This window comes from Pinus tabuliformis, chromosome Q (genome assembly GCF_031772625.1).
Source record: "Pinus tabuliformis cultivar Carrire ecotype Pingquan chromosome Q, CPIR1, whole genome shotgun sequence".
Taxonomy (NCBI): Eukaryota; Viridiplantae; Streptophyta; class Pinopsida; order Pinales; family Pinaceae; genus Pinus; species Pinus tabuliformis.
In genome coordinates this window covers 1,019,263,813-1,019,335,901 of record NC_142296.1, presented here as the reverse complement: position 1 = coordinate 1,019,335,901, position 72,089 = coordinate 1,019,263,813, and the positions used below count along the sequence as shown (strand labels likewise).

Genomic DNA, 72,089 nt, shown 5'->3' with positions numbered 1-72,089 from the left:
AATAAACCATATTTATCATGATGATCAAGGAATTCATGAAATAAATCATAGAAGACAATTTATTGAGAAAAATGAATCTGATTGTATTAACTTTAATCAAAGAAGAACTTTACAACCTTGGTGCCTTGATGTTGTACAAGCTCCTCCCAGGGTCCAACAAGAATCTCCTCTACTTTGACAAGTTTCACTCTCCTCCCAATGAAGCCAAAAGATATGTAATCTCTCCTCTCAAGCTTAACTAGGAAGTCTCAATTCCAACAACATTTACCCTAAAAAATGTTCAGCTTTCAACCTCTCTAGCAACCAACCCAATGCCTCAATTTATAGTGCAGAGGAGGGAAGTTACTAGGTCCACCTTCAAAGGGATAAGTCCTCCTTCAAAGGGATAAGCTCCTCTCATCAAGGGGTTAGCTCCTTTAGTTATGGGATGCATGAACCACCTAAGAGCGAACCAACCACGTCAAGATTCCTTCTAGAAACGTCCAGAATTAACCCAAAGTGAGTTTTTAAGAATAAACTTGCACCTTTTTGACTTTCACAGGGGTTCGCACCCACTCCTTTAGAGACAGAGCGGGCAGGTCCACAGGTAACATGACCAAGGGGTGCAGGACCGCAGGTAATGGTAAGAGAAAGTGTGGAACCAGAGTTTTATAGATTTTCAAAGACTTTCTCTCATTTTTAAAGCTTGACATGAAGAGCTAAGGTTTGAGACTTGCAAAGGAGGAGAGTATGAGTGGTGATAGACTCACACTGACTGTAGAAAGTCATGGTGACAATATTTTGTGTAACACATCTAGTCATTTAAGTCTTTGTAATAAGATCTACGTCGTTCATCTTCTGTTCGTTGATCGATCCAATGGTCCCTATGCGCTATTGCGTCCTTACGTCCTCCTTTCATTTATTTCGACCTCTAATTGTTATTCCGCTTGAAAACTGAGTTAGCTTAGTTTCTTTTCTTACACCTCAATATATTTTAATGCTATTTAGCTCTGCAACTTAGATAACAGCATTAGGTTAGTGATTGATTTAGCAATTTTTCTTAGCATAGTTGTTTAATTGGTTAATTAGGTTATGGTGTGGTTTAGCATTACATGTCATTTTCTTCATTACTGCAGTAGAGTAGCTCTCTCTTAGAATATATTTGCTCTTCTTCCATCAAAGAATTAAGCTTCTTCTGACCCTATAGAAGTCTGGCTTGGATCCCCAGGGGTATCTTGCCAGATGAGCAGTGACAACAAGCAGTACCTTCACTTTTACTTATGCATATAGCATTGTCACCTCCAAGTTTGTACGAACCCCGGGTTGATAAGTAAAACTGGTAGCCCTGGGAGTTGTAGCATTCTTTTTGCAATACCTAGGCTCATCACTTTTTGGCACCATTGTTGGGGAGGTGTTAGAGTATAAGTGATTACTACTCCTTTCTTCTATTTCTAGTTTCCAACTTTCTTCATTTGTTTATTTTTGCAAAAGTAATCTAGTTTCTTCCTTTCTTTTAGTTGTCATTATCTGCTTTCCTTTCCATTCTCGAAGTAGTTTCTTTTTGTTAGTTCTTTTCATTCAATTAGCAATTTCATCCTGTAAGTAGTTTTCTTTCTGTTAGTGGTTTTTCATTGAATCAACAATTTCATTTCTGAAAAGTACTTTCTAGCTTTAAATAAAATATTACAAAAAACAACCCAAAAACATTTATTTTCATGCCTCATAGGAATAGGGACAATTCAGGGAAATTCTTGTCAAATACCCCCACTGCATCCAACAGTCAACCTTCTTTCTTCTTCAGTGATAATGAATTGGAAGACCCTTTAGGTGAGAAACCTTAAATATTTGAGGAACCTACAGGGGAAGAAGAAGAGTAAGAACCCATTCTTATTGAACCAATGGCTGAAAACCAAAATGATAGAGGACATAGAGAGAGAATTGAGGGTGACTTCCCCATCAGGGAGACCAATGGGGACACTAAGATGAAGAATATAAGCCCCTCTACTCTACCTCATTTCCATGGCCCAACCACAGAGGACCCTAACACTTTCCTATTTGAATTTGTTGTTATATGCCGAACCTATGACTATACAGATGATGAGTAAAAGTTAAAATTGTTTCCATCTACCCTCAAGGATGCAACATTGTGTTGGTTCATGGGTTTACCTAGAGATAACATCACAAATTGGGCTCAGATGAAACATGCTTTTAACAACAAATATAGGGACTACTGGAGGTCAAATGACACTAAAGAAGAGATTTTCAGGATGACCATAGGCCAAGATGAATCCTTAGAAGACTATGAAGAAAGATTCCATCTCAGTTACAAAAGGGACAGGTGCACACTTGACCCTGAGTCATTGAAGTTGGTCCTACTTAGAGGAGCAAGGGAGGATCTTATGGATACCTTACATATGATAGCAGGAGGATATATCTACCAATTATCCTATGAGGATATTAAGACTGTGTTTAGAAACCATTCTAGGGCAACCAGGAAAAAGGGTAGCGGTAGTAAACCTATGGCCAATACATCATCCTCCAACTCATCCATCAAGGGTGAAATTGGAAATATGCTGGAAGATTTCAAAAGTGATATGTTGCAAACCCTTGCCTTGAAATTGGACACCATGAACATCAAAAGGAAGAAAGAGGAAGCATAAAGAGCACTGGCCATCGTTTGTCCTAGATGCACCAGGAGACATCCTAAGAACAAATGTCCATTGAACTGTATTAAGATTTGCTCAGTTTGTGAACAAAACCACCCCACAAACAAGTGCCTTTTTTTACTTGGACTCAAAGTTGTATATCAAGGAGTTGAAGGGGTCACTGAGCAGCTTTGCTACATCAACCAAAGGAGACCTCCTGGGCCTAGACCATACCAACAAAGTATGGAAAGGTCATCCCATGCCTATTACAACCCCAACCAAACCACAATTATACCTTCTTGGGGACCCCCTGCTCATCCTTCCTGGTCTACACCCCCTCCTTGGTCCTATACATCTTAGTATCATTCCCAGGCAGCCATCCAGTCATTTCAACCTTACGTTCAACCACAACCTTAGTGGAATACCCCACTCCAGGGGTGGATGCCCAAATTCAACAATGTTCCAGCCCTATTGCCTCCACCACCTACCCAACCACAACTCCTGCACTATGCTCCACCCAAGCAACCTAGATGCCTGCCCAGCCAAATCCGAACCCAAACAATAGGCGGGCTCAACAAGTCTACAGTGGAGAGACATCATACCCAGCTTATGTTGTAGAAATCCAGGAGATCAACCTAAGGTCTGGGATAATTCTCCCTGATAACAAACCTCCCTCTCCAAATAGGGAGGTTGAGGAAGAAAGAGAGGAAAGTAACCTTAAAGTAAATCCACCTTTTCCTGAGAGACTAACCCAACCACTCCAACCTACCCTAGAAGAAACTAAACTTCTAGGAGAATTGAAAAATCTATGTGTAAAGATCCCCCTTATCCAGGCAATCAAAGATGTTCCCATTTACAATAAGCTGATTAAGGAGAAGTTCTTCAAGCATCCATTAAGAAGAAAAAGGGATGCCCTTACCATTAATGTCATTGGGTAGTTATCTGACTTAACGTTGGGGCAGGTAATATGTCCAAAATATTTGGACCCTAGAAGCCTTGTAGTAGATGTGCACATTAATGGCACCATTGTCCCACACACTTTGATTGACCTTGGGGCTGCCATTAATGTGATGACCAAGGACACCATGCTCAAGCTCAACCTCCAAGGGTCATTGAGGAAGACCACAACAGTTCTGCAACTTGTAGACCATTCCACAGTCACCCCAGAGGGAATTATGGAGGATGTGATGGTCTCCATTGACTCCTGGGAGTACCCTGCATATTTCCTAGTTCTCCAGCCTAAGGCTAAGCTTATTGGTTACCCTCTCATCCTTGGGAGGCCATGGTTGGCCATAGCTAATGCTTACATTAGCTGCAGATCTGGGAATATGACCATCAAGAATGGGCATATGTCCAAACAATTAGTCCTATACCCTCCTACTCAACCTTCTCTAAAGCATGATTTACCTTTATGGTTGGAGGAGGAGGAAGAAGATGAGGTTTATTCTGCGCAACTTTATGTTTTGGAAGAAACCATAGGAGGAGGACAACAAGATGAGGATGACTTAATTGAACACCTTCTCCAAAGTCCAACTCCTAGTTCATTACCATTAGAAGAAGAAGTAAGGGAAACCCAAAACAATCATCCAATTGACTTATGCTTGGCCAATTCCAACCCACTCCTTGTCAAAACCATAGAATTTGGCCCACAAAAAACTTTGAAAATTAATCCATCTCTTTCTACTTTAGAAGAGGAAAAGCTATGCAACATGTTGAGAGAGAACCTAGAAGCCTTCGCTTGGAGTTACAAGGAAATGAAGGGAATACACCCCTCAGTGTGTACTCACCACATCTACATCAAACACGGAGGCTTCACTGGGGGAGCAATATCATACCACGTGGGTTCATATTGGGGGATATTTATTGAGGAAAAAATGACATAATATATTGGGGGATATATAGGGGGTAAAGGGTTTTAATATTAACAGGTATAAAAAATGGAGGTCAAAGTTAATGAAAAAATATAAAGGGGTATAAAAAATGTTAATGAAAAAATGGATACCTAGAATATCTAGTGAAAGTAGGGGTATTTATATTGGGAAGGTGTATTGGGTTTGTATTGGTAGGGGGTTAAATAATGTGATTTTTAGAGGTATTTTCCAATATGTAGCCAAATTAAGGGTATTTTTTAATATTCCACAAACACACGTGATACGCTAGAGGTTCATTAAGTAAATCCCCTATGACATCAAAGAAAGTTGCAAGCCATTCAGGCAACCACAAAGGAGGATGAATCTAGCTCTGAAGGACATAGTCAAAGAAGAACTGCAAAAACTGCTAGATGCAAGATTCATTTACCCTATCTCAGACAGTGAGTGGGTCTCTCCTTTAGTGTTAGTTCCCAAGAAAAATGGTAAGTGGAGGATTTGTGTTGATTATAGGGAGTTGAACAAAGCCACAAAGAAGGATCATTTTCCCTTACCCTTCATTGACCAAGTGCTAGATGGCCTGGCAGGGAAGAAGTTTTTTTCCTTCCTAGATGGATTCAGAGGGAAATCCAAATCTACCTAGAAGACCAGGATAAGACCACATTCACTTGTCCTTGGGGTACTTTTTCCTATAGGGTCCTTCCTTTTGGCCTATGCAATGCTCTTGCCACTTTCCAGAGAGCAGTCTTGAGTATTTTTGCTGAATTAGTACATGATGTTGTGGAAATCTATATGGATGACTTTACACCTTATGGTTGTGATTTTCAAGAAGCCTTAACTAACCTAGGCAAAGTATTGCACAAATGCATTGAAATGAACCTGTCTCTCAGTCCAAAAAAATGTGAATTCTTAATGATTGAAGGGATCATGCTAGGTCATTCAATATCTCAGCAAGGACTGCAGGTGGACCCAAAGAAAATAGCAATCATCCAAAGGGTCCCACCTCCACAAAAGCAGAGAGATGTCAGGAGTTTCTTAGGTTTAGCTGGATACTACTAAAGGTTCATAAAGGACTTCAGCAAGTTGGCCTCTCCTTTGTTTGGGTTGTTGGCCAAAGATTCTGAGTTTATATGGTCAAAGAGTTGTCAAGAGGCCTTAGACATTCTAAAGGGTAAGTTAACCACTAAATTAATCCTTAGAGGCCCAAACTGGGCCCTCCCTTTTCATATTCATGTTGATGCCTCACAGAAAGCCAAGGGAGCAACCATAGGTCAGGAAGAGGAGAAATTGCCTTATGCCATCTATTTTATCAGTAAGAACCTGTCAAAGGCTGAGCTAAACTATACTGTGACCGAAAAGGAACTCCTGGATGTTGTGCATTCATTAAACAAATTTAGGCATTACATTACAGGCTATCAAACATTTGTGCATATTGATCATGCTACAATCAAATATTTAATGAACAAACCAGATGTGAATGCTAGAATTATAATATGGTTGCTTTTATTACAACAACTTGATCTAACTATTGTTGATAAGCCTAGTAAGGAAAATGTTGTTGTAGACTTTCTATATAGGATGAATCTGCCTGCAAGTGAAGAAGGAATGGTGGATGACCATTTACCAGATGAGCATTTGTTTTCTATTTCAGTTCTCTACCCATGGTTTATTGATATAGCAAACTATTTGGTATCAGCACAGTTTCCACCAAACTTTCCCTCCAAAGAAAAGAGCAAGATAATCAGGAAGAGTGCTCCTTCACCTGGATTGGGGGAAATCTTTTCAAACTTGGCCCAAATCTAATCTTGAGAAGGTGTGTAAGGGAAGAGGAAGTCTTTGACATCCTTATGACCTGTAATGATGGGCCTTGTGGAGGTCACCTTGCAGCAAAGAGGACAACATTCAAAGTGTTGCAAGCAGGCTATTATTGGCCTACTCTTCATCAAGATGTGAAAAAGTACATTAGTCAGTGTGATCTGTGCCAGAGGATGGGAAATCCTACTCCAAGAGATGAAATACCCCTACAACCTCCAGTGACTTTCGAGCCATTTGACAAGTGGGGCATGGACTTCATTGGGCCTATCAACCCTCATTCAAAGCAAAAGCAGCACATTATTGTGTGCACTGATTATTTGAAAAAGTGGGTTGAAAGCAAGGCGATTAAGGTAGCAACAGAAGAGAAGGTGGCTGAGTTACTAAGAGAGAATGTATTCTAGAAATTTGGGTACCCTAGAGAGCTAGTCACAGACCAAGGAAACCAGTTTACCTCCAGCATGATTGAAGAACTGCTCAGCAATCACAAAATCAAGCATAGGACCTCCACTCCTTATCATCCATAAGCTAATGGGCAAGTGGAGGTGACCAACAAGGCACAAGAGAACATCTTAACCAAGGTAGTGAGCAGCAGCAGGAAAGATTGTGTAGAGAGACTAGTGGAGGCGACCTGGGCCTATAATACAACATGGAAGACCACCATTGGATTTACACCCTATGAGCTGATCTATGGGAAAAAGGCTTTGTTGTCCATTGAGTTTGAATATAACACATTGAGGATGGCAGCCCAGCTAGATTTGGATCTCACTCATGCACAAAAAGAAAGATTGTCACATTTGAATGGCTTGGATGAATTTAGAATGTAGGCCCTCCTACATATAGAGATAGTTCAGTTTCAGAGGAAGATTTGGCATGAAAAACATATTAAGGAGAAGAAATTTCAAGAGGGAGACTGGGCATTGTTATATGATTCTAGGTATAAAGATTTCAAGGGCAAGCTAAGGAAAAAATAGCTCAGACCTTATGTGGTGGAAAGATGCCATGATAATGGTTCAGTGCAAATTAGAACTATAGATGAAGAAGCCATTCCATTGCTTGTTAAAGGACACTAATTGAAAATGTACAAGAGACCTTTATCAAAACAAGATTTCATTGACAATGTCAATAAGACAGTGATGATGGTGGAGAAAGTTCTAGCTCCTCCCTCATCAGGACACTAAAAAGGAGAAAAAGGAATGAGGATTCATGTGAAATCCTCCATGAGGTGCCTGAGTCCCATCTTTGGGTTGAAAACCTCGTGAGGTGGCCCAAGGATGAGAAAAAATGAAAAAGAGTAAGAAGATCCTTGGGTGAAAACATTCCTTGAGGTGCCTAGGGAAGATATCTAGGGTGAAAACCTCTCTGAGGCAGCCTAGGTGTTTTTTTTAAATATTAATAATAATAAAAGAAAAAGAAAAAAAACATAATTGTTATTTACAGGTGGGTGAGAAAGACAATCAAGGAGCAAAGAGAAGATCCAAAGGGAACCATGCCTCACATATATTCATCTCCTCCACTCCTTACCATGCATCCCTCCATCAATTCCCTTGTTTTTCACTTCATTGCTTCAATTCAGGTAAAGATTGTGTTTTCTACAGGATCCCCTGAATGGTAGATTGGTTAGGTCCCCAAAATTCATACTAGACATGATCTAACCAATCACCTCATCCATTACCATCATCCCTACATCCACACACACTCATACTCCCTCTATCCATTCATTACAACATCCTCACAGCACCAGCCAGCAACATAATCAAGAAATTTTAAGGGAAACACCAAACATTGTCAAGTGGTAATCAGGAGCTCCACAACAGTAGCAACATTAGATCTCCAGTCACGGACACCTCCAAAAGCCAAGAAACCATCAGCAGACAGTAGAGGAGGAAGAAGAATTACCATTTAGAAAATATACAACGCAGCACCTCTGATCTTTGACAACTACAGCATGGCATCAAGACCACAGGTAAGTATCCCACTCACTCACCCATATGCATCATTTGATCAAAAGTTGTAAAAGTTAAGAGGTAGTTGGTTCGCAAGTGAAAAGGTGGCCAGTTAACTTGGCCACCTTCGTTCAATCATCACATATAAAGAAGGGTGTCCTCTCACACATGGCTGTAGTCAACTAAAAGAACAGAGGAGGAGTAGGTGAAGAAGTGGTTAACTATGGATTTAACAATTGTGGGAGTTGATTACAAGGAGTGGGAATGATGAGGTGGTATAAAGGGAAACAAAACATCGTTTGCATGCATTCATGCATTCCACCTCCTTGAAACTCCCTCACTCAAGTAGCTCTCATAACTCTGGCCACCCACTAGAAGCAAGGATCCATTGTTCTGCAAGAGAATTCCTACAAGAACAATCTACAGGAGTAGTCTACAGGATACACATAGGTCTTCTATAGGATAGGCAGAGAGGGGTTCAAGAGGGAATATCAAGAGAATTTGTCCACTGCCACCATTCTAAAGAGGTAGGATCTAAAAATCCATCCCCATTTACAAGCAAATGAACTAGAAGTCCTTTAAAAAACTAGTGGATTACATACACATGAAACTCTGTTTTCTCAAGAATTTGCTCATTCCCTCACTCCACACAGTAGATTCCATGCCACTATTATAGTTAGAGGGCTCACTATAGATCTCACCCCAGAGTTCATCAGTAAGGTCACCACACTTTCCCTAGGAATTGCATGGAGAAAAGAAGACAAAGCAAACAATCAGGTGGCAAAAAGGAAATTCTTTTTAGAAGGTGAAGAACCCACAAAGGAACATGATGAAGCAGAAGAGAAGGAGGATGATGCTGAAACATAAGAGGAAGAAGGCATTGAAACAGAGGATAAAGAATAGAAGGAGGCCATCCAACATAGGATGCTAGCTAAATCCTATGCTCTTTACCTCAGAAAACAATGGCTGCAATTTCATATTAAAACACTAGCACAAAGGGGCACCATGCCATTTTAGGAGATCTACAATCAATGGCTTTGGCATCATCGATGAACCATGAGAAGTCAAGGGTTGCATAGATGAAAAGAATATTGGCCAAAGAGAAAAATGAACCATTTTTTTTCATCGGAGTTGAACAATCAAATCCCATGGCCCTAATTATCACCCATAATCAAATTGCAAATGATCCTCAGTTGGCACGTAGATATCTTGCTCCCCAAGAGCAAGCAATTTCACATTTTGAGGATATGTTTAGGCTACTAAGAGATGATAATATATATGCCTGCTAAAGGAGATGGAACGCACTGCCATACAACTTGAAGATCAGCGAATATCACTCCCCTCAAAGGTTGAGAGAGGCACTCAACAGGACACCTATGTATAAGAAATCAATGCAAAGGTTGGAGGTCAATTGGATAGGCCTAAAACTCAGTCCACCACTACACCTAGGGATGCTATAAGGAAGAAAAGAAAAAGAGGAAAAGAGGCAATGGGAAGAAGTAGAAAGGAAAACAGGCTTCTATGAACAAGAAGAAGAGACCACAGTAGAAGCATGGGATGTTAGAAAGGCTACCAGAGCCATGAAGGACATGGACATTGACTAAGTTGCTCAGAGGATGCGCAACACTTTCAGTAGGGGGTGATGATGAGCCTCATCATTGGGTAATTATATGGGCCTTAATTGGCCTTAATTCACCTCCTAGCTTAGTCAAACCAACTATTCTCACAACGTATTGCACACTTTTGATTATATTTTGTTTATGAGATGAGTTAGAGTTGGATATTTTGCTTTGTGGTCTAATGAGCATGTTGTTGGTACCAATTTATGACTGATTATTTTATGTAAAAACCTTCTTTTATTCATCATTTTCCTTTATTTAGCATTTAAATTTCCTCCACATTCCGTAGAAACTGATTGATATAATGTTATTTCCATTATTTTTATCTTGGAATTAATCTTAGGAATTTTTGTGTTGAAATTGGAAATTTCCAGAAAATTACAAGTTGTTGTAACTTCCTGTAATGGCTCCATGGTTTGACATGTTGCAGGATAGATTGGTAAATTTGAGGACCTGGGGTTTGATCCAAAATGTACAAGGATGGTGGAATACCTATCCACTCTCAGATTTGAAGATTCTAGGTGCTCGGTCAACGCTGGTCAAACCCAGCCATTTTAGTAGAAATTCCAGATTTTGTGAACAAACTTTGTTATTTTTGAGATTTTGCTCAAATTGAGGATTTGAACTAATTCGACCTCCTTTGATGTAATTTTTAGGATTTCATTAGGATTATGAGGAGTATGAATAGCTTCCTCTTATTGTGAAGATTTAGGATAAATAACTCAAAAGGAAAATTATGTAGTTTAGTAGTTGTTGATACATGAAAAACTTGAGAGCACAGTTTATGTATTTTTGGTTTCCAGACTTGAATACAGAGATACAGTGTGGGAGTCCATATTTATGTTTCAGATCCAGTGGTTGTCTTCATTTGAATTAGACCAAGGTGTGCTTTCACAGTGTGGAGGGCCCCCACTACAGAGCTAGTACACTTTTCCTTGAATTCTCTTTTACAATTTCATAGATAGATCTGATACTTAGAACTGTCATTCAATTAATATGCTGCAAGTTTATGAAATTGGAAATTGTTAATTGAAGAGATCCACATCTATTGTGAAAGAGTTTTGTAAGAAAACCTCAATTGATATTCATCTTGAAATTGACAATTATGCTTGCTATTTCATGGTTTTTATCTCATAGCTTGATCTAGAGTTTATTGTTCATTGGTTGTGATTTGTAGTTGCAGAGCTCAATTGGTAGTTTGTTGATTGAACCTTGTAAGAGGTTCCACTATTTTTGATCTCCAAAGCTACATACTTCATTCATTGTTTTGTGTGATGAGTAATTAGGACTCTATTTTCCATATAGACAATTAGATTTGTTTCATTTAAGTAAATGCTAAAGTGATAAAAAGACAAAGAGAAACCTCTTGTAAAAGAGCATTTTTATTTTTCTACACTAAGCTATAATTTAGAAACTAAATCCTTCTATATCTATATATATTAAATAGCACCTCTAAGTGTACCTACTCAGGTTGACAAACAAATTGAAGCCTGATTTACATCAGTAAGTAAGGCCCAACATTTTGGCGCCGTTGTTGGGGAGGTGCAAACTAGGAAGATTTAAAAAAAATTCTAAAAATCTTAAATAAGCAAAACAAAAAAACCTGGATTTAGTTTTAATTCTTTAAGCCATGATTCTTTATGTCTAGATCTAGGGATGAAAAAGGAAGATTCATAAAAACCCCCCACCAAACAACTAACCCTCCATTGGGAGAAGAAACTTTAGAGAGGATTGAGTACACAACACCAACTGGAAAAGTTACTGTGGAAAAACTTGAGGAAAAACAAAGATCAAGCTAGAGACTTACTCTCATTGAAAGACAAATCCTACTAGCTCATGAGGCAAAGAAAAGATATATACCGGAGACTTCTACAGTAGGGAAACAAAAAGAGAGTAGTACAAGAATCCAACAGCCTATCCTTGAACAGATTATTCCTCAAGAATCAAAACAGGAAGAAGAGATAGAAACCTTAGACAAGTCACATATCACAATGGCTGAAGAAAGAGGATCCAGAGGACCTACTGCAGAACAACTTAGAGAGTACGAGAGACAAGTGGAAGAAAGGAGAAGACAAAGAGAGTTTGAAGAAAAACAAGGAAATGATACTCTGTTTGGAGGGAACCAAAATCCACCAGAGGAAGAGGAATCAACATTTAAATTTCCAATTCAAGATAGAGGAGAGTACATGGATGAGGAAATTAAAAAGAAAAATATCCCACCATCTATATTACCAAACTTTTATGGTATGGCACCTGAAGACCCTAACTCATTTTGTTTGAATTTGATATAGTATGCCGAACCTATGGATATACCGATGATGCGCACAAACTTTGACTTTTTCCTGCCACATTAAAAGCAGCAACACTTAGGTGGTTCATGGGATTAGGTGAACACACAGTCACTGATTGGGATACTATGAGAAAAATATTTTTGAAAAAGTATCAACCTTACTGTCGATTAAAAGACTCTAAAGATGACATCTTTAGAATGAATTAATAAGAAGATGAGACCTTAGAAGAATACTTGGAAATATTTTCATACAATCTGCAAAAATCAAAACATAGAACCATGTATGTTGATCTTATTCGAACAATATTTCTTAAGGGCATCCAGGACGAATATCTAGATGACCTCAATCTCATGGGTAAAGGGGACATTTCTAGTTTACCTTTAGAAGAGATTGCTGACTTGTGTCAGAAGTACTCCAGAAGTAGAGCAAGAAATGGAAGAAGAACTACGACATCTAGAATCACTAAATCAGCCACAGAAAATATTACCAAAGTTGAACTAGGAAATCTATTTGAAGATTTTAAAACAGCCCTCTTAAGCACTTTGGGAAATCAAATAGACACTCTGAAAGCAAAGAAAAGACAAGATGAACAAGAACAAGTATTGCCTATATTTTTTCTTGAATGCCGAAAAAAACATGCTTTGAAAGAATGTCCATTAGATAATGTTCAGATCTGTGGGTTTTGTATAGAAAATCATGACACTAATGACTGCTCTAAGATGAAAGTTTTGCAAAGTTATAATTTGGAAGCTAATGCAGAGATGGAGAACTTATATTTTGTGGGAGCTCGGAGACCATGGCAGCTAAGACCTCCAGGTATGTTTCAAAATCCAAATCCAGAAATTATCAAATGCCTGTTCAGAATTCTTGGAATGTACCTATGCCATGGAAAAATTTGTTTAATCAATAGCAGCAATCTTATCCACAATAGGGATGGAGAGGATATTCACATCCTCAACAATTTCCTCAACAACCACCTCAGCAATATCAGTAGTCATTTCCAAACCCATATCCTCAACAATATCAGCAACAATACTCTCAGCCATATCCACCATAGTACACACATCAATACCCTCAGCAACCAATTGCTTATCAACAGCAAAATCCTCAGCAAACCTTACCTACTCCTCCACTAATGAATCAACCACAGCTACAATTACCATCTAATCAACCTCCTAAACCTATACAACTACCTGCTCAACCAGTAGCTAATCCAAATAATCGACTGGACAGACCAGCGTACAATGTGGATGAGGGACCATCGTACCCAATTCTACCTCTGCAAAACATAGAACTTAGATCCGGTCGAACTCTTCACACAGAACCTTCACCTCCACCTGTTTCAACGAAAGAGAGTTCGAATAAAACTAATGAACACGAATTGCCAACACACAGTAAAAAAGATGATTTAGAACAAGGTAAACAAATTAGGATAGTGCAGTCACCTCCTTATCCTGAGCAGTTACTTCAACCAAAATTAACCACACCTCTGCCACAATACGATGTTCTGGATGAGCTGAGAAATGTGTATGTAAAAATGCCATTGCTCCAGGCAATTAAGGATATTCCAATCTATACCAAAGCCATCAAAGAACTCTGCCTTAAAAAGCATGCAAAGAAAAGATTTAATCCACAAACCATTCATGTTATTAGCAATTTAGTTGGCCTTATGTCAAATGCCATTTCTATGGAGAAATATGTTGACCCTGGTATACCTAGAGTTACAACAATCATCAACAAAATCTCCATTCCAAATACTCTCATTGATTTGGGAGCAGCAATAAATGTCATGACATTGGATACAATGAAAACCTTACAACTGACAAATTTATAGTCAACACCAATTGTTTTAGAATTAGCAGATCACTCTAAAGTCATTCCTGAAGGGATATTGGAAGATATAACTGTTTCACTGGACTCTTGGGAGTATCCAGTTGATTTCCTAGTTCTCTAGCCAAAGTCAAATTTAGGAGGACACCCTCTCATACTTGGCAGACCATGGTTGGCAACTGCTGATGCATTTATTGGGTGTAGATTGGGTAATATGATCATTTCCAGAGGAACAGAGAGAAAACAACTTACCTTATACCCATCAGCCCAAGCTCCAGCAGTAACACATAACCTATGGCTTGATGACAAATACAATGATAGGGAAGAAATACAATCTGTTTTAAGCATCAATCAAATTTATGATTTCATGGAAGACAATAATGAAATTTGGTAGCAATGTTTATCTCTCGACTTGATGTTTTAGAGGAATTGAGAAATGAACAATACACTGTTGCAGATCAAATATTGGCATAGAGCTTTCAGGAAACTTGTACCATATATTCTCTGAAAACATTATTTGAAGATATCTTTCCAATCAACTCCATTACAAACACATAAAGCAAGACTGTAGTAATCAGCCCAGGAAAAACACTGAACATTGGAGCATTTTGAGATTCATCTCAGGAACATAAATTGCTTGATTTGCTGACCAAATACCAAAAGGCATTTTCTTGGGACTACACTGACATGCAGGGAATTCACCCAGAAACTTGCACTCACCATATCTATATAGAAACTAGTATTCAACCAGTGAGGCAACCACAGAGAAGGATGAACCCCATGCTTAAAGAGATTGTAAGAGATGAATTGCAGAAGCTACTGAAAGTAAATTTCATTTACCCCATCTCTGACAGCTAGTGGGTATCTTCATTAGTAATAGTCCCCAAGAAAAATCGTAAGTGGCGAGTTTTTGTTGACTATAGAGAACTAAATAAAGCCACCCTTAAAGACTATTTTCCATTGCCATTTGTTGACCAAGTTTTGGATACATTAGCTAGAAAAATGTCATTTTCCTTCTTGGATGGTTTTAGCGGTTACAATCAGATCAATATAGCCTTAGAAGACCAATACAAAACAATAGTTACCTGTCCCTGGGGCACATATGCCTACAAAATTTTACCATTTGGTTTGTGCAATGCTCCAGCAACATTTCAGAGAGCAGTATTAGCAATATTTGATGATCTAGTTCATGAATATGTTGAGGTATATATGGATGATTTTTCAGTATATGGTGATTCCTTTTACCATTCTTTGCAAAATATTGAGAAAGTTTTAAAATGATGTATAGAAACCAACTTGTCTTTAAGCAATGAAAAATGTTATATGATGTTGAATGAGGGAATAGTCTTAGGACATCATGTTTCTTCTGAGGGAATCAAGGTAGATCAAACCAAAATTCAAATTATTGTCAAATTGCCAATTCCAACAAATCAAAAAGATGTAAGAATCTTTCTTGGTTATGCAAGCTATTATAGGAGATTTATTGAAAACTTTAGTAAGATAGCCTTGCCTTTGTTTAAGCTTCTTGCAAAAGATGTATCTTTCAATTGGAATGATGCTTGTCAAAATGCTTTTGAGAAACTTAAAGAGAAATTGTCCACAACTCCAGTTTTGAGGGGACCCAATTGGACTTCACCTTTTCATATCTCAACTGATGCATCTGATACAATAGTAGGGGCTTCATTAGCGAAAAAAAACGATGGTTTAACTTATGCCATTTACTTCATTAGTAAAAATTTGACTCGTGTTGAAATTAACTACACAGTAACTGAGAAGGAAATGCTTGCAATCATACATGATGTGAACAAATTTCGTCACTACATAACTGGTTATGAAGTTTTTGTTCACATTGACCACTTTGCCATTAGATACTTAATGAACAAACCTATAACTAATGGTAGGATCACAAGATGGTTACTATTACTGCAGGAATTTAATCTCACAGTGCTGGACAGAGTAGGGAAAGAGAACCAGGTAGTAGATTACTTTTCTAGACTACAAAATCCATGTGAAGCTATTCCAATTGAAGATTCATTTCCTGATTAAAATTTATTTGAAATTTCAATATTAACACCATAGTATGCTTATTTAGCTAACTACTTGTCCATAGGGAAGATACCTCCATCATTCATCTCCAAGGAGAAGAAAATATTGATTAAGAAAAGTGCAATATATTCATGGGTTAATGGAGAATTGTTTTATAATGGTTATGATTTAATTATTAGAAGATGTATCAGAGAGGATGAAATTATTGACATACTAAAATCTTGTCATGATGAACCTTGTGGTGGCCATTTTGCATCCAAGAGGACAACACACAAAATCCTTAGCCTTGGCTATTATTGGCCATCAATCTTCAAAGATTCAAAGAAGTATGTGAGAAGTTGTGACAGCTGCCAACGCATGGGTAGACCAACTACCTCATATGAGATGCCACTACAGCCACAAGTACATCTAGAGCCATTTGAAAAATGGGCTTTGGACTTTGTTGGACCCATTAATCCACCTTCCAAAGGAAAAAAGTACATCTTGGTATGTACAGATTATGTGACTAAATGGGCAGAAGCAAAGGCACTTGTAAGGGAAACTGAGCAAACAGTAGTCAATTTCCTTTTTGAAGAAATATTTGTTAGATATGGAGTGCCTAGAGAGATAGTAACATACCAAGGGACTCAACTCACTTCTAGACTAGTTCAAGAAATCACTAACAAGTACAAAATCAAACACAAAAGGAGTACACCCTACCATCCACAGGCCAATGGCCAAGTGAAATCTACAAACATGACACTGGAAGGGATCATGACTAAAACAGTGGCAACAAACAAAAAAGATTAGGAAGATAAGCTAAATGAGGCACTCTGGGCATATAGAATCACCTGAAAAAAGACAATAGGGTTTACACCTCATCAGTTGGTGTATGGCAAAGAAGTCATGCTGCCAATAGAATTTCAAATACATACTTACAAATTGGCAGCCAACTTAGGCATTGAACTCTTTGAAGCACAACAAGAAAGAGTTATCTAATTGAATCAGTTGGATGAGATGAGACAACAAGCAGTAGAAAGGACAACATTGATCCAACAACAAAGATGACAGTGGCATGATAAACTAATCAAGAAGAAGGAGTTTAAAGTTGGTGACTGGGCTCTATTATTTGACTCCAAATTTAAAGATTGTAAAGCCAAATTTACAACACATTGGATGGGCCCATATGAAATACTTGAAGCTTTCCAGAATGGACTAGTCAAACTCAGAACCATTGACCAAGAAGGCTGAAAATTTACAGTAAATGGACACAAGCTGAAGATCTACCACAAGCCTGTCAGCAAAGAAGTTTTCATGAAAACAGTGACAAAACAAAATGAGGTTCAGATAGTACAATAGTCTACTGTGATATCTATGCCTTAGTCATTTTTCTACTTTAAAGTTACAAAAAAAAAATAACAGTTTAGATGTGAAAACTAGACTCTGGCACACTCTAAAATCAAATTCTTACAAGAAAACCAAGGAATTGGCAAGTAAGAATTCATTCTACTTTGTTTGTACTTCAAAATAAAAGCCTTTGACTATTTGAATTTCAAATTGATGACTTGAGGACAAGTCATATGATCAGCAGGGGAGGAGAAAGTTTGAACTTTTTCATGCTTTTTCATCTCCTTATTTTCAGAATTTCATTACAGCAGAGGAAGGAATTTGTTTTATTTTCATTCTTCAGTGGACTTTTCAATAGAGGATTGGTGTTCATTATTTCTCAAGAAGGATTTGTTCAATCTAAATTTAGAACACATCAGCAAAGGGACCTGTTGCTTGATAATCTTTCAGAAGGGACCTGTTAAGAAGAAGAAGACTGCATCATCAGATTATGTCATGTCTTGTACACATAAAATAAGTCAAGTAGGGTTAAATTTCAACAAGGAAACATCTGAAGGCTGTAAGAAAATTTCATTTTAATACTTGAATTTCTTTTATTAATTTCAATTTTTAAATAGTGGTTAATAATATTTATTGATTTTAGTTTCTCAATCATTCAACCTATCCTTTTTTTTTTCAAAGGAAAAAGCAGTAACTTTTATTAAAAAATAATGAAAGTTACAATTTTGCAAACGCCATTTAGGCCCGCGTGCTTTCGCACCATCGCCACGTTAGAAGGCTAACGTGCAAAAGAAAAGAAAAGAGAGAAAATGAGAAGAGAGGAAAGAGAGAGAAAAAGAGAAACAGAACAAAAATTCATCTGCATATGAGATTCATGCTTCACGTTTTTCTCCCCTTTTTCTTTTCAACCTTACGCCATTCTCCTTGAGAGGGCTCGGTCGAAACTATGACAATCTGAGTTTCTGAATTCTGTGGGATGGTTTCTTTATCTGAGTCTGAAGTATCAGAGTGGTGATGTCGTTTAGTTCCTCCCGTGCTTGGATCCTCCCTTGTCATCTCTGTCTTGTCATGTAGACTTGTTCCCTTCTGATTCTCCATTTCTTGTGATATCTCAGTTTTCTTTGCAGGGGTCACTTCCTCCTCTGCTTCTGACTCTTCTTCCTTAGAATTTGGAGGTGAGAATTGCCATCCTTTCTTCTGCTTCCCTTTCTGCTTTTTGTTGTTTTTCTTTGCTTCTGGGCATGTGTTTTGCAGGTGTCCGGTCTGCCTGCAAAGCCTGCATCTGAATGCCGTGTTTTCATAATCTAGAACTTGCTGCCAATTTTGCTGTTTGTAGATTAGCTTAATACTGTCCGGCAGCCCCTTACTTAAATCTACTTCCACACAAATACGTGCAAAAGTATAGTTCCTGTCATCGATCCTTTCCATATCTGATTTAATGTATTTTCCTATACTGTTTCCAATGCCTTCCAAGACACGCTCGTTCCAGAAGTGCAGAGGAAGGTTGTATAGTCTGACCCAGACTGGCATTCTGGTGACTGTCATTTTGTTTGGATCAAAATCCTGGAACCATGGGGTCATGAACAGCCCCGAAGTTCCCCAGAACCATGGACCTGTACTGATGACTGTATCTCTGACCTCCTGGGATGTAAATTTTACGATAAAAAACCCCTTAGAACATAGGTGGATCTCACATTCCATGGTCCAACTGGTAAAAATCCAATGGAATAGATCCAATGGTTTGGGCCAATAGCTGTTAAATCGACATATTAGTGCTTGTGTTTCATAGGTTTGAACGAAATCGTCAAGCCCTGTAGAATCTAGATTTAAAGCAGGGGTTTGTTCTGCCTGATCCACAATGTATGGCCTGGGTTCGTTTCTGCTTGGATCTGAAGATGGCCCTGCGTCTCTGCTGCCCTGAAGAATGTTTTTGTATGATGCAGTTTTTTTTCCTTTGTCTCCATTTTGCTGTCCTTTAGGTGGAGCCCTTGGCTGTCCCTGAGGCATAGCTCCTCCTCTTAATCTGAAATTTAATGTTATGGTTGATCCAGGCCCAATCTCATAGCTATCAATCGATCTGATATCCTGGAGAGTCCTCCTTCCAGTGATCAGATGTTGAATCTGAACTGGATAACCCATTTCAGCCCAGATCTGTTCTTTCAACTGCAGTGATGTGCTTCCTGCATGAACCCAAACTAAACAAGATTTTCCCTGAGGGGGTTTAATCAAGATCTGAAAACAAGAAATTTTTACCTGCTCTAGCTGCAAACATGCCTCCAGATCTGACCCAGATTTTGATTGATTTTTCTTGAACTTGTCTGGATCTGCTAATGATTTTGCCGAATCAGTATGATCCGCCCCGGATCTGCAGGGTTTTACCCGATCTGAAGAGCTATTTGCCGGGTCGGGGCTCCTATTTTGCTTGTCACTCTTTTGCATAATCTGCTCTTTGATCCCTCTGTTATGACGCATCGTCGGGGGAGAATGGGCCCAGATCGGCACATCAAAGGGCAGTAAAAACTTCATACATCGCATGAGCTTTTCCTTACTCCCGTCTGCTCTTCTTCCAATCAAAAGCCGCCCTAAGTCCGCAGATCTAAACCATAGCGCTTCGAACTGAGGCATAGTAACTGCCAGATGCCTCTTTCCTCCATGATCGTTTTCAGATTTGCCATACCCAGGTATAGCAATCACTGAGGAGAGCGAATTTTTCGAATACTGGGTAAAAATCTGTTGTATTGGCGTGAAACGCTCCAAGCAAAAGATTCCTGGAGCCGCTCTGAGAGAAACCTCCTGCGTCCTGAAAGAGGGATGGCACAACAGTTGCAGGTTCTCCTGATTCAAAACATAACGCAGCTTCCCCCCAGCAGCTCCGGCCCAGAACCTGAGATAGACACCGATTCCAATATATTCTTCGGCTATGCAACTAGCCGATCCATGGTCAGTCAAGCCTTTCAGGGCCGCAACGGCGCAGCAAGCTTTCTCAGAAACCCTAACTGACAGATTCGCCTCCATCGCTCCAACTTCTGACAAAAGTTCTGTTCGTACTCTTTTAAATCATTCATCATTCAACCTATCCTATATCATATTCACTTAGCCTATCCTTCACTCAGCCGAATAGCCTGATCCCTAAACCTATACTCAGTATTCTATTCCTGTAGGATTTATTCCTACTCTTCAAAACTATCCACCCTAACCTATATATCCTATTTCTTTATCCTGTACATAATACTTTGATTCATAAGCCTATACTCCAATACATCAGTCAAATGTGCCAACAGATCCACTAAAAAAAACTTTGTCAGATCTAGTCAAACACAGTCACACATCATACATTTCTGAGGTACGTGGTCTAGGTTCAAAGATTTGAATAGCAATGCAAAAATTTATGGTTTTTAACCGAATTTTTTTTTATGAAATGCATGTTATGATGAAACATTTTGATTGAAAAGGGTATTAAGGGATGATATGACAAAGTGTCATCATAACAAGGATCAACGAATAGTTTCATAACAGGGATATTATGACAAAGTATCATTATAACAAGGATTTTGTAGTTCTTCATGATCTCAGCCAGGGTTCATACCGTGCCATTATACTGAAGCTCATCATTTTGAATATGATTGTTCCACATAACCATCGGGCTTATCATTACTAAGTATTGTGTTGAAGGAGAGGTTCATTACTATTGAACGTTGTGGGAAAGGTTCATTAGTGTTGAATGTTGTGTTCATTAACGTTTGATAAAGCCCAAATGCGTCGAAAAGCATATGCTTTGCTTTTGGAACCCCAAATGCCTAAGAAACCCTCCTTGGGGTATGTGTGAAGTATAATTTTGAAAGCTACGAGTATGTTGACAATGGAAATGTCAACATACGAGTATTAAGGGAAAATTACACAGGACCAGTCGGGAATTAAGAAGCAGATTCCATTTGAGGATAGCAGTCGTTTTCACTCCAGTAGAGATGAGAAATTTAAGGCAAAGGAACGACATTCAAGTCAGCATAGGACCAGGTAGTCTTTTTTCAAAAACTATGGTCAATTTTTCTTACAAGAGCAGGGTAAAAGTAAAATAATTCTCATGGAAAATAGAACTGAACTAGAAAAAATTGATATTTCTAAACTGCATAAAGATTGTGTAGACATCCTTAGAGCAAAACAGTGGTTAGTTTTTCTAGAAAAATTTAACGACCACAATGAGTTAACAACCAGGGAATTTGCTTCTTCTTTCACTGGAGAGAGAGCCATGGTAGGGAACCTATCCTTTAGAGTTTCATAGGATACAATTGCCCAAGCTATAGGCATAAGTCCAAAGAGAGAGGAATATTTCAAAACTAAACAGTTTAAGGAGAAATCCAAGACACATTTTGTATCTAAATCAAGAGTATCAGTAGTTAATTGGATGAAAGGAATTCCTAGGAGTTGGCTTGTTCATCCTTGGGATGAAATAGTCTATGTGATTCAAAAATTCATAACATGTGAGGGCAAATACAGTATAGTGTTTCTTTATCATATTAAAATGTTGATGCATCTGAGGGGAGATTGTGTTATAAGTTTACCTTATTTTCTTCTGCAGAGTTTAACTAAGATGTCCAAAACTATACAAAAATAGAGAAGTAATATGGATAGGAGCTTATATCATTTTGGCTTGGTGAAAATCTTAATTGAGTTTGAATTGCAAAAGATAGGATTATCCTGGAAAAGATTTTTGGTTGCTAATGAATTTATAGCAGATGAAGAGGAATAAGAAAAGCAACAAGATCCAGAATTATTGGTTGATGTGGATGATGTAGAAGAGGAATTTTCAGAGCACATACCTAATATCTCTGCTCCATCTAGTAGCAATGTAAAAACCAGAAAAATGGTAAGGGAAGAAAATGAGAAAGCTGAGAAGGATAAGATTTTTACCACCTATGAAAGGAGGTCTAGGAAGACTAAATTTGGACAAAAAGGGAAAACATTGGAAGAAGATGACATCTTACAGTAGCCTCAGTATGATTATATACAGGAATTGGAAACAAAGGGCAAGGAGGAAGAACCATAGGAACAAAAATTTTCAGGCAAAAAAGAAAAGGAAATTGGAAAGGAAAATTGAAAAACTGCAGCAACAACTTATGGAGTCTGAAATGCTGGAAAGAGTTGTGAAGAAAGAAAATGAAACCCTTAGAACACAAAGTAAAAAGTTTCAGGATGAAAATGAGAAGTTGAAGAAGAAGGTCAGGAGACTCCAAGCCTATAAGGTTCAGATTGGTAAGAGGGCCTATAAATTATACAAACAGAAGAAGGCCATCAAAACTAAATACCAAATTTTGAAAATTGAATACAAGGCCCAGATGAACATCGATGCTTTACTCTAGGTAGCAGAGGCAGAGGTAGAAGTAGAAGCAGAGGAAAGGGTTTGATAGGTTAGAATTCATTTGCATGAGGACATGCAAAGTCTTGTGTTTGGGGGAGATGTTGGTACCAATTTATGACTGATTATTTTATGTAAAAAACCTCTTTTATTTATCGTTTTCCTTTATTTAGCCTTTAAATTTCCTCCATATTCTTTAGAAACTTATTGATATCATGTTATTTCCATTATTTTTATCTTGGAGTTAATCTTAGGAATTTTTGTGTTGAAATTGGAAATTTCCATAAAATTACAAGTTGTTGTAACTTCTTGTAATGGCTCCATGGTTTGACATGTTGCAGGATAGATTGGTAAATTCGAGGACCTGGGGTTTGATCCAAAATGTACAAGGATGGTGGAATACCTATCCACTCTCAGATTTGAAGATTCTAGGTGCTCGGTCAACGTTGGTCAAACCCAGCTATTTTAGCAAAAATTCCAGATTTTGTGAACAAACTTTGCTATTTTTGAGATTTTGCTCAAATTGAGGATTTGAAATAATTCAACCTCCTTTGATGTAATTGTTAGGATTTCATTAGGATTATGAGGAGTATGAATAGCTTCCTCTTGTTGTGAAGATTTAGGATAAATAACTCAAAAGGAAAATTATGTAGTTTAGTAGTTGTTGATACATGAAAAACTTGGGAACACAGTTTATGTATTTTTTATTTCCAGACTTGAATACAGAGATACAGTGTTGGAGTCCATATTTATGTTTCAGATCCAGTAGTTGTCTTCATTTGAATTAGACTAAGGTGTGCTTGCAAAGTGTGGAGGGCCCCCACTATAGAGCTAGTACACTTTTCCTTGAATTCTCTTTTACAATTGCATAGATAGATATGATACTTAGAATTGTCATTCAATTAATATGTTGCAAGTTTATGAAATTGGAAATTGTTAATTGAAGAGATCCACATCTATTGTGAAAGAGTTTTGTAAGAAAACCTCAATTGATATTCATCTTGAAATTGACAATTGTGCTTGCTATTTCATGGTTTTTATCTCATAGCTTGATCTAGAGTTTACTGTTCATTGGTTGTGATTTGTAGTTGCAAAGCTCAATTGATAGTTTGTTGACTGAACCTTGTAAGAGGTTCCACTATTGTTGATCTCCAACACTACATACTTCATTCACTGTTTTGTGTGATGAGTAATTAGGACTATGTTTTCCAAATAGACAATTAGATTTGTTTCATTTAAGTAAATGCTTAAGTGTTAAAAAGACAAAGAGAAACGTCTTGTAAAAGAGCATTGGTAATTTTTCCACACTAAGCTATCATTTAGAAACTAAATCCTTCTAGATCTATATATACTAGATAGCACCTCTAAGTGTACCTACTCAGGTTGACAGAGAAATTGAAGCCTGATTTACATCAGTAAGTAAGGCCCAACATTTTGGTGTCGTTGCCGGGGAGGTGCAAACTAGGAAGATTTAAAAAAAAATCTTAAAATCTTAAATAAACAAAACAACAAAAACACAGATTTAGTTTTAATTCTTTAAGCCATGATTCTTTATGTCTAGATATAGGGATGAAAAAGGAAGATTCATAAAAACCCCCCACCAAACAACTAACCCTCCATTGGGAGAAGAAACTTTAGAGAGGATTGAGTACATAACACCAACTGGAAAAGTTACTGTGGAAAAACAAAGATCAGACCAGAGACTTACTCTCGTTGAAAGGAAAATCCTACTAGCTCATGAGGCAAAGAAAAGATATATAACTGAGACTTATACAGTAGGGAAACAAAAAGAGAGTAGTAAAAGAATCCAACAGCCTATCCTTGAACAAATTGTTCCTCAAGAATCAAAACAGAAAGAAGAGATAAAAACCTTAGACAAGTCACATATCACAATGGCTGAATGCAAAGGATCCAGAGGACCTACTGCAGAACAACTTAGAGAGTACGAGAGACAAGTGGAAGAAAGGAGAAGACAAAGAGAGCTTGAAGAAAAACAAGGAAATGATACTTTGTTTGGAGGGAATCAAAATCCACCAAAGGAAGAGGAATCAACATTTAAATTTCCAATTCAAGATAGAGGAGAGTACATGGATGAGGAAATTAAAATGAAAAATATCCCACCATCTGTATTACGAAACTTTTCTGGTATGGCATCTGAAGGCCTTGATTCATTTTTGTTTGAATTTGATATAGTATGCCGAAGCTATGGATATACTGATGATGCACATGGACTTCGAATTTTTCCTACCACATTAAAAGCAACAACACTTAGGTGGTTCATGGGATTAGGTGAACACATAGTCACTAATTAGGATAACATGAGAAAAATATTTTTGAAAAAGTATCAACCTTATTGTCGATCAAAAGACTCTAAAGATGACATCTTTAGAATGCATCAAAAAGAATATGAGACCTTAGAAGAATAATTGGAAAGATTTTCATACAATCTGCAAAAATCAAAACATAGAACCATGTTGTTTGTTCTTATTCGAACAATATTTCTTAAGGGCATCCGGGACGAATATCTAGATGACCCCAATCTCATGGGTAAAGGGGACATTTCTAATTTACCTTTAGAAGATATTGCTGACTTGTGTCAGAAGTACTCCAGAAGTAGAGCAAGAAATGGAAGAAGAACTACGACATCTAGAATCACTAAATCTGCCACAGGAAATATTACCAGAGCTGAACTAGGCAATCTATTTGAAGATTTTAAAACAGACCTCTTAAGCACTTTGGGAAATCAAATAGACACTCTGAAAGCAAAGAAAAGACAAGATGAACAAGAACAATTATTGTCTATATTTTGTCCTAAATGCTGAAAAAAACATGCTTTGAAAGAATGTCCATTAGATAATGTTTAGATCTGTGGGTTTTGTACAGAAAATCATGACACTAATGACTGCTCTAAGATGAAAGTTTTGCAGAGCTATAATTTGGAAGCTAATGCAGAGATGGAGAACTTATATTTTGTGGGAGCTCGAATACTAAGGCATCCAAGACCTCTAGGTATGTTTCAAAATCCAAATCCAGCAAATTATCAAATGCATGTTCAGAATTCTTTGAATGTACCTATGCCATGGCAATTTTTTTTTAATCAGCAATAGCAATCTTATCCACAATAGGGATGGAGAGGATATTCACATCCTCAACAATTTCCTCAACAACCACCTCAGCAATATCAACAGTCATTTTCAAACCCATATCCTCAACAATTTCAGCAACAATACTCTATGCCATATCCACCACAGTACACACATCAATACCCTCAGCAACCAACTACTTATCAACAGGAAAATCCTCAGCAAACCTTACCATCACTTTGAATACTAGAAGATATTCGAGCAAGTGAAAGTGATAGAAACCAGTTTATCTTGAGTGGGGAGCCTAGCCTCCCTAATTGGAAGGAAGTCATGGGAGACTTCAGATGGATAAATAGAGAGGCTTAGGACCTCAGTAAGATTCGGATTTTTATTGTAAAACTCGACTTTATTTCTGAGTTGCAAGACTTGTGACAGTTTTTGATGTAATCCATGGTTTTTATAATAAAGATGAGTTTTGTTTTGAGCCAGGACTGAGTTAACTCAGAGGGCTGAAGCTATTAGGTTAGGGCCCAACCCGAGCAACCAAAGCTCCTCTTTACTGTACATGTATTCTAGCCTAGATTTCTGGTTTTGTTCATTTGCTTAAGTAGATTCATGGTTTTTTGTTTTATTTGCTCAAGTAGCTTCATTTTCATTACAGTAGTATAGCATCGATTATTCATGGTTTTTTTGTTCATTTGCTTCAATAGCTGCATTTACTATAGTTTACTTCCATTTGTGCCTTCTTTTAGTTTACAGGTTAGCTAGGAGAAAAGATCACCATAAGGTTGTGCGCAGGTGTCTTGGCCTCATCTCCTCCCTCTAGGACCATGACTTGAGGAAGAGACCCTTCAGCAACCCCAAAAACACAGGTTTCTGGTTCTCGCATGAGCTATGGAGTTTGTTGTTCGATGCAGTTATTTGTTCACCCTCACTGGTTTTTCTATTGTTTTCCTTTGAAACCTCCTTCAGCATGTTCTTCATGCATCACTTCCTCGTTGTCTGATCCACAACAAACCTTCACAATCACCGTCCGATTCATTATTTTCTCCAACTTCTGCCTCGCGTGAAGTCTTCCACTTATTTTATGCGCTTTAAACCCCCACCATCGATCTGTCTCGCTTGATCCGACGGTTATCACGTTACCCGATCTCCATCGCTGATCAGCCCCACCTGATCCAACGGCTATCGCACAATCTCGCATAAATTATCGCACGACTGTTACCCGCCCGAGAGCACGCGAGAAAAGTGGTTTCTCGTGCTACGTGCCACGCAGTAAGGCTAATCACTTGAAATTTCATAATACCACTTACGACCTTGAGGGCGCGCAAGAAGCTACTTACCATCTTAGAAACCCGCTCCATCATTTCTGCATGTTTCTTTTTCCCGCAATACAGTCTCCACCATCCATCCTCCGGTTAATCTTGTCCATCCATCTAGTCACTTAAGCCTTCACGATAAGATCTCAGTCATTCATCGCTTTGTTACCCTATCTGTCCATCTCTTGACTTAACCTCCACGATAAGACCTCAGTCGTTCATCTTGTGCAATCACCCTGTTCATCCATCTAGTCACTTAAGCCTTAGTGATAAGATCTTTGCCATTCATCTTCTGTTCGTTGATCGATCCAACGGTCCCTATGCACTACTGCGTCCTTACATCCTCCTTTCATTAATTTCGACATCTGATTGCTCTTCCGCTTGAAAACTGAGTTAGCTTAGTTTCTTTGCTTACACCTTAGTATAGTTTAATGCTCTTTACCTCTGCAACTTAGATAGCAGCATTAGGTTAGTGATTGATTTAGCAATTTTGCTTAGCATAGTTGTTTAATTGGTTAATTAGGTTATGGTGTGGTTTAGCATTACATGTTGTTTTCTTCATTACTGCAGTAGAGTAGCTCTCTCTTAGAATAGATTTGCTCTTCTTCCATCAAAGAATTAAGCTTCTTCTGACCCTATAGAAGTTTGGCTTGGAACCCCTGGGGTCTCTTGCCAAATGAGTAGTGACAACAGGCAATACCTTCACTTTTACTTATGCATATAGCATTGTCACCTCCAATTTTGTACGAACCCTGGGTTGATAAGTAAATCTGGTAGCCCTGGGAGTTGCAGCATTCTTGTTGCAATACCTAGGCTCATTAGGGGGCAAAGAGGAGGTGGTCATGTAACTAGTAATCTTCAGCTGCAACACTTATTTTTTAGTGAATGGTTAGTAGTTGACTGTGTTATAGTTACGAGAGGTGTATGTACATTGTTGTTTCCACACATGTTTCTGGTAGGGTTGCGTCCTTTCATGTTTCAACACTCGTTATCACTGTGTTCAATAAATTTTGATTGTTGGGTTATAAGTTCTTCTACAGAGTGTCTATGGTTTCACGTAGGGTGTCAATGTTCTTCGTGTTATTCTTACATAATACGGGGCTCGATCCCTCTTTTGAATTGGTCATTGTCCTTCCCTCGATGACACCATAATCCCTCGACCCTACAAGAGTTTCTTTTAATTATCCAGTGTTGGTTTGCAAAGTGTGGTACAAGGGATCCTTTTCCATTTGTTATGAAAAAGTCTTAGGCCTCACTACCCCTTTGTTAATTGAAACATATCCCATCGTGATATAGCCTCGTCATCTTGGCACAAGGGTTTCTAGGTAGTTGAATCAGTTTACGGTTTTGGTAGTAAAGGGTTTTCGAGTAATTCATGTTCAACAACACATAATCCTCCAAAGTGTACTTGATGACTTGTTGGTTCAGGTAGCAGTGGGGTATCTCATTCCAGTCATCACCCATAAATTGTTAATTATTCTTATTGTGGTGTCTTATTATCCTAATGTGATTCGTAGCTAGATAGTTTAGTTTTCCCGAATGATCGTCTTATGGTTTTACTGCAGGTCTCAAGATCAAATGGTTCCTCATCAAAGACTACTTAGCGGTAGGGGTGGTGCTACAAGGGTATCCACATCCAGACATGCAGGCTATTCGTGTGGGAGTCTGTTACAAACTTCTTCGATTCCACTCCCATGGAGATGAGAAAGGAGATTCTAACTCTGGAAGCAAAGGAGTTTGGGGACTAGATGTATCATTATGAATCATAAATTGGTAGTAGTCATCTCAAATGGGTTCCTTATTCAAAAAAGTTGAGGAAGAGAAGATTTCATTTCCTTCACTCGATAACAATGCAACGTTAGATGGAGACACTAATTAGTATGGTAATTTGTGACAAATAGGTTGACAACTACAAACTCTTTGCTAGTTAGGAAGAGTTAAAGAGAATACTCAGGCACATCAAGTATGATCTGGATGATATAGTTGTAAACAACCCTCCCACATTTACCCACTTTAACTGGCCTTCTAGGGTAAAAATGAGTTAAGGGCTACTATGACATGACCCAACCTCCTAAGTACAGTTAAGGAAGTTGAGTCAACAACTGGAACTTTATTGACCTTCCTTAGGGGTTACAGGATACCCAAGAGCTAAACAACCATTCAAAGTGCCCCAACCCTGAGTTGGATTTCGTTTTTAGTGACCTGGTCCCACAACCACATGAATGACAAGCCCTCCATGCGGTTATAGGCCTCCAACCACATGCATAAGCCTGTAAGGGTGTGGTTATAGCCCAAACTTCTAATTTAGAGGGTGCGATCTCAGATTATGAGCCATCATTTCAGGCTAGCCTCCATACCACTGCCCAAAACTCAATGAGACTTTCTAGAATGTTAAATAACATCAGGACAAAGCCACTTATACAAAACTTAATCAAGGACTTGAACTAACTAGGCCTAACCATGAAAGTCATTTCGCCAAACATATGTGTAGAATTTATCACTGTAGATCAACAAATTATGCAATATACTAAAGCAAAATACTAGATCTACTTCTACAACAAACTTGTGGAAGCTTAATTGATTTTGAGCAAGATCAAATAGAACACATATAACTGAGAATTAGAAATAAATCACACATGAACACAGAAGAATACTCTGGGGAAAGCCTCAGCTAAAAACTCTGATCTCTGTAATATCATACAAGTGGAAATATGTCCAGATTACACAAAGCTTTAGCTCACAAGCTATCCAGCTCTGAGTACAATCCTACAATACATCTCACAGACTGAATAGACACAACATATGCCTTCCCTTAGCCCTCCAAACCTCCTATTTCCTAACGCAGTTTCTCCTAGGGTCCAATGCTACCACTTGTGTGAATGTTCCATTCACACAACTCATCAAACTCAAAAGTAACTGTGCAATCTCCAAGGAATGAATTCCTTCTGCATGCAAGAGATATCCTCCATGGAATATTCCTATAGATGATAGTACACTGTCCCATCATCTGATCTCAACTGGGTCTCTGACTGAACTGACATGCATGAGTTATTTATGAGAGAATATTCAGTTATATGAAGTGCAGCAGTTACATGCATGCATGCATTAACTAACTGAACTCACAATCAGTTCCACAAACTGTTGGAACTAATCTAACTGGACTTAATTCAAATAACTGAGCTAACTAATTACAACTCAAAGTACAACTCATTCTGATCTCCTTAATCAAGGGATAACTTCCTCAATCGATGGAGAAATTGTTGCATGTCTTCACATAGACTTCATGTTTGATTTCCTACAACTAATTAACTCAAGATGAATTAATTAATTATTTTACAAACAGCTGCTAAGATCAAATTCGAATTTTAATTCTCAATTTTAGTTGAGGGACTAACTAAAATTGAAATCTATCCCGAAATGCTATTCATAATAGTGCTATTTTTATCACTTCTATTTTTAGCATTTCTTGTTGTTATTTTCAACACTCCCTCTCAACAAGAAAGGGATTATCAATCACCCCAATCCTATCTCTGTGGAACTCGAACTTGCATTTTGACAATGCCTTAGTCAAAATATCTGCATCTTGTTCCTCAGTCGAAACATACAGCAACAACATGATCCTCTTCACCACATAGTCTCGAAGATGATGATACTGGATAACAATGTGCTTGGACCTATCATGAAATACTAGATTCTCAGAGATTTTGATACAACTCTGATTATCACAGTAGATCACAATTGGATCCATCCTCTGACCAAACAATCCCACTAGAATCTTCCGCATCCAAATGGCCTCGCATGATGCCTGACTAGCAGCCATGTATTCAGCCTCTGCTAAGCTAAGTGCAACTGACCTTTGTTTCCTGTTGTACCAGGAAACTGTAGCTGAACCAAGGTTGAAGATTCCTCCAAAAGTGCTCTTCCGGTCTGATGGACTCCCTGCCCAATCTGCATCTGTGAAGCCCTGAATCTTCACTCCCTTTGTCCATCTATACCACAATCCATACTGAGATGTGCCTCTAAGGTATCTCAGCACATGCTTCGCTGCCTTCCAAAACAGCTTGGTAGGTTGAACCATAGCTTGACTCAGCTAGTTCACCGCAAAGCATAAGTTTGGTCGTGTGTTCACTAGATACATCAGTGAACCCACAAGATGCTAATAAACAGTAGCAGCTACTACCTCACCTGAAGTAGCATCCTCCTTGCTCCAGTTACCAACTAGAGGAGTCTACATGGGCTTGCACTTCTCCATGTGGAACCGCCTGAGTATCTCATTGGCATACGTGCCTTGAGACACAAACACTTCCCCATCCTTCTGCCACACTTCCATGCCTAGAAAGTAGTGCATAAGACCCATGTCTTTCATTTCGAACTCTCTTGCAAGGTCCTCCTTGCAAGACTTGATCAACTGACCTTCACCTATCAAAATCAGATCATCAACATAAACAACAATGATTAATGGCTTACCTTCTACCATGATGTGGTAAAGGTTCACATCTGCTTCACTCTTGGTGAAGCCCAAACTGATGAAATAGTTTTCGATCCTGGTACCAAGTACGGGGCACTTGCTTCAACCCATACAAAGCACTCTTGAGTCGGCACACATGCGACTCATGATTGAAGGTCTCAAAACCTTCCGGCTGCTCAATGTACACCTCTTCCTCAATCTTCCCATTGAGGAACGCAGTCTTCACATCCATCTGATGTATCTTCCAACCCATCTGAGCTGATAGTGCCAACATCGATATGATAGATGAGTACCTTACTACAGGAGCAAAAGTCTCATCGTAGTCGATCCCCTCGACCTGTGAGAAACCACGGGCAACAAACCTTGCCTTATGTTTCTCAACACTGCCATCAGTTGCCTGATTTACCTTGTAAAGCCATCTGAAACTCACCACTGACTTGTCCTGAGGTCTTGGGACAACATCCCAAACACAATTATGAATGATGGAGTCATACTCCTCCACCATAGCATCAACCCAGACTAGTTGCTACACTGCCTCCTCAAATGAAGAAGGTTCAGACTCTACACACTCCCCAACGAGGGCCATGTAACTAGTGTACCGCTTGGGTGACCTTCTCTGTCTACGCTGAGAAGATGGTTGTCCCACAATCTCTCACACATCCAGCATCAACCTGTCAGCTTCCCTTGAGCGTTTCCACCCATCTCTAGATGACTCAGCATGAGTGGATTTATCCACTCCCAGATCCTCTGCATGCGGCTGCTCTTCATCTATCTAAGGCTCCTCCTCTTTAGGAACTGAAAGTTCCTCCTCTACATGCAACTTGAGCTCCCTCTCAAGTGATACTTGCATGGCTTTCTACTCGTCGAACTTCAGATCTCTGCATAGCACTGTCCTCTGATTGGTAGGCAGGAACACCCAATAGTTGTGGGGTATATCAGTGTACCCCATAAGTATCCCCAACTCAGCTGTTGGATCTAGCTTATTCCAGGAATCTTTGGTCACATGGAAATAAACCAGTGATCCAAAGATCTTGAAGTCACTGACATCTGGTTTCTTCCTGAAAAAGGCATCCATAGGTGTCTTCATTCCCAGTGTACGGTGTGGGCTTCTGTTCTGCAAGTATACTACTGTATTGCATGCCTCATCCCACAAATGAAGTGGTAGGCTTTGGTCATGCAACATCGCTCTAGCTTCTCCCACAATCGATCTATTCTTCCTTTCGGCCACCCCATTCTGCTGTGGGTTATGGGGTGTCGTCAACTCCCGTTTAATTCTTTCTACTACGCAGAATTCCTTAAACTGTTGGGAGACATACTCTCCACCATTGTCGCTACGCAAGGCCCTTATTTTCTTTCCAGATTATTTCTCTGCCAAGGCTTTAAACTCACAAAACCTTGAGAAGGTCTGATCCTTCTTCTGCATAAAGTAGATCCAACATCAACGAGAAAAATGATCAATAAAAATAACATAGTACCTTTGTTTAGCGGTGGAGGTTGTAGAGAATGGTCCACACACATCTGCATGAACTCACTCCAAGATTGCTCCAGCTCTACTGTCTCGATCCTGAAAGGAATATTTTGCATACTTACCCAAGGTACAACATTTGCATGTATCTATATGCTCTAGTTTTCCCTTGGGAAGTCCAGTAGAAATCTGTTGCATGATCTTCAAGGCTCCATGGTGCAAGTGGCCCAATCTTCTATGCCATAGCTCACCAACATCTTGGCTCTGCACTAACTCTGCTTTGAAACTCAATGCAGCACAGTCATCTACCTCTAGCTTGTAGATATTCTTTACTTGAATCCCAATTCTCTTGGTCTGTCCAGTGCCGATATACCTCACGAATACCTTTCCTTTACTAAATACTACATCATATCCTTTATCTTCTAGCATTGTGATGGACACAATATTCTTCTTCAGACCTGGTACATACTTTACATTAGTCAGGGTGAGAGGAGTTCCATGCTCCCTCTAAAACAAAATTGTACCTTCACCTGAAACACGGTACTTTCCATCATTGCCCATCTCAATCTGCATCTGGAGATCCTTCTCCTCCAAAGTACTGAACTGATTCTTTTCACCAATCATGTGGAGCGAAGCTCCACTATCCTGGTACCAAACACATCCCACCATGGATGAAACCATGCATGCGATGAGGGAGGAATCCAATTCGAACTGTGAGGCCAGTGCCTCACCATCTGATCCCTTCGAGGATCCCTTCTTGGATTTCTTTTGTGGACAATTCGTAGCATAATGGCCCACCTCATGACAATGAAAGCATCTCACTTTCGATTTGTCAATCTTCTTCCCACCATGGGAAGAACTGGATTGGTAATGGGACACCTTCCCTTTCCTTTTCCTCGCCTTACTTGCTAAGGCTAGATTTTCTTCATCATCTTGTTTTGATGAAGATCCATCTCTGGTGCTTCTTCTTATCTCCTCTTGCATTATATCTTACCAAAGTTATTCCCAATCTGGCAATTTCTCTCTTCCATTTACTGAGTCTTAGTAGCTATGCCAGCTCTTAGGAAGATAGAGGAGAGCAAGACTCACCATGTCATCATCGGTTGTCGTGATCCCTACACTTCCAAGCTCATCCCTGCAGGTGGTGAGCTTGTTCAAATATGTAGAGATCATGTCGCCCTTTTCACACTTGATTTTCCGAAGCTTTTCTTTCAATGCCAGCTTCCTCTAATCGTTGTTGTTCTGATATAGATCTTTCAATGTTTTTTACATTGAAAACAGTGTCTCCTTCCCATGGAGACTCGAGACTATGTGGTCTCGAACTCCCTCTAGAAGGATTCTCTTCGCTCTAGCCACACATTTCTTCCATTCCGCTAATTCTGTAGCATTAGCTGCTGCCGGCTTGGGGACTTCTTGACCAATGAAGTCCTTTAGACCGTTTTCCTCTAATACTACTTCCATGTGATCCTTCCGACTATATAATTCGAGCTGCCATCAAGGGCATACTCGAGTTTTAAACCATTGAATGCCATTGGTGAATTTTGGGATGTGATAAGAATTTGAATTCTATAATCAAGAACTTCAACCTTCGAACTTCTCCTTTCTTTGTATATTGTTCTTCGATTTGATCACCTTTTCTCCGATACCATGTAGAATTGATCATTGTAGATCAATAGATTATGCAATATACTAAAGCAAAATACTAGATCTACTTCTACAACAAAATTGCAGAAGCTTAATCGATTTTGAGCAAGATCAAATAAAACACATATAAGTGAGAATGAGAAAGCAATCATACATGAACATAGAAGAATACTCTGGGGAAAGCCTCAGCTAAAAACCCTGATCTCTGTAATATCATACAACTGGAAATATGTCTAGATTACACAAAGCTTTAGCTCACAAGCTATCCAACTCTCAGTACAATCCTACAATACAGCTCATAGACTAAATAGACACAACATATTCCTTCCCTCAGCCCTCCAAGCCTCCTATTTCCTTGTGCAGTTTCTCCTGGGGTTCAATGCTGCCACATGTGTGAATGTTCCATTCACACAACTCATCAAACTGAAAAGTAACTGCGCAATCTCCAAGGAATGAATTCCTTCTGCATGCAAGAGATATCCTCCATGGAATATTCCTCCAACTGATAGTACATTGTCTCATCATTTGATCTCAACTGGGTCTCTGACTGAACTGACATACATGAGTTATTTATGAGATAATATTTAGTTATCTGAAGTGCAGTAGTTACATGCATGCATGCATTAACTAACTGAACTCACATTGAGTTCCACAAACTGTTGGAACTAATCTAACTGGACTTAACTTAGATAACTGAGCTAACTAATTACAACTCATCATGATCTCTTTAATCAAGGGATAACTTCCTCAATCAATGGAGAAAGTGTTGCATGTCTTCACATAGACTTCATGTTTGATTTCCTACAACTAATTAACTCAAGATGAATTAATTAATTATTTTACAAACCACTGCTAAGATCAAATTTTAATTTTAATTCTCAATTCTAGTTCAGGGACTAACTAAAATTGGAATGTATCTTGAAATTCTATTTATAGCAGTGCTATTTATAACAGTGCTATTTTTAGCACTTCTATTTTTAGCATTTCTTGTTGCTATTTTCAACAATGTGGTGAACATGTAATCTACAGGTCATGAATGCATATTTGAACATAGGCATCTGAAACTTATGTGAGAATCACCAAGAAGGTCTAATGCCCTCTCATAATAGCTACAATAACATTTGCATTCATTAACCACTCAACAACTAATCAAAACATATCAAGAGCCATAACTAGAACCTGTTATCGAACCATGATTATAACCAACATATAACCAGGATAATAACCATTATAGAACAACCATCAAAGCCACATAATAACAAGTACAAGTATTCATAGAATACAATAGGAAAAGAGCTCTTATTAACCTGTGCAAAAGCCAACCATGTCAGGGACTTCCATGTACCACCCAACCACAGATTGAGCTGAACTAAATGTTTCTTTCATCCAATAACCCCCATGCCATATTCCAAGCATTAATGTGGGATCTAAAGACATAAAAAACCAGGGCTTCCCGGAGATTAAACCATCTCCACCCTTATTAGGGGAATTTTGAGGTCTAAAATGGACCTCCTAAGGAAATTATAAAATAATTGTGGAAATAATAAAATAAGATTATATTACATCATCGAATTTTAGAGGGAAAAAAGAAAAAACTATTTTCTTCAACTCGTATTTTCAACTTATCTCCCTATGGGTTTACACAAATTTCAAGTGGGAACACTTGTTGGATACAGAATTTGATTCCTCATCCAATCAGTACCCATGTTGCATACTTTCAATGGACCCTTTACATGAAAATGAGAAATACATGAAAAGCATGATCACAATCATGTTTTTTCATGTATTTCTCATTTTTTTGTGTAGCAAGGCCCATCGAAAGTATGCAACATGGGTACTCTTTGGATGAGGAATTAAATTTTCATCCAACGAGTACTCCTGCTTGAAATTAAAGTAAAACATTCTTGAGATAAGTTGAAAACGCGAGTTGAAAAAGTAGTTTTATTATTTTATTATTTTTTAATCTTTTTACTTTTTTACTCCAAAAATGTTGAATCATCCTCCATGGTTGACATAATCATCTTGAATCCTATTGGTTCTTATAAAATTTATTTTGGTTGTACATTTTTCTTAGGAGGTCCATTTTAGACCTCAAAATTCCTCTAATGCATGCTCCCACGATCTTTCCAAAATTGGTCAAGAGATCACATAAGAAAATAAAACATAAACAATCAGGGCTTCCCAGAGATTAAACCACCTCCACCCTCAGGTTACTACAATCCTACCAAAACCAATCAAGAGATTACAATTCCCAAAACAAGCTTGGATGCCTCAGAATTTCTTCACCAATACCTTAAGGAATTTTCTTGTCTCCACCCACCTCTTGAGGGCTTCCCAGAGTTTAAACACCTCGACCCCCAATCCTTGGGAATTTTCCTGAGATTGCCTCATCCGATTCCAAATCTTCTGGCAAGGCAAGGCTGAAACCACTATCACACCCAAAAAAACCCATGCCAATGGCAACAAGAGAACCAAATACACAAACATATGTACCATGCATTCACAAACCTGTTAGGAAATCACACATGAAACTTGTTACTTGCAAGTCTTCCTATTGAAGCTACTTGATCCAACCTTCCTTGCTTCTCCTTTGCTCTCCTTGTCCTTCCTTTGGCTTCCTTTTCTTTCCTTTGCGTTCCTTTTCCAATGTTAGAGTGCTCCAAGAATGCTCTAAGTGTGCAATAGTATGAGAGAATAGAGAGAGCTCCATAATTTAACTGACAAAAGGTTGTGAACTGATCCTCAAAAGCCCTTTTATCATCTAGGCCTCTATTTTCTTCAATTTCCTTTATTTTCCTTCCATTTTTCCTTTCATGCAAACCTATGACCCTTCATCTCCCTTTTCTCATATTTTCCTTTATTTTCTTAAATAAAATGCCAATTAATGCCTCTTTGCCTTTACCAATTTCCTTAGCCATAATAAACAACAAGTGATGCCCACTAGGATGTGTTTTCCCAACATTCAACTTGGAAAACATGTCCCATGTGTTGGAAATACTGAGAGGGGGGGGTGAATTAGTATTTCTTTTCAATTGTTATTTTACCAGTTAAAACATTTATATTCAAAACACAAGATGAACAACAAGAATAAATGCTTTTATTAATATAATATTTGCAATAAAATAGATACAATATATATATGGTTCCAATCTGTTGCCAAACACCAACTTGGACTTTTGTGAGGCTCAAACCTCCAAAGCACCAACTTTGTTTTGTCAAGGCACCAACCTTGGACTTAGGAGCACCAACTCCCAAGACACCAATCCTTCCAATTCTGACGTACCCACCTCAAGGACACCAATCCTTCCAATTCTAAGTCTCCAACCCCAAGGGATCCGACCCAATCTTGTCAAGGCATGTTTGATAGTGATTCTCTGCTCCTAAAACTCTTCTTTACTGAATTCTATATGTTTACAGCTTCACTGTAATCTCCATGCTACAGCATCAATGGCAACCAATCTTCATATGAAGAAGTCTTTACAACTCTTAATACTATCCACACAGGGTCTACAAAATTTATCTCATGATGATATCAAATAGCCATCATGATCTCTAATAAGTCTCCACACATCTTTAGTGAGTCTACTATTAGCTGCACTAATCTCTGCACAAGAACCAACTCTCTGTTTCAAGCCTATGTTCTCACTGTCATGTGAATGCTTACAGCGTGACTACTGTGCACTGTTCTTGCTATTGCAATCTCTTACTTCCTAGAAATACATTCACATATGCTTCAATACTGGTGCTAGCTATTGTTCCCTTCAAGCGATATCAAATGAAACTTTATTTATCTTTTCACAAAATTGTTCTTCAGGCTATGTTATGTACCTAATTAATTCATCGTTGGTCCGAGCCTTTCACAGGTTAGCACGATCAATAGAGTTTCTCATCCGTCGACTTCATCCTGTCCTGCTGGACCTTCAGTTTCCTCCTGTCCTGCTGGACCTTCAGCCCTTTTCTATCTTGCTGGACCTACAGCTTGCTCCTTTCTTCCAGTTCGCCAACAACCACTCATAAAGGCAATTCTCTGTTTTCTTATACTGATACACCTAACCTTTGGCTTCCCTTTTGCTCGCTTGAACTTCCACTTCCTCTGTGCTCACTCGACCTTTTGGCTTCCTCCTTTGATCACTTGATCTTTGGCTTCCCAATCTTTGGCTTCCTCTGTCTCTTCATGTTCACCAATGCTCACAGGACACGTTAATTCAGAAGAGAGGCCAAATTACAATAGAGTTACATATTAAAAAAATATCAAAGAGGCCCTTTTTAATATTCATCCCTTTTTAATATTTATACAATAGACTTCATTATTTACGGAGGATTTCATAGGAGAGGTTGTACCAACAGGGAGGTCCCACATGCCACGTCACTATCTCAATCGCAATCGGAGCTTTAATATGACAAGGCCTTAAGCCTTTAAACCCGGGACCATACAACATATCGGAATACAAGGATGCACAGGAAATACATGGAAAACCCCGCTCTGAAACACTTAGCCGGACTTCAAATATTTATACACCCGGACCTATATATCGTCGGGTCCGTATGTATATATCGCAATTGGCAGTTTATATCATTACACTCCTTCAAGACTTGCGTTAAATGATGCGACACAACCTCCACCGTCCGATCAAGTCCCTTATCTGACGGTCAGCTCCTCGCCTGATCAATAAAGTTGCTCAGTTCCTCCATCGTAGATCAAACCTCCAGTTGATCTGGCGACCGATAGCGATTTTGGGCGCACAAACTGCACGACCCTTAATCAAATTCCGGACCCGATGGAAATTATAAATCGCCAATGTAAAAAAGTTCGGGTCCGACCTCTCGCTTAACACCTGTTCACTTTTTTAACCCGAAATCCGTCGGATGATGAGGCCCGAGTGTTCTACGGCTTGCAGGATTACACTAGCGCGCAGGTTAGTCAATAAAATCAACGGTGTAGGATGACTATGGTAAGTCACTTTTGCTTTAGGAGCTAACTCTTCCAACCCTCCGTGGTTGTAAATATAACGACAAAGGATTTTAAAACAATCACACTGAGACTAATTCTATCAACCAAACATAAATTCAAATTACCTTTATAAATTCAGTCGAACTAGAATTGATGATAAACAGAGGATTACGGAGGAATGCACACCTCCGGGATTGACCAATTTACAGTGGAAATACACAGAGCTTAAGTTTCTGCAATTTTATTCATATAAGGCCAGACAAGCCAAATCAATTCCAATCAGTCCAAATCCCCGTTTCATCATTCGAATACACTCCACTCCAAGATGAACTCTTCCGATATGCTTCTCTTGATAGCTCCTGTGACTTTCGATATTCTCTGCTCTAATATTCTGCAATACTCCTCTAATGTGTTCCTCTTCTGATGGCTTCCCTGATGGATTTTCTCCTTGGCTTCTTGCTCCTGTTTCTTCATGGATCCGCTCTGCTTGGCTTCACATCATTGTTTACTCATCCAGAATATTGCCATATTGAGATACTCCTATTGCTTCATGGATCTGCTCTACTTGGCTTCACATCATTGTTTACAGTCCAAAATATTGCCATATTGACATCAATGAAAACCTAGATTAACACCATGACATGGGTCAATTTTTCCTTTCATGCAAAATTGTGACCCTTCATCCCCATTTTCTCCTATTTTCCTTTATTTTCATAAATAAAATTCCAATTAATGCCTCTTTGCCTTTACCAATTTCCTTAGCCATAACAAACAACAAGTGATGCCCAATAGGATGTTTTTTCCCAACATTCAACTTGGAATACATGTCCCATGACATTGATCTTATTTTGCCTTAATAAATTTTATTACATGAACTTTTAACCCACAGTTGTTCCTGTTAAAAATAGCAACAAGAAATTCCAATTTAATTTGTCCTTGAATTAAATTGTGAATTAAATCAAAATTCTATTCTCAAACAACTTGTAATAGTTAATTAAGTTAAATTGACTTAATTTACTTAGGAAATTTTTGTTGGAAGTCTATCTGGAGTCATGTAGAGTGATCGCTAAATCTTAGGGGCCCAGGTTGAGTTCTTTTGAGTTGTAATTAGATAAATCAGTCTAACTGAGTTTTAGTCAGTTAAACTAGTTCTAACTATTGGAGGAACTAGTACAGGTCTAATAGTGGAGTAGTGCACTAGTGCATCACCAGTACCACACCAGTTAACTGAAGATTCACTCACAAATAAATCATGCATGTTAGTTCAGAGGAAGACCCAGTTTAGATTAGAGTTTAGGGACAATGTACTATCAATTGTATAATTTTCCGAGTTGTACAGATGGTGCATGAAATCAATTGAGGGCCTATGGATGGATTGCACAGTCATGGGTGGATAATTTCCTAATTAAATATGGGCTAATTCTCTCAGGAATTGCGCAAGGAAGTAGGGACTTGGCAGGCATTAGAATTTGCTAAGTGTTGGCTTGTGAAGCAGAGAGATAGATTGTACTAGTGCAGGAATTGTTCGGGTTGAAAAAGCATTGTATTTTCTTCTCAAATCTTCTGGCTAATGCAATATAGAAAGTTGGGATTTTTAACAGTTTCTTTCCCTAGAGAAATATTGTGTTATATGCGATTGACATTTTTCCTTTTCTACTTATTGTTTTCATCAATCAATTTTGGTTTTTGCTGAAGAGTAGAGTAGATTCTTGTATTTTTTTTAGCATATCACATAAGTTGTTGAATCTACAGTAAAAATCTACATGGTATCAGAGCTTAAGACAATATAGAAGACGAGAGTTTGAGTTTGTTGTGCAGGTGAAAATCGAATTTGCAAGTTCATACTTCAGAGCAACAATATGTCATTCTATGGTTTGCGACTTGAGTATGCCTTGGAGGGAAACTCGAATTTCATAGCTTGTAAGGACACGATGGAGAGAGTGCTAGAAGACAATGACCTCAAGGAATTCATAGATCATGACATTCCTAAGCCTCCAGCATCGGATGTTAAAGATTTGGTTGAATGGAGAAAGTGTGTGGAAAAAGCGAGAAGAATTATCCCAGAAGGAGTTTGAGACCACATTGTCTCGAGTCTCCACGGTAATGATACTCCATACTCAATATGGAAGGCATTGATAGATCTATTTAAAAATATAAGTGACCATAGGAAGTTGGAATTGAAGGAAAAACTCAGAAAGATCAAGATGGAGAAGGGCAACTCAATTTCGAAGTACTTGACCAAGTTCACCCATTGTCGGGATGAGCTTGGAAGTGTCAGGATTATTGTTGCCGAAGAAGATATGGTGAGCCTAGCTCTTCTAGGAATTCCCAAGTGTTGGCATAGTTACCAAGACTCAATTAATGGGAGGGAGAAGCTACCAGATTTGGAGCGACTGTGATCAGATTTGGTATAGGAAGAGATTTGAAGGAACACGATAGATGGATCCTCATCAATGATTGATGATGAGGAGAATTATGCCTTAGCAAGTAAGAAAAATAAATGGAAGGGGAAGGCATTCCATTCCAAATTAGATTCTTCTCAGGGTGGATAGAAGAAGGACATGTCAAAAGCAAGTGCTTTCATTGTCACGAGCTGGGACATTTTGCCACAAAGTGTCCACTGAAGAACGTCGGTAAGAAACCCTCAGGAGGAGTGGCAGGTGAAGCTCTTGCTTCACAGTTCGAACTGGACTTTACCCTCATCGCTTGTATGGTGTCATCGATGATGGGTAGTGTATGGTACCTGGATAGTGGAGCTTCTTTCCGCATGACTGGTAACAAATAGATCTTCAATAACTTAGAGGAGAAGGATCTCTAGATGCATATCAAGATAGGTGATGACGGGAGGTATGGTGCTACTAGGATTGGTATAGTTACCTTTCAGAGGGAGTTAGGTTATCTCCTCACTTTGTGGGATGTTATGTATGTTCCTGGTTTGAAGAAGAACTTGGTATCTGTTGCCATGTTGGAGGATAGAGGCTATGATGTGATATTTAGTAAGGGGAAGGCATTCCTTCGTCACATAAACACATGATAGGTGAAGAGGATAGGGGTTTGAGTGAAGAATCTCTACAAGTTGGAGGTAGAATACTGTGTTGCCTTGAGCACGAAAGCAGAGAGGGTGTAGAGCTGAGACATCAACGAGTTGTAGCACAGGAGGTTGGGTCACTTGCATCATGGTGCTTTGAAAATCATGCAACAAATTTCTACCAGTCTTCCAAGGGTACACTTGAGAAGGTTGACACATGCAAAGGGTGTACATTGGGAAAGTACACCAAGGCTTCCTTTCATGACAAAGACAGTCGATCATAGGTGATCCTCGATCAATTCCACTCAGATGTGTGTACACCATTCTCAACGGAATCCATGACCAACCACAGGTATTATGTTATATTTGTTGATGATTTTTCTCGTAAATGTTGGATCTTCTTCATGCAGAAGAAATATCAGGATTTTGCAATTTTTTGTGAATTTAAAGCATTCGTCGAGAAAGATACTGGAAAAAGTTTAAAGCTCTCAGGAGTGATAATGATGGAGAGTATGTGTCGAATGAGTTTAAAAAATTATGTGCGGTAGAATCATTTCGATGGGAATTGATAATATCTCATAACCCACAACATAATGGGGTGGCTGAAAGGAAGAATAGAAGCATTGTATTGGAATCACGGGCGAAGTTTCATGATCAAGGCCTACCACTACACTTGTGGGTCGAGGCATGCAACACAATTGTTTATTTGCAGAACAAAAGCCCTCATCAAATTCTTGGGATGAGAACACCAAAAGAATATTTTTCAGGGAAGAAACTAGATGTGGGTCACTTCAGGATTTTTGGTTCATCAAAATATTTCCATGTAAACAAATATGCACGGAAGAAGCTTGAGCCAACAACAGAGTTGGGGATATTTGTGGGGTACATTGATAAACCTCACAACTATTGGGTGTACCTTCAGACCAACATGATGACAATGGTTCGAAGGGATGTAAAATTCGATGAATAGAAGGCCATGAGATGTTCTCTTGAGAGGGAGATTCAACTACATGTGGTTGAGGAGCTTTTAGCTCCTAAGGAGGAACCTTATATTGATGTGGAGCAGCCACATGTAGAGGATCAAGGAGTGGAGACACCCACTCATGTAGAGTCTTCCAAATATGGGAGAAAGTGCACCAGAGAGGCTGACAAGTTATTACATGATGGTAGAGAGAATGTGGGAGCACCCACATCACAACGCAGACAAAGGAGGTCACTAGAGAGGTACACTGGACACAAAGCCTTCCTATTTTGAGGAAGCAGTGCAACAACCGGTTCGGGTTGATGCCATGGTTGAGGAGTATGACTCCATTGTCAGGAATAGTGTTTGGGATGTGGTCCCAAGACCAGCAGACAAGTTAGTGGTGAGTTCCTAATGGCTTGACAAAGTAAATCAAGCAACGGATGGTAGTGTGGAGAAACACAAGGCCAGGTTTGTGACCAGAGGTTTTTCTCAGGTGGAGGGGATTGATTACGATGAGAATTTTTCTCTTGCTGCAAGGTACTCATCAATCATATCCATTTTAGCACTGCTAGCGCAGATGGGATGGAAGATACATCAGATGGATGTAAAGACAACCTTCCTGACCTTCAACAGAGAGTCAGATGTGTGCTAACTCAAGCGAGCGTTGTATGGGCTGAAGCAAGCACCCTGTGCTTGGTACATCAAGATCGATAACTACATCACCAGGTTGGGCTTCAGAAAAAGTGAAGCAAATGCGAACCTTTACCATATTGTGGTTGAAGGTAAATTGTTGATTATTGTTTTATATGTCAAGGATTTGATTCTGATAGGTGATGATAAGTTGATCAAGTCTTGCAAAGAGGATCTTACAAGAGAGTTTGAAATGAAGGACTTGGGGCTCATGCACTTCATTCTGGGCATGGAAGTATGGCAAGGTGATGAGGAACTTTTTGTCTCTCAGCGAAACTATGCCAACGAGATACTGAAAATATTCCACATGGAGAGAAGTAAACCCATGGAGACTCCTCTAGTAGGCAACTGGAGGAAGGAGGATGTTACTTCCAGTGAAGTAGTGGAAGCTACTATTTACAGACATTTTGTGGGTTCAGCTATGCAGTTAACCAACTTAGTCAAATGATGGTTAAGTCGACCAAGCTGTATTGGAAGGAAACCAAGCATGTGTTAAGATACCTCAAAAGCACTACTCAGTATGGTTTATGGTACAAATAGGTAGAGGGAGTGAAGCTTCAAGGCTTCACCAATGCAGATTGGGCAGGGAGTTTGTCTGAAAGGAAGAGCACATTCGGAGGGATCTTTAGTATTGGGTCAATAGTTATTTCTTGGTACAACAAGAAACGAAGATCAGTTGCACTCAATTCAGCAGAGGCAGAGTACATGACTACTAGTCAAGTAGCTTGTGAGGCTATCTGAATGAGGAAGATTCTGGTTGGTATTACTATGACAATAAGAGTTGTATCAAACTCTCTGAAAATATAGTTTTTCATTTTTGGTCCAAGCATATTGATATCTGGTATCATCATCTTCGAGATTGTGTGCAGAGGAGAATTATGTTGTTGGAGTACATTCCCACAAAGGAGTAGGATGCAGATATTTTGACAAAGGATTTGTCAAGATGAAAATTCAAGTTTCATAGAGACAGGATGAGGGTAGCTTATAATCCATTTCTTATTGAGAGGGAGTGTTAAAAATAGCAACAATAAATTCCAATTTAATTTTTCCTTGAATTAAATTGTGAATTAAATCGAAATTTTATTCTCATAACAACTTGTAATAGTTAATTAAGTTAAATTGACTTAATTGACTTAAGAAATTCGAGTTGGAAGTCTATCTAGATTCATGTAGAGTGATCCTTAAATTTTAGGGTCCCAAGTTGAGTTCTTTTGAGTTTTAATTAGATAACCCATTCTAATTGAGTTATAGTTAGCTAAACTAGTTCTAACTGTTGGAGGAACTAGTAGAGGTCTAGTAGTGGAGTAGTGCACCAATGCCACACCAATTAAATGAAGATTCACTCATAAATAGTGCATTCATGTCAGTTTAGAGGAAGACCCAGTTGATATTAGAGTTCAGGGACAACGTACTATCAGTTGTCTAATTTTCCAAGTTGTACATATGGTGCATGCAGCCAGTTGAGGGCCTATGGATTGATTGCGCAGTCATGGGTGGAGAATTTCCCAATTAAATACAGGTAAATTCTCTCAGGAATTGCACAAGGAAGTAGGGGCTTGGAAGGTAGCTTAATTGGCTAAGTGTTGGCTTGATTTGGCTTGTGAAGTAGAGAGATAGATTGTACTAGTGCAAGAATTGTTCGGGTTGAACAAGCATTGTATTTTCTTCTCATATCTTCTAATTAATGCAATATAGATAGACGGGGTTTTTAGTATTTTCTTTCCCTAGAGAAATATTGTGTTATGTGCGATTGATATTCTTCCTTTTTTTCTTGTTGTTTTCATTGATTAATTTTGGTTTCCGCTGAAGAGTATAGTAGATTCTTGTCTTTTGTTTTATCATATCACATAAGTTATTGAATCTACAGTAAAAATATACAGTTACAAATCCCTCCCCCTTAGGGGAACATCGTCATCAGTATTTTATAACACCTATGACCAACTGTTGTGGTTGCTGCAACACCCTCCAACATTTTGGGTTACACCAAATTTCAGATCCTTCCTTGGTCTTTTGCATTGTTGTTGCAAACACTAGAACTCATTCATGAGCTTTCTTGTAGTGCTTTGGTCCCTTTTGCATGTTGGGTTAATTATTATCTTTTGGCATGTTTGACTGTCGTAGAATGTTTTCAACCCTATTCTGATGGTTTCGAAGGTTGGGCTTTGTGTATATGATTTTTTCTAACCATGGAAACATCTTTTGCACCCATACACAAAGTCTTGAGCATTGTCGCCCAAGTGTCGTCATGGTCATCCTAAAGTCTATATTAAGTGTTGCACTTGTCATATCTTCCATAAGGCAGCCACATGGAGGGAAATGTTTTGTTGATGTGTTTGGATGATCTATTTTTTCGTGTCGTCAAAGTATGCTAAGTGTGTGATCACGGTTAAGGTCCATCACAGTTCATCACCTATCCCACACAGCCATTTTCGGAAAATCTTCCCGACCGAGCGACTTAGCTTCACCAGTACCAAACTAAACTATGCATTGTGCAGTCTCAGCCCTCTAAGTTGTGACCTTGCTGCTTGATACTGCATAATGCGCAGTCCCTCTCCCACAGGGTTGTTGCACTGTGCAATTCCTATGCCTAACTCTCGACCTTGACCCCCAGAATTGTGCAGTCATGTCCACGAGCCTGGCTTGAACTACACACTTCACATATTCAACCTTCAAGATCTTCCCTTGGCTACTGTAACTGCACAATGAAAAGAATCCCAACCTCCATTGACATCCAAAACTGCGCAGTTGGATTTCCTAGTGTCCATTCCCTCAGCCTGACCCCAATGTGTCCATAAATTGAGCAGTCTTGTCCTCCAGGCCTCCCCGAGCTGTACACTGCACAGTCTTAGAGCTCAATATCTTCCCCCTGACTACTGGAATTGTGCAATGCGCAGTCAATAAGCCCCTCTTCCAAGCTTTTCACTTGTTCTAGGCTTAGTTGATGGATCAGAACGCATCATCATAGACCAAGGGGTTTTTGAATTGATGTCATCTCATCATGAGTGGATTGCAGGAACATGTACACTATCATGTCATGGAAAGATGATGGAGAAGGAGAAGAAGGAGGAAGCATGCCTAAAGAATCTTTTGTAGCTGAAATCACAAGTTGATCAATCGAGAAAAATCAAAGGGACACAAGTTTGCGACCACTATCCAAGACTAAATATCATTGAATATTCTACATCACCAAGCCATGTGGAGGTGAAAAGAAAGCATATTCAAGAAAAAATCTATCACTTAGTAGCAACAATAACTTAACATTGCCACATCATCAAGAAGTCCATGTCAGTAGTGTCATGTCATGAGTGGTCATATGCCACATCACTATTGTGGACCATATATATTGTATTCAACTGTATTGTAAACTGGAAGTCCAAAGGTCACACATGGAATGCAAAGAGACATGTAAGTTGGAAAGTCATAGGAAGTCAAACAATCATGAGGGTAGTCAAAGAGTCACCCTTGGTTATATATACTCCCTCATTGTATGAGTGAAGGACTTTTCACCTTGGCTCCTCCTGCAAGGCATTAGAGAGATCAACTATATATTTAAGGACCAAGGAGTGGCTCCAATGTCCCACTATTATGGATAATGATGTACATTGTAAACATGTGTCTTGGAACTTTTACTTAATAACAAAAGCCTTCAAGGCCAACATGTTCTTCATGCATGGACTATGAATGTTTGTAAGACTATTTTGTGGATGTTTGTATTTCATGTTTTCTTTCACATGTGCTAAGATAGTTGAACTATTTCAGTTATTTTAGTACTTATCTTATTGAGAATGTGTTGTAATGGTTGTTATCGTTGTCCCATCCTTGTGGACTATTCCGCGGGATATTAGACAAATATTTCTCTATTTGTTGGTTGTAACAACCATCACATCCGTTGTGGACTATTTCGTTATATGTTATATAAACGTCTGGTTCATGTGTGTCTCTTCATGGGTGGTACTATTACCTCTCACTTAAAGGCTCACTTTTCTCCCCTCTCCGCAGTAGAAGAACCCCAACATAGTTGCAACTAAACACTCACCAAGCACACCTCCATTTATTTTCGAAGACACCATTTCATCCCTCTCTCATGCTAACAGATAGAGCCAAGGAAAATCCTTAAGGATTCTACAACCAAGCCTTTATACTGGATGGGACTCCTACACCAAAAGATGTGAGGTCTAGTTGGGACTTCATATCGGGGAGATCCCCTGAATGTTGGTGGGTCCAACATTGTCAACACCAACAAAACTACTAAGAACCAAAACATACTACCTATGGAGCTTTATAACTTAGCTCAATGTATTATTTACAATGAACAACCTATTGACAAGCAAAACCAACATGACAAACATGACAACATAACAACCATACTGTTTATTGGAACTTTATAACACAACTCATTGCAGTATTTACAATAAAAAACATACATAGATATGTACATATACCAAATATCATTTGCCTCAACCAGTAAACAATGAAGGATACATAGCCCACATATGATAAAACATCTCCCATGTAGCTTCATCGGGCCCAAAGTGCTTCCACTACACTTTATCTTGCTCAATTGCTCAGTTCCAAAGCATGAGTTGTTTCCGCTGCAAAATGCACTAAGGTTCCAATTAGAATTATCCTTTTGGCTCCACCTATAATACAAACTATTCAATCACATCACTAACATCCTTCACATGTCTTTTAAGCAATGAAACATGGAAAACATCATGGAATTTCACTGTCAATGACAATGCAAGTCTATAGACCACTGGTCCAATCCTCTCAAGGACCTCGAAAAGACCGCAGTATCGAGGTGCCAACTTGGCACATTATCCAATCCTCAATAATCTCCTTTTGGGCTTGATGTACAAATACACATGCTCCCCAACCTGAAACTCCTTGAACACCATGTGATGATCTTCATAACTCTTCTAATTTTCCTGTGATGCCTCTATATTCTTCTTGAGAACCTGCATTTCCTATTTCATCTCTTCCAACATGTCCAGTCCAATAAATACCCTGTTCATTGGATCACTCCAACTAATGGGAGTATTACAAATCCACCCATAAAGTGCCTCAAACAAACTCATCTTGGAATATTCATGATACCCATTATTATAAGTAAACTCAACCAGTTCAAGATACTCCTCCCACCTCCTCTACTGGTTCATAACATACATTCTTTCTCAACATGTCCTCTAGAATCCTATTGACCCTCTCTATCTGTCCATCTGTCTATGAATAATAAGTTGCACTAAAGGACAACTCTATCCCTAGACCTGCAAACAACTCCTTCCAAAACCTAGAATTGAACTTGGCATCTCTCCTTGACACAATCTTCCTAGGAATAACATTCAATCTCACTATCTTCCTGATGAATACCTAAGCTACCTCACTAGATGAATTAGTAGACTTCACTAGAATGAAGTGAGCTACCTTGGTCAACATTTCAACCACAATCATGATGGAATCGTATTGTTTGGATGTATTCGGAAAACCTATGATAAAATCCATAAAAATGACCTCCCATTTCCCTTCTGAAATCAGAATTGGTTGCAGTAAACTAGTAGGATGCTTGCACTATGCTTTTACTTGCTGACAATCCAAACATCTTGTGATGAACTCAACTACCTCTTTCTTCAAATTCAACCAATAGAAGAACTTCTTCACAATGGTTAGAGTCTTCTGATATCCCAGATGGCCTAAATACGGTTTAATATTAAATTCCCTTAAGATAAGCTTCTTGAGTTCATTGTCGTTCAACACATAGTTTTTGTCCCTAAATCTCACCAAAGTATTTGCCGTGAGATGATAATCTGCATCATGTTCACCTGCATCTTATTGTTGTAACCTATGCTTAAGTTGTTGGTACCTGTAATCCTGTTGCCCTGCCTATAAGATATGATCCTATAAATATGTCCCATATGAACTCATAGATGCAATGTGATTCACATGCACTCTTTTGCTAAGAGCATCTGCAACCTTGTTCTCCTTACCATTAATGTACCTAATCTCGAATTCAAACTCACTGAGCGTGGCCAACCATCTAGCTTACTTGGCATTCAGATTAGGTTGGTCAAACAAGTATCTTAGCCCACAATGATCACTCATCAAGACGAACCTCCTGCCAAGAAGATAATGCCTCCACATCTTCAATGCACGAATGATCGGTACCAACTCAAGATCACAAGTCACATAGTCTTGCTCATGCTCGTTCAGTTTCCTTAAATCATAGCATACCACCTATCCCTTCTGCATCAAGACTCCACCAAGTCCTCTCTTGCAAGTGTCTGTACCCACCACGAACTCTTTATTTGGATCTACAACCTTTAGAACTAGAGCATTTGTAAGAAAATTCTTAAATTGCTCAAAAATTGTTGCACATTCCTTTGTCCATTCAATTTTATTTCCTTTCCTTTGCAAGGATGTAATAGGATAGGTAATCTGTGAGAATTTCCTAATGAACCTCATTTAGTAACCTACTAACCCCATGAATGATCTAACCTCATCCACATTCCTAAGAGCTACCCATTCCATGATAGCTTTGATCTTTTTTGGGTCCAATGCTATGCCTTTTTTGGAAACAACATGTCCCAGGTAATGTACCTATATCTGAAAGAAACTACACTTGATAAGCTTGAAATACAATTGATTCTCTCTTAGCAACCTCTACACTACTTCTAGGTGTTCTACCTGCTCTTTCTCATTCTTAGAATATATCAATATATCATCTTTGAATACTATCACAAACTTGTCCAGATAAGGAAACAACACAGTATTCATCAAACACATGAAAGTAGTTGGAGCATTAGTTAAACCAAAAGGAACCACAACAAACTCATAATGCCCATACCTGGTCTGGAAACCAGTCTTGTAGATGTCCTCTTCTTTTATGAATACCTGATGATACCCTGAGCTCAAATCAATCTTCGAGAACATTGTTGCTCCCTTCAAATGATCAAACAAGTCATCGATCCTTGACAATGGATAATTGCTCATGATCATCACCTTACTCAATTGTATGTAATCAATACACCACCTGAGAGTACCATCCTTATTCTTCACAAACAGCATTGGTGCAGCCCAAGGTGATACACTTGGCCTAATGTATCCCTTGTCAAGCATTTCCTTCAACTACAACTTCAATTCCACTAACTCTAGAGTTCTCATCCTGTAAGGTGCCTTCAACGTTGGTGTTGCTCCTATTACCAAATCAATAGATAAATCCACATCCCTGTGAAGTGATAACTCTAAAATATCTATTGGAAATACATCCTGAAATTGTTGTAAAACCAGATACCTCTTCAAGACTTTTGCATACTCATCATCTTTACCTTTATGACTGTAACTCATGCACTACAAACAATACCCACCCTTTCCTACAACTACGCTTTTCCTGCATAGTTGTAACCATTCTCACCGATGTAGGCTTCTTCTTACCCTGCAAGATTATCTTTTCTCCATCATCATCCAAGAACTCGATAGCCTTCTCATAACAATCCACCTTAGTCTTGTGAAGGTAAAACCAATCCATACCCGAAAGAATATTGTACGAACCCAATGGAAGCACATTTAGATGTGTTTATGTAGGCATACCATTCAGCTCAAATGCACAAGCTCTTACCCAATGATGAACTATTTTCTTAGTACCTGTAGCCAACTGCACCAACCAAGACTTTTCATGCACTTCTTTTATCAAACCACACTTATCCACCAGGTGAGGATTAACATAACTATAATTAGATCTAGGGTCAATCAAAAAGCTTATTTTCCATCTCAATAATGGATGCTTGGTGATCCACCTGCTTGTTATCAAATGTTGCATAGATCTGAGGAATGATTTACCCAACATCCCCAACTATATGTGCCTCCTCAGCACTGTAGATCTAAGGCCTACCACCCTGATACAATGGAAAATCCTTCTTGCGATGATCCTTGCCACATATCCAACACTGCAAAGGCCCACTACCTATATTCTTCTACTCTCTAGGTTGAGGTCCATGTCCCTTCTCAACTACATTAAATTTCTTATAAGGAGCAACATTTTCCTTCTCACATGCATCCTGAGGTCTTCCCTTTGGTGGCCACTTTCCTTTAGTCTTGTCATTCCCTTTCCAACCCTGCTTAGAATCGGTCTTACACTTCGATTGCTCATAAAAATTCTTTAACTTTCCAATGACTTCCTCCAACGATCAAGGCTCATCATACTCAATCTGATCCTTGAATGCTAATGGTAGTCCATTGATGAACCTTTGAAATTTTGTCTTCTCATCCTTGAGGTAAGGCACATACCTCAACAACTCCAAGAACTTAGTCATGTACTCCTCATCTGTCATAGATCCCATCTTCAAATCATATAACTCCTTGGCCTTTCCATCATAGTACCTTTCTGACAAGTATTTCTTCTTGAAGAGTCTCTTGAATTCATGCCAACTCAACTCCTTTGTCCTGATGTCCTTGACATGCTTCACATCTTCCCACCAGATGTCTACTTTTCCTTTGAGGCTGAAAATAACTATCCTTGCCTTCATGTTCTCTATATAGTCATGCAAGTCAAAGTACTTCATTCCAAGCAACCATGCCTCTACATCTTCTGGCTTCTTCAACTCTCCATCGAATGTAGGTGGCTTGGATTTCTTGAACTCATTCGGAAAATATCCCCTCTCACTCCTCCTGTAAGGATGATAGTGATGATGACCATGATACCTGTACAAACCAAAACTAGAATAGAACCCATAACCACTGCCTCTCTTATAAAGTGTATCCAAGAACTTGTCATCTCTGATTATTTCATCCTATATGACCGGTGCCCACCATGAGACTTACTACCATATGCCCCATTAGTCCTGTCCTCTTGTCCATAACTGATCCATGGTTGTCCCTACCTCTGCAAGTCTGAAAAACTTTGAATGATAACTACATTGACCTCTGCTTGTTTCTTCTATGCCTTGATAAGTCTTCCTTGTGACTGAATGGTTCTATCAGTATCTTCCTTGCAACTTATGATCTTCGCCCTCAAACTTCTCAAGGTATTTGCTATTTCTAGAGAGTACTCATCTCTGTGTTGCTCATCTTATCTACAAGGGGAGTCTCGTGAACTATAATACACCATTTTTATAGTCATCTTTGATCTTCTTCTTCCTGCAAGCGTACCATGTCAGATAAACTAAATACAAACATAATCCACATACCTCAGTGAATTTCAAGAGAATATCATTTTGAAAAATCAATCTATATTAGCAAAATACATATATATACTTAATCATATCAATATATCGACATCATGCATGATAACACCAACTACATACAACTACCTCATGCACGACAACCATAAACATGACAATGCATGCATGACGACATGCATCTATCTCATCCAGTCTAAGTATTGAACCAGGCTCTGATACCAGTCTATAACACACCCCTCCCACATTTACCCACCTTAACTAGCCTGCCAGGGTAAAAATGAGCTGAAGGATACTATGAAATGACCCAACCTCGTAAGTATAGTTAAGGATGTGGAGTCGACAACTGGAACTTTACTAACCTTCCTCAGGGACTACAAGACACCCAAGAGCTAAACAACCACTCCAAGTGCCCCAACCCTGAGCTAGATTTCCTTTTTGGAGACCTGGGCCCGCAACCACATGCATGGAAAGACCTCCATATTGTTGTAGGCCTCCAACCACATGCATAAGCTTGTAAGGGTGTGTTTATAGCCCAAAACTTCCAAGTCAGAGGGTGCAGTCCCAAATTATTAGCCACCATTTCAAGCTAGCCTCCATACCACTGCTCAAAAGTTAATGAGACTTTCCAGAATGATAAATAACATCAATACAAATTCATTCATACAAAACTTGATTGAGGATTTGACCTAACTAGGCCTAACCATGACAATCATTTTGTCAAACATATGGTGAACATGTAATCTACAAGTCATGAATGAATATTTGAACATAGGGGTCTGAAACTTATCTAAGAATATGCCCTTTTATAATAGTTGCAATAACATTTTTTAGCTCATGCATTCATTAACCATTCACCAAATAATCAAAACATATCAAGAGCCATAACTAGAACATATTATGGAACCATGCTTATAACCAACATATAATTAGAATAATAACCACAATAGAACAACCATCAAAGTCACATAATAACGAGTACAAGTACTCATAGAATGCAATAGGAAAAGAGATCTTATTAACATGTGCAAAATCCAACCAAGTCATGGACTTCCATGTACCACCCGACTATAGATTGAGCTGAACCAAATATTTCTTTCACCGAATCACCCCCTTGCCACATTCCAAGCATGAATGTGGGATCTAAAGACATAAACAACTAGGTCTTCCTAGATATTAGACCACCTCCACCCTCATGTTCCCGTGATCTCGCCAAAACGGTTCAACATATCACATAAGCTTGGTGGGTTTTGCCGCTGAACCTGGAAGGTAGTTGCCATTCTCTAGGAGAGATTTGTGCATGAAGGTTTACCAATATAATCTTTTTTGAGTACTAATAGAAATTAGTCGATGAAATTTACAAGAAAAATGAGATAACATGTGCATAAGCTCAAATATTATGGCTACTCCAATGAGGGAAAGTTCTATTTCTACTTATCTATTGATCTATTCATTGTTTAAAAAATGGAACAATTTGGATTGTCTTAAAATTGACTAAAACTTCTAGGAGAAAATGTTCATAGTCAAAGTTCTTATCAATTAGAGGAAACAATCATTTCCAACAAAAATTATCCAATTTAAGAGAAAATTTCCACCTAAAATATGAATTTATCCACTTAGTATCACATATACATTCAACATTATTTTTTTCCCATTTATAAATTCCAACAATAAGAAATAATTAGATCATATATCTCCATAACAAATTTTTCACTATACTAAAATCCTAAGCATCAACTCATAGGTGAATACGAGTATTACTTCCTTGCAATATTGGCAGTCTCAATTTCACTAAAAATTTAGTGTTTCTTTCAATTTGCTGTGATATTGGCACCTATGGATCTTAATACAACTTAACAACATAGGATTATATGTGAGTGCAGTGGATGGCCCCTTATCTGCTATTGTTGCTTACACTAATTCATAATATTATATTTTCTAATTCTTTTTTTACGTTGTAATTACATAGTGGTTTGTCAAGATAAAGAGGAATTTGACTGGTTCTAATTCTATGGTGAGGTTAGCTGACAAGAAATATGTTTGTCAACGCACCATGCGTGCACTGGGAGGAATTAATCATAGTGGAAATCATGATGTAGTTAGCTACAAATGTAGATCAATATCTATGTTTTCACTGACTTATTTTTTTCCTTGGAAAAAAGCGTAATTTAATTATCATTTGAAATAAAATTACATTTTGCACATACATGTCCAACATGTTTTCAGAGATAAAAGATCACATGGATCTGGCATAAAAATGGCTTAAAGCCCTCATAACTTAGCATAAAGAAAAATGATTATCTTTCTTAATGACCTGTATAATTATAAAAGTCGTCCTCTTTTCTTTTCTTTCTCTTCTTCTTTTTTTCTTACTTCCAGACCCTTGTGGCAAGTTGGATGATAGCTAAAGTTGAACCCCCTAGATTTTCTGTAAGGGTGAGTTCCTTTTCTAATTCATAACTCTCAAATACATGAGATCTTTTAGTTCTTAGTATCATCTCGTTCTTCATGGCTACTCCTTCGTGTACTGTGGGAGTTGGTGTGGCTGCCATCCCCATTTTTTGTTTGAGATCTGTTGTCTGTGGAGGGGTCTCCTCCTGTGTCGTTACTTATGTCATTTCCTCATTTTATTTACTTGGGGGATCCCTTTGATCCATCTCTTCTTCGTCTTTATAAGGAGGAGGAGGTTCATGGGGTTTCCAATTCTTTGTTTTACGCCTCTGCCTTTTCCTCTTATTTGTTGGTTTTTTGGCAAGAGGAAAACTATCTTGTAGATGTCCAGTTTGGTTGCATACAAGACATATGAAATTTGACTTTCCATAATCTAGATGTTGTGTCCACTGGTAGTTTCTATTGTTCAATTGGATATGATATGACAGCCCCTTGCTAAGGTTAATATCCAAATAGATGTGGGCATATGTGAAGAGACCCTTTGTTATTCTCTCAATATCTACTTTGACAAAAAATCCTAGTGCGTTTCCAATGTCTTGAAGAACTAAATGATACCAAAAAGGGAGTAGGATGTTACACAAGTGAACCCAGACAAGCATTTTTGTTACTTCCATTGTTGGTGGGTCGAAATATGGGAACTAGGGGGTGGTGAATAACCCATCTCTTCCCCAGAACCATAGTCCTTTCTCAAATATTTTCTCGTAATCTTCTTTTGATGAGGAGTGTACAATGAAGAACCCCTTCAAGCATAAGAAGATGTCGCAATCTGTAGGCTAGTTTATGTGGATCCATCCGTATAAATCCTCAGGTTTGAGTCGGTAACTATTAAATATGCAAATAACAACCTCTTTATGAAAATATGAGAATACGTTATTTACCTGTGAGTTTTGGATTGTGATCTGTGGGTATTTTTCCATCTTTTCCACTATGTAAGGCTAAGGAAATGTCCTAGTTGGAGCTGCGGTCTTTGCATGTTCTGAATTTCCCTGACAAATTCTTTATAAGAGGCTAAAGGGCCAGGTCTTGATTCCCCAATTAAAACCAATACCAAGGATAGAGTGCAGCCTTTGTTTATTCTATATTCTTTGAGGGTCTTCTTGTCTTGCAGATTGTTTCCTTCCAAGATGAGATTTTGCTCAACTGATGAGAGCCCCTCTTGATGTTGTATATTGAGTTTGGCGTTCTCAACTAAGTCTTCATCATTGACCCAAATCAATATGAATCTTCCAGCCATAGTTTTTATGAAAGTTTGGAACATCTTGTCCTCCTTTGTGCAAAAACCTTGTTTCTGAACTGAATGTGTACTCATATCTGCACAGATCTAGGGTCCATAAGGTGGTGGAACATGAAGATTTTGGCATGCAAGACTGGATCCACACTCTGAAACTCGTTGGGGTTGGTTTTTTCTTTTAATCCCCCTGCCAACCCCAACGAGTGGGATTTTTTTTTTCATCAGATCGTCTCCGATCTAGAGGTAGCAGACTGATAAGTCTTTAGTATCAAGAGATTCGAGCAATAGATACCCCCATAAGCCTAACTGAGCAGTGTGGAGTAGTTGTGTGAGACTACATGATTTGGATCGAGTTGTAGGAAAACAAATCAAGTGATCATCGTCTTCGCTCTAGGATCCTCTGACCCCCTCTGAATACATTATTATGATGCCCTTTGAATGCACTGCTGCTTCATGTTGCATGAGCGTTCTTTCCACCTCATGCGTTGGTCCAGGCCTACTATATTCATTGTCATGGAGGAGACTGAAGCCAATAACCACTTAATTTGGTTCCCCTCCATATCCAATGTTGATATGGTATGGAACATCTATTGGTTCATCCCTGCAATGAGAAAACACCCCCATGTACTTCACCAGCCTCATGGTCTCATCTTCCCCAAGCCTTGAATCCCTGTGGGGGGAAACTACAAGATATGGCTCCCGGGCTTCGACCTGAAGAGAGCCAAGGAGAACCCTAGCATCATGTACGTTCACCATCTCTTCCCTCCTCCTGTCATCATGTGTGCACTGACTTATTAAAAATATTTCAAAATAACATGGAATTATAATTTAAAATTAAGTTCTTCATAATATGGAATTCTGGTATGATTCTCGCTCAGGGTGCGAGGCATCTCGAGTTCAATTCTGACAATGCCTCGTAATATGGTAATGCTTTCTATTTATCTATTATGGGGGGGGCAGATCAATTGGTGATCAAAGTAATGTGAAATCTGTGAAAACTGAAATATCCAAGGTTCAAATCCCATTATTTGCGACCTGGTTTATGGAGAGGAGGACATGTTGTGGAGTCCCAGAGGGGGGCAACTCAATTGGTGATTGAAGTAATGTGAAATTTGTGAAAATTAAAAGATCCAAGGTTCAAATCCCATTATTTGTGACCTAGTTTATGGAGAGGAGGACATGTTGTGGACCCCCAAAGGTTTACTAGTAGCTATGGGTTGTTAGGTTCCTATGGGATACCAAATAAAAAATAAAAAAATTAGGCTATCTCTTCTTTCCAAAATTGTCAATCACCTTTGATAGCTTTTCTTGCATAAGCATGTTTTTGATGATAAATCCCACTCTTATTTTTATCAAAATAATATTACACCAACTTCGTTTTTTATTTTTTAACATTTCAAAATTGTTCTTGGATTTCCATTTTGATTTTTAACATTTCAAAATTGTTCATAAATTTCCAACAGTTTAAATTTGTTCTTGTTTAATGCTTTCTAAATATTTTCATTGTTTAAAGCATAGATATGTGATTGAAGGAAACAAGCAAGCATTCCAAGGAAATTGTAGGGGATTAACTTTAAACAATGAAGATGCCTAATTAACCATAATGCATAGTTACATACATAATACTATTCTTGCCAATGTCTACTCACGCAACGATAATTACAACATTATATTCCAACCAAAAAATGGATTGGTATTTTGTTTTAAGTGTCATGACAACACTGAGAGAAACTACCAAGACATTGAAAAAAACCTCTAAACCTTACATTGTAAAACTCAATGAAAATATTACAGTTGTGAATGCTATTTTTTGCATTTTCTATAGGCATTGATGTCAATGTTTAACTTCTCTGCACTTGCACATCTTACATAGAAAACATACATCAGTCAACTCTATTCCAATAAATCATTATGACAAGATCCAAGCTCCGCCTTGTAGCTTCCTCCAATAATGTCTCTCATAATTACTTTGCCTTGGACAATAATCATGATCATAGTCTAACTACATAAGCAATTGGCAATGACATTGAGGAGCTAAGCTTCTATTTCAGGAGAAATAGGGTTGGAAACTTTGCAAATGTTGCACTCTTTCCAAATTCCCTGGCCATGAAAAATTCCATATCCACCTCTTTCACTTTTGGATTCCACTAATGGAGGAGAAGCACAAGATGAATGCTTGCAAGGATAAAGGAAAAGAAGGAGGTGTGCAACCTTCATACTCAACAAAATCACCTTTTGCACTGGACCCTTTTTCTACCATGCTGAAGCGATGATCTACGATTAACACTAGAGGAATTCAATAACAAATTGGATATATATTCATATACCAACATATTGCAAGGATCATGGATGGTATTCAATCCTCCTTACCTACGAAGAGGGGATCATCCTCTTCCATCCTGAAAAATTGGGTAAGAAATGAACCATACATGCAAGGGTTGTCCACTCAACCTACAACATATGGTTGATAAAGAGAGAACTTCCACGCCAACTCAAAGCCTCTGATCTACATCTTATGCATTACCACATTCTTTATAAAGTCCTTGCTTGTAAGTTTCTCTAGCAGCAACTCCAATGTATGCAACTCCAAAGTTTATTATATTACTCAACCCAAAATATTAAACAAGAATGAATTGCACTCATCGTCCAGGAGGCATTAAGAAGTCCATTTTCCAAGGTCTACAATAACATAAGGCACCATGCTGACAATCTTATTAGAATCCCTGCTCTGGTTAATTAGTTGAGCTTTGACAAGATGAGAGAATGTGACTAATTCATCTTCTTGGTCACACTCTACATCTTCCTATTTCAAAATAAGAAAAACCAAAATAAGAAATTAAAGTTTTTTATCATTTTGAAATTTTGATAATTCTTTTAAAATTTTAAAATTTAAGTTATGGTAATAATTTAAGTCTAAAATTGCTATAGTCTAACTTTTTTTAGCTTAGTATAATTAATAGACGGGATTTGATTTGCCTATTAACCATTCTTAATTTAGCATTGATCAATGCATATTATAATATTTTATGCAATTCTTTTTAGAGCATAATGTTTAACTTGAGTGACACCAAACTTCCCTGCAACAATAGTTTTGAATGAATTGTTAATTTTGCATTCAATATTTATATATAATCAAAATTTAACCATAATAACAATTTAACCTCTTCCTCTTCAGTGTTCCTTTCCCTTACTTTAGAATGTGCTAATTTTAAATCTATTGTGCTAAATATTATTATTAGATATAAATTTTTCACAATAAATAATTATTATGTTTTTAAAAATTAAAATGAATCTCTTTCATTTTAAATTAAATTAAAATTAAATTAAAAACCTTTTTCACAAAAATTGAGCAACTCCACAGTTCAATAAGGTTATGAAATGCATTTGCTGAATTTTAAAAATAGTCCATGTGGTTGAGAGATTTTTCAGCAACTCCACGGTTTAAAAAGGTTATGAAATCCAATTGCTGAATTTTAAAAATTGTTGATGTGGTTGAGAGATTTATTCATTTGAAAACATATATCAGAAAAGCAGTGAACTACAACAAAAAACTATCTGGTTTTGAGTAGAAGACAATGAATTTAGTGCACTATCTAGATTCTAGAAAGCCGAGCGGAATTTCAAAAGAAAAGCATGTCAATTGTGCGGGAAAATTGGTCAATGGTATCAACAATTGATCAGGGAAAGTTTCAAATCTCACTGCGATAATCAAATGTTTAAATGTGGCTCTTGTTATCACTGGTTTAAAATAGATGTTCACTATGTTTTTGTTTGTGCAAATTATTTAAAACAATGTGATATTATATCAATGGACCATTATAATATCTTTGAAATAATAACCATAATGATAATTTTAATAGATATTAATGATAATATCGATGATCTCATTTTTAATATAATTTTTTAATAATGATAATGGTTTTTGTTATTATTTTGGATTTATTTGAATTTTTATTTTAAGTAAAATATTTATAGTATGTGCTTATGTTTTTATAAAATTTTGACAATTAACTCGTAGTGGATTTCAGGATCAACTCATTCAATAGATTATACAGTGTGAGTAGGTATAATAGTTAAGAGCATGTGTTTCCTCCTAAGAGGTTGCAAGTTCAAAACCAAAAGGGTAGAGTATGTATGTCTCCTTAGACTTAACCAAGACAACAATTAAAGCAAGAGTGAATTACAAACATGAATTCAAACTTTTTGAATCATAATGTTTTATAATCTATGATTGTGCACCTTTTGCTCAAGGAATTAATGATATCTAATTGAGCAGTTGCAGCCATGGAAATCTTTAAGACCAAATTGCACTCATCCTCCAGATCAAACTAAGAATTCAATCTCCTAAGGTTTACCATAACAAAAAGCACAATCCTGACAATCTTGTCAGAGACCCTACTCTACTTAATCAATTGAACGTTGACAAAACGAGAGAATGTGGCTAATTCATCTTCTTCATTAGAATCTACATCTTCTTGTTTCAAAATACAAAGATATTGTTCCTAATAAAACACTCCTAAAATCCCATAGAATCCATTACCAAAAAGAGTTGAAGGTTATATACTCACTAATCAACGATAGGGCCATAATTGATGATTTTCATATCTCTAGAGAAGTCAGTGTGCACAATTGTTTGCTTCATAGCTACTAGGTCTATGGCATAAAGCTTTCTTGAAGGGTACTTTGTGGATTTAACAGAGCCCAACGTAAGATGTGAGTCCCCATTATTCTTTGCTCTCAAAATTTTCTTACCTCCTTTAGAGAATATAGCACCCATTTGTATCATCTTTTCACTAAACACCCTTTTGAGTTGCATCGACAATTTTGCACATCTCGCTTCTTAGCGAGCAACAATAGAGACATAAAGTATGTTTTCCAAAGGAAATTTGATGTTGGGAAAAACAAATATGAGCAACAATCTTGGCATGAACTATGTTTTCGATAGCAGATTTGAAAAGGTAGAGTTTCCATAGGGGCTTCACCCAATGAACGTTTGACATATCACATGTGTTCGTGGCATACTAAACAATACCCCTAATTTGACTACATAGTGGAAAATACCTCTAAAAGTCACCTTATTTAACCCCCTACCAATACAAACCTAGTACACTTTCCCAATTTAAAAAAACCCTACTTTCACTAGATATTGTAAGTATCCATTTTTTCATTAACATTTTTTATATCTATTTATATTTTTCATTAACTTTGAGCTCTAATTTTTATACTTGCCGATATAAAAATCTTTTACCCCTAATATATGCTCAATGTATTATGTCATTTTTTCCTCAATATATATTCTTAATATGAATATATGTAGTATGATATTGCTCCCCTATAAAACCCATGAGAGATTCTAACCAAAAATATTGACAAATACCAACTTCATAGTGAAACAATATGTAACTCGATTGATGTAACAATTTATTGAGAGCCAAATCTATTCCTCTACTCAAAATAAAGATTGAGTTAAAGTTCGAAAGATTGAGACTCCATTCGTATTAATGCATGGCTTTTAAACTTTTTTAGGAATAAGTTGGTGTTTTCAATTTTAAAGTTGCAGTTGACGTTAAAGTAACTTTTTAATAATTTCCTATGTAATGAGTTGTATTACATTACTTTGAGTAAAGGACGATGGTGGAGACTTCACCGTGGAGCACACAGATGGGTAGAGGCGTGTCATACTTGTTATTATTAATCACTGTCATGGATGCAATTTATGTCAAATTAGTGAATATAAAGATGAAAGGCAGACACACAGACGAGTGATTTAGTACCATAGACTCAAAATGCAATTTATGTCAAATTAGTGAATATAAAGATGAAAGGCAGACACACAGACGATGATTTAGTACCATAGACTCAAAAGGAAAGGATAGTTAGCATGCGGAAAACACCTCTAACTAAGATTTTAGCATCTCCAAGTCCTAATTACTCTAGCAAAACTCTACACAATTTGGAGGATATTTGAAGGAAAAAAGTTTCCTAGCAGAGTCGGTCATCCGTGGAAGCGAGGGTAACTTCTCTATGGTCCCCCTGGAATTGGAAAATCCAGTTTAGTTGTAGCCATAGCCAATTATGTAAACTACAACGTGTACAACCTAGAGCTGAAAAAAGTCACAAAACTTCACACGTTGCTCATATAGAGAACAACAAATTACTCGGCATTAGTCCCTGTAGGACTATTGCGATCGCTAGATCGTTGACGGCCTATTAATTCATTAGTCGACCAAATTTTTTTAAGCTTTATCACGATTTAATCCAAGTTTTATATTGCCAATTTTATCGAAGGAAATTTTAAGCAAAGTTTTTGGATGAAAATAATTGACCTCTTGTTGTAGCCTTCTCTTATGCCAATGTTGGGACAACTTATTTTATCCAAAGTCTGGTTGTAGAAATATTGGGACACTGCTTTTATCTAAAGTTTTTCTCTTATGTCAATGTTAGGACAACTTATCTTATCCAAAGTCCGGTTGTAGAAATATTGGGACACTGCTTTTATCTAATGTGTTTTTTTCTATGACCAAATATTGGGACAAATGATTTTATCTAAAGTTTTTTTCCACTCGCAACAACTATGCATGTAGATGGCCACTGTTGTCGACCGAGAAGCCTGAAGCCTGCCACTTGCAGTGCATGTACATTGCCACCGTTATTTGGACTACATTTCCACCGTTTTTTGGACTATAATGCTCTGTTCTATGTTGCACGGGAGAGCTAGGAAACCCGTTCCGGTGGTTCCCATGCTCCTTGGAACTTTGGAGCTGCAAAGGAACGTTCCGTTTTCTGTGGGAACGGTAAAAGAAACTTTGGATGGTTTCCGGAACTGGTCAGGCTTAAATTTGCAATGCTCCAGTGGACCCATGTGGAAATTGGAATTGGCAGCGGTCTTTTAGCTATGACAGCTAGTTTCCAACCAAAATTTCCAGTATGGTTTCAGTGGAAACTGCCAGCGTGATATGAAAATTGGCTACTTGAATTCACTAATTTAGTAATTTTCACTTTGAATTCACCCACGAAATTGCAGAATTTAGTAATTGAATTCACCCATGAAATTGTATAGTGGATTACGAACAATATGGTAAGTCAAAAATACTGTAAACCCCAAAGAAAAGGACCTAGGCAGAGAAAGCACCTGGGCAGAGAAAGACGCACTTGCTGTTACACACTGTATGATCAGAGAGGGAAATACGCACTTGTTATTAATAGACGATGCACTATTCGTCTTTCCACCAGTTTCTGTGGATATGAATGGGTGAGAATGTCTTTGGCGCCAAAAAAACCCTTCAGTTTTTCCATAAATGCTGATTGCTACACCTCTTTTCACTAAGAGCTTTAGTTGTTGTTTGGCGTTGAGAGCGGAGAGCTGAGTGTGTTGAGAGAGCTAAGTGTGTTGAGAGTTGTAGTGCTGCCCTTCAACAATAAACTACTTGTTTCGTTTTCATAAGTTCAGGTAAAAAAACAAATAAAGCATATTTTATTTTTATTTTTGTTTTTTATATATTTGAGTTGTTTGGGAATGCAGGATTTAAAAATTTAGGCGAGAGCTCATAGCTTAAACATTTACATGTATGATCCAACATTTTACTCAAATATGTTCATGGATACAACGCAATGATTAATTCAAAAGAAAATAATAAGACATGGCTTCAAACTTAAAATTGGTATCTACACTACACTAGTAAAAAAAGTGAGTTTAAATTTGTTATGGATCACTAAATTTTTTAAAGAAATATCTGCAAATTCTTTTTCTTACCTCTGTAACTTATATTAATGTAATTTTAGTAAAGGTTCACCCTATTGGTAAATATTATATCTTTTTGGTAAAATAGGAGACCTATGTCAACACTTATTTTTGGTAACATATGTCAACATATATATCTTTTTGCTATGGCAGCCGTCTTTTTTATTATAGATATTATGTTTTTTATTATATAATATTACCGCTCCCAATTAGCGGTTTCCTGGAAAATTTGGGGAAACCTCTAGCCGTTCCACACACCCGTACCCAAGTTCCCAACGTTCCCAAGTTCCAGAAACTCGTGCAACATAGGCTCTGTGGTGTTCTTGGTCCGATTACAAAAAGAAAGGGTAGTTGGTAGCTTGGTTACCTGGTAATCCATTGAAGTAGCTAAAACACCATAGACGACATATCGCAGTGCCTTGGGTTCACCCATATTCTTCTGGTAACTCATGGTGCCTTAGGGAAGCACATCGATATTGTGAGGATGTGCAAGCAGCCTGCCAGGCCTGAGCATGAGCAACCTAAATAGATTATTATTGTCTTCCAATAGATTATTATTGTCTTCCAAATAGATTAGCAGAGTAGGGTTGGAAGTTATGTACTAGATTAACATAGCAGGGTTGGAAGTTCTATGCTTACCTCTTGGTTGAGTGCTCTAACTAGGCTTAATTGCAAACTTGGCCTAGTTGCAATGAAGGGAAGTGGAAATGATAGCGGGTGAAATCCAGTAATGAAAAAAAAGACGAGACGAGTTAGAAGATCCCAACTTGGGAGTTCCCGTTTGCCAGGAGAATGGATAGAATGTTTTTGATGAGAATTCTTATGTTTCCTTTCCTTACGCGCAGAACCCAAGCATTGATCGATATAAACAATTCTGCTCTTGTCTTAACCAATGTAGCTAACGGCCTAAACTCCCCATATGCTTCAATCCAATAAGTTCCCCAGATCCTTCAGTCTAATCCTTTCAGTTAACCATGTCTACGCCCAAAGTTAACCATGTCTATGCCCAAGCCACAAGCCTTAGTAACACCGAGTTTTCAGGTGCCACTAAGGCCAGCGGCGACAATAAGAGCATCACATCATTCATTTGGTAGCTGGGTGATTCGAGAATGTAAACCCCCATTTGATTCACATAATATCTCCCCATGAGCAAAATACAGATGAGCATCACTGTCAGAGATAACTCCAATGAGCAGAGATACTCCCCATTTGCAAAAAAGAGTGAACTTGTTCTGGGTGAAGGTAGCTTGTCCTAAGCATCACAGATCTCCCCGTGAAAAATCAGTTCGGTGTTCTGAAACATCCACCTTTTTTCTTCTATACTGAAATAAATTAATTTCCATTTAAAATGAACGAAATGCCAAAAAAAAAAATACTGTCAAATTTATTACACACGCTGATAACGAGTAACGAGAAAAATGTGTTTCTTACTTTCCTCATTTTCAATCAATGTAGAATTCCGACTCGCGATGGATGAACATGATAGCTTGTGAAGTGCCAGAGTGACGATATGGTTCATCAGAATTTATACTATACCGCAGACATTATTAATGTAGTATATTTCAGCAACGTACCACATTAAACGTTCTCCGTTTACCATAGATGATAATTTTCAAAGATACCTTCGTCTAAAAATAAATAAAACATCTGACACTTTCATAAGATACGGTGACGTAGATATCCATTGCAATTGTATTAACATAACGCGATTCACAATGTTAAGAATTTCACAATAAATTATCACTCTTTTTAGTTAAACTTATTAAAAACTTAAAAACAATTCATTTCAGACCATAACAACTCTTTCCATTTCATTAAAATATTTTCATTTAAATATAATAAAAGTTTTTAATCTCCATGTTCTATGAATAATCTGAATTTAACTTTATTTATGTTTGACATGTGATATATATTTTACCGTAATAATATCTATATTGACATCTATTCTATAACAATATTTAGTACACTTACGCCATATACGATTTTGTTTAGCATATTAATATAATTGTATTTTCATTTTAATATTTAATTATTATTTTAATATTCAGTTATCATTTTAATATTTAATTAATTTATTGTTATATAGTTTATATGAGAATTGTTTATATTGGAATTGGGCTGATAATTAATAGAACATTCTTCTTATAATACATCATCCAAAATATATAAAATGTATTTAAAAAAGTTTCCACTTTCCAAAAAACATTTATAAAGTTAATTTAAAAAACATTTTTTCCACTGGTTAAGATTGGAATCAAACAGTTTCTCCGGGCTATTTGAACCCTCTACATGGGAATCAAACGGTTACATGCAATGTTGTTAAAATCGCGATCGGGATTTATTCGGCGCCGGGAAAAAAGCGGAAAAAATCGTAAAAATCGGGAAAAAAGCGGAAAAAATCGGGAAAAAATCGTTTGGCACAAAAATATTCATTTTTTTTCATTTTTTTTCAATTTTTTTAATATCTAAACCATCTACAACATAAAATAAATACATTGACACATAAATATGATAAAAAAACTAATATATAAGATGTTTAATATCATTTCTAGCGCTAAAATCACACATAACATTGAATCATGTCCTGAATAGTAAGTCCTGAGTCCCAACTCAGCCTCAAAATATCAACAAAAAATATGATAATGTATCTCATCATGTCATAATGTCATATACAATAAAATGAAAGTCTAAGACTCTAATCCTATTGATTTCCTCTGCCCCTCTTGCGAGAAAATGTCACTGCTTTCTCTTTCCCCCTAGATGAAGATGCTGGTGCCTGTGGTGGTGGAAATGGCAGTGGAGTCTGACGTGCTCTAGAAGCTGAAGGAGTAGCTGTAGAAGTAGCAGCTACTGTAGGTAGACGGAGACCACGTCCTCTACTGGTGGTAGTGGTAGCCCGGGTAGGCGGTGTCACCTCCTCCTCCTGCTCCTCCAACTCCTCCTCCTCCTGCTCCTGCTCCTGCTCCTGCTCCTCCTCCTCCTCCTCCTCCCCCTCCTCCTCCCCCTCATCCTGCACTAACCAATCCTCAGTGGGATCCATGAGAGGCCTCTCGGTCTCAACCCTCCATTCAGCAGTGGTGTCAATCCCATCCAATGAGATGGCATCCATATCAGGTGTCTTCTCTAGTTGCCTCACCCACAATCGAAGATTGTAGTAGACATAGACCATGTCATTAAGTCTACGGGACTCCAACCTGTACAAAGTTCATGAAATAATAATTAATAATTAATATTATAAAAAAAAATATTGTTTAATGAATTCAAAAATTTATTTGGAAATTTGCATTATTTTAAATGTTTAAGTGTTAAGTTGTTAACCTATTGCGCTTCTTGTTGTGTATTTTTTCAAATACACTCCAATTGCGCTCACATCCCGAGGAGCTGCATGTTTGGCTGAGGATGCGTACGGCAAGCTTTTGCAAAAGGGGTACTCTGCCACCATACATCTTCCACCATGCGTCTACAACAAAATTACAAATAAAATTTTAAATAAACATAAGAAAAAAATGGAATTTGAAGAGACAATGAAATTTGAAACAAAGTTACAAAGTACAAACTAAAAAATACCTGGCATTTTAATCGTCCTATCAATGACAGCCATCTCAAAGCCAAATGTGCCACCTGACATCTTATATGTCTCAATTTGTCTAGAGATCTCTATACGTTGTTCTGGAGATCTCACCATCTTCTGGACACAGTTTAATAATCCTTCCACGACCTCAGTATCAAAATCAAACCCACATGCATAAGAAAATGCAGGGTTCAGGAAAAGCCCAGCAGCATGAATGGGACGATGGAGTGTGTTGTTCCATCGCTCATCAATGGCGTTCCATAGAAGGAGTTGTCTCTGGAACCCATCATCTCCCTTGTCATCATAGTAGGACCGAATGGCTTCTTTGGCCCTGTCCATGGCTTCATACAAATAGCCCATTGCGGGCTTCTCACCATCTACCAACCGAAGAACCTTTACCAAAGGTTCAGTGACAGCGCACACCTCCTGCACTCCCGCCCAGAAGTCTTCTTGGTATGAAACAAGTCTGCACACGGCCTCTCCTTCTGGTTTGCGGCTCATTGGCGAAGAACGCCACTCCTCTGAAAGAAACATTCTCTTCAAATCCCACATAGATTTCAAGAGGGATTGAAGAGATATGAAACTCGTCGCAAACCGCGTAATGGCGGGGCGCACCAACTCTTTGTTGTTGGTGCATTGTCTCATCAAGCTAAGCACAGATGTGTGATTGTAAATAAATTTTGTGATGCTTTTTGATGAGTCAACAGTCTCTTTGACAAAGGGAATTTTCCCTATGTCCTCTAACATCAAATCAATACAATGGGCAGCGCAAGGTGTCCAAAATAAAGTAGGATGCCTGTCCATAAGCATTCTACCAGCAGCAACATAATTTGTAGCATTGTCCGTTATGACTTGGACAACATTTTCTGCACCCACCTCCAAAATAAACACATCCAGCAAATCACATAAAGTTCTTGCATCTTTGATTTGATGAGTTGCATCAATAGATTTGATAAACATAGTCCCCTTGGGACAACTAACCAAGAAGTTTATAAGGGTTCTCCCCTTTTGGTCAGTGCAACCATCTGACATAACAGTGCATCCTGTTTGTGCCCATGATGCCCTAAAATCCTCCAATCTTTGGGTGCAGTCACGCTTTTCATCTTGAAGAAGCCGGCCTCTGAAATCATGAAGAGAAGGGATTTTGTACCCCGGGCCAACACTGGCAATAACATCAACAGTAGGTTGGAAAAATGGATTATTCCTTACAACGCTGAAAGGAATATCACTCCAGAGGAGAAATTTTGTCATCAACTTGTCAGCTTGTTGTTTTTCATTTCTTTTTAGCATTGAACCGATAGTTGGTTGTGCACCAGGTGTGGTTCGAGGAACAAAAAATGATGATGCAGCTACCAGATTGACTAACGCTGCAGTAGAACCAGTGCCACTTGGCCCACTTCCTTCAGCTGACCTTTTTAGTTGCCTCAAAAGTTCTTCTTTGGCCTCTTTAGTGTGCTCTAATTCTCCCAATGATTTCATGGCTTTTCGGATAATTTCAGCATTTGTATTTTTACAGGGCTCCACATTACGTCCATGGATTTGTGCAAGGTGGAACTTCAACCTGTACACCCCCCGAATATCTCCTTTCCACACAACTTGCAATACAAGTTTTGTCTATCATTCGGAGTTTTAGGTTCACCATATTCCCAGAAAGGATCCAATTTCCTTGGCATGTTTGTTTTTGAATTTTGAATTTGCAAACCTATGGAAAAATAAGGATTAGGAAATAGGAATTTAGGATTACATAATACAAATTACAATTTAGCATTTACAAAATTACAAGTTAATTATTTCCAAAATCCCAATTTCCAAACCCAAGTTACCCAACCAAATGCCAATGGCAAATGCCAAAAAACAATGAAAATTCAAAAAAAATAAACAATGTTTAAAAAAAATGAGAAAATAAAAATAAAAAATTGGTTCTCATAGTCATAACAAATAACCCATCCCAAATCAATGAAAAATTTCAAAAAATTCTTTAAAAACAATGAAAAACAAAGTTTTTATAGAAGCAAAACAAAAAAAAATTAATCTACATACCTTTTTTACGGACAAATTGGTGATCTTGGCTTGGATTCCTCCTAAAAACGCTTGGATTCGCTCCCAAATCCGACGGAAACCCTTCAGCTGCTCTCCCTCACCTCTTCTCCTCCTCCTCCGCGCGGACAGCCAAATGAATTAAAAAAAAAAATAGATTTTTGCATATAAAAGCCCGCTGCTCGCGCCTGTAGCGATTTTTTCGAAAAAATCGCGATTTTTTGAAAAACTCGCGATTTTTTCGAAAAAATCGGGTATAAAAAAAATTGGCGATTTTTATGGATAAAAATCGCGATTTTTTGAAAAAATCACGATTTTATCGGGATTTTAACAACACTGGTTACATGGGAATCAAACAGTTTCCCTGGGAAAATTTTTGTGATTATTTCTGCAGGTTGTATGACAAAGTAGTGAGGTGCTTATTTCCCCGTAACGGATAACGACACTGCATAAAACCATGAAACATTTAATTGGCTTACGATTTGGTTTATTGAAATGTTTACCAACTTATAGTGATGGAGAGGCCTCATCTCGCTCTAGCAACCAAAAACTCGTTTAAACAGCACATTTAGGAAGTAAACATGTCAAAACAATATTGTGTACTGGCAGGGATTCCCGGTTGCTTGCATCCCTTGTTATCAAAGATATCGATTGCTAGTTGGGTTTTAAAAACAGGCTTTCCAAGACTCTGCGTTGTTGAGACCTAGCGGGATGGAGTAAGATAAGGGACGTAGAACACATTTATGGTTGAAACTTGAAATAGAGGGTTGAATAGAGATAAGTAGCATACTCCTGAAGGGGGGAAAGGGAACGTTGAAAGGAATAAATGGATATGTTGTAAAATAAAAGTAGAATATTTTTAATAATGTGTTGTGGCATATTACATTTAACTGGTGTTTTATGGTTTAATTGTGTTTCAGGAAGTTTTGAAGTTTAAATGTTTCATGGATATAATTTTATAGTTTTTTAATTTATTTTAACGAATTTTTTCACTTTTGTGTTTTTTTTTTTTTTCTTCTAATTATTTGTAAATTAAAGGAAGAGATATTACAAGAGAACCATAATGCTATAAGCAATCCCATGTATATGCAACTTGCAATCTTACAATAAAACCATTAATTACAAATTTACATGTTAATTTTTAAGATGTTATTGATCGTGCCTTCTATTATCATGTTTAGAATAATGTTCAAACCATAGAAGAAGAGACATTATTGGTCCCTCCCTATCATAACATAGAATGATAATTTGGGGAGGGGTTGAGGCTACAATTTATTTTTATTTTTACCTTTTTTTTGTGTGGAAGTGATAAAGAATATATATTTGGTTTAGTCCCAATATCCCATATTAATCTGTTAGGAAAATCAATGTCTATTAGTTTCTTTATTCATTTGATTACAAATATGTCTATCGGGAATGCAATGGTATGAACGTTAGAATATGATTCACTACAAGTAGTATGTATGTATTTACGTTTTAGAACTCTTTTACTTCATCAAAAACTTTTTACATGTATTTTTCCTCTTGCTTTATTTATTTTTTTCAGTTTTTTTTTTTTTTT

At 38.0% G+C, this 72,089-nt stretch overlaps 1 protein-coding gene across 1 annotated transcript; it reads right to left on the bottom strand.

The window, feature by feature from the left end:
* Positions 1–25,808: 25,808 nt before the first annotated feature.
* Positions 25,809–68,562, bottom strand: LOC149222957 (uncharacterized). The gene is made up of 3 exons (XM_089387735.1): positions 68,239–68,562; positions 67,835–68,114; positions 25,809–25,946 (listed from the first exon to the last, which is right to left on the bottom strand). Exons 1-3 carry the CDS (start codon positions 68,364–68,366, stop codon positions 25,809–25,811), a joined length of 546 nt encoding a protein of 181 aa, XP_089243861.1. The 5' UTR covers positions 68,367–68,562.
* Between the last annotated feature and the right edge of the window lie 3,527 nt (positions 68,563–72,089).

Excerpts from the sequence above, each read along its gene's own strand:
- LOC149222957 (XM_089387735.1), bottom strand. The coding sequence starts at position 68,366 with ATGTATGGTGGCAGAGTACCCCTTTTGCAAAAGCTTGCCGTACGCATC. Across the intron at positions 68,115-68,238 it reads CACAACAAGAAGCGCAATAG|GTTGGAGTCCCGTAGACTTA; the intron begins GTTAACAACTTA and ends AACTTTGTACAG. Across the intron at positions 25,947-67,834 it reads TGGAGGAGCAGGAGGAGGAG|AGTATTGTTGCTGAAATTGT; the intron begins GTGACACCGCCT and ends GATATGGCATAG.